Consider the following 72,089-nt stretch of genomic DNA (forward strand, 5'->3'; position numbering starts at 1 on the left):
GTCGTCAACGAACTCCGCAAGGCTGGTCAAAGGGAAAAACTAGTCGACTCATCATCACTTGGCGCTGTTTCTTTCAAGTGTTTTTTTATTGTCTTCACAAAAGGATTATTTTTTAAATTGATTAATATTTGATGACAGTTTTGAAATTCTTTTCTTCAAGGAGCCCTTTTGTGGGTCAAATTTCTCTTTTTTTGCGTTGATTTCCTTTCCGGAGGACCTTTCCACTAGTTTTCTCCATCAAAAATTGAGTTGAATGTGGGCGAGAATAAAAACATTAAAACGACTTTCTTTATGAAAGGACTGCCACAAAAGAATTGATATTTAATATAAGCTTAGTAAGTCTCAATAGATCTTTGAGACTAGAACTGCTGCATCAGTCAATTCGACTGGCACATTTCACTTTAAACACATTAATTTCTGAACAAATCTGATTGATAAATAGATGCATAACTTTTACACATCTGTTTTCAAATCTTTGTGGTTTTAGAAATTGTTTATTAAGATCCTATCAACAAAAAGCTCTTTAATTGGTTGGAAGTTCCAGAGTACCAACGCGCCGAGAAGTAGAAATATTTAATTCAGTGCATGGTGGTATGGTTCTCTCAAAATTGTCCTTGAGTCTTATGGAAGTATCTTCATCTTATTGATGTAATTTCCAAGTTCACCTGCCATGGAACGATTCAGACGAGATTTCTAAATTGTCGCGTGACGCATCAGTGGCCTGCTATTAAATAATTCGTACATTTGTACAAGACATTTAGTTGCATTTAACTGAACATGATATCTTATCGACTTATCACTTAGGGACGAATAAAGCTGTCCAGCTCAAAGTCTACATAAGAATAATAAACAACATCATCGTCTTATCATAATGCAAGATTAAACTTTGAATCATGTTTGTGTTATTGTTAACAAATCGCTATTGATTTAACTACACAAAGAAAACAACCTTACTGTAGATGAGTTCCTTACGTCAATGTGCCCCTTGTTATTGATTCCATAGTACATGATTTTCTGACACTTTTCCACGCTTTTCCATTTAAAAGAAATCCATCTTCATTCATCATGCATCCGGTGCGTGACGGTCGTACGGGGTCAACCCTCCGACAAAGCAAACAGGCCGAATCAAGCGCCCCGCATGAGGCGGCTTCTACAGTTCTCACTTCAAACGCATCTTCGGCAAACATGTCGCTCTCTAATTAAAGCTAACAGCATCCACCCCAACAGCCCGTACCGTTCTTTTTGACGCACCGGCCTAGGACAAATGGTCGATCTGCCCTGTGCGCTGTAAAGGATCGGACAACAAATTACCTACATGACCACGGCCGAAAAGGTCAGAACGTAGTAGGGTGGTTTCGTTCCATGTGCTTCCAGGTCACGCGGGACCAAAGTGCCCGGGACAGGATACTAAAACCTACAATCATTTATTTCGTGCTTTTTCCGCCGTGTTTTCATCTATTCTAACACCCTCGCCCGAACATTGATCGATTCGCAATCAGCACCGGCAGCAACTGGGAAGATCATTAGACCGAGCAGGTAGAGCAGGGTGCACTGTTTTGTCCCAAAGTCACAAGAAGCGCAAAATAAGATAAATGAAAAACAAAAACTGTGCACCGGAGCCCCCAGGAAGTCTACGCTCCCTGCGAGCCGTGAACAGGTTCCCGAGAGAAGCCCGAGGATGAAAGCTCGCCGGTGCGCCCGACCGCACCGTGTGAAGACCGAGGCCGCCATACCTTCGGACCCTCGGAGCGCCTTTTGATCTAGGCGCGGAGAGCGGCTTCGGGAAATTCAATCCCCTATCATTAGGAGTGCTGGAAGTTGTTGCATTGTGTGAATACTGACACATTTGAGTGGCTGCGGTCAGGGACCTTCCTGCTGCCGATGGGAGATTAATATCGCCGAATCTTCGGTGCAACAAACAGTTCTACAGGACCGATCGGTTGAGTTCGGCTCGAGGGCAGGTATGTAGCCAGAGCTGTCCGATCCTTAGCGGTCATCGATCATCGATCGAGGCGTGAAACCCAGCACCCAGTAAACGACGCAGCGGACCCTGCGGAGGAATATACGCTCTATCTGCCAGCAGCCTTACGCCCTAATGCGCACTATCAGTGTCACTCGCACCACTGTAAGTCACAGACACAAGACGCCAACGTAAACATGGCATATTACGTGGGAGGAGTGTCGGTGTGTCACAAACGCGCGCTTAATTCCATTAGGTGTCCCCTCTTTGGAGTGACTAATAATTGTCCCCTGGGCGGTGTCATATGTCCCGTTCTAGTGACCCATTAGTATACCGCGCCACCGCACCACCGTCATGACCGTGGATAATTACGCCCGGTAATTAAACTTCCAACGAAATGGAGTCCACTCACAGCGCACTTCGCTGTCGCACGCGTGGGGAGGGTTACTGTCGGGTTTCCAATATTGTGACGGATATCACATCCGTCAGCTTGTGCAACTGAGACGCTGCACCGTACGCCATCACAACCGCGGCCGGTCAGCACACTGTCATGGCGTTGGTCAAAACGTGTGGTAAACGTTGAAACACAGTGCACGTGAAAGTGAGAAGCGAGCAAATACAAAACTGCAATGGCGTGTGTGGGCGTTCGGGTTGCATCGGCGAAAATTGAATTGTGTCCCATGTGCCCGTGATTAAACGTTTCTAACAATGGCCGATAATTATTTCGTGCCGTACGGATAAGAGAACGTTTAGGTTTTATCTGTTCCGCGGAAATCGTGGCTTTTAATCTAATGCGCTTTTGGAAAATTTAAAACAACATTTAAATTACATCTTTACATTGTAGGGATTTTTTATCCCCACATGATACCTGGTGTTGAGAAGGTTTGGTTTTGAAGTAATAAGTTTTATTAAACTCCAAACATTTTTGCAAGCTGACATTCCAAGAAAGTATACCAATTCTTAAACTGATGCTTTAAAAGCTCTTTGGAGTTCAGGTTGTTTTGAATACATAGTTAAATCTATTGGTTCTCTCAATTTGACAACTTCAAATGCTTTATTATGTCAAATTTCAAACCAATTGAAAGTAAATCACTTCATGTAGAATTTACACCACAAAACTTAAATATATTAACCGAGTATCATAAAAAAATATCCTTAATTTCATGAAGTATCTGCTGCTACGGCTCATAATATAGAATTCCGACAAGGTCCCACCAAATGTAAAGCATCACCTTCTGAATTCTGAAGCTTACTTTATTGACCTTTTCCGTTCTAATTTTCAGTTAAAAATGTTATGAAATTTATACAATTGCGTAATTCCAGCATCAAGACGATAGGATATTGGTTAACTTGTTAATACCCAACACATTGGCAGACTGTAGCAAGTGTTTAGGACTTATAAATCCTTCAGTTACAGCACAATGATTGCAGGACCTTTTGGAGTTGCTGTGTCCCTTCTGACGAAGAAGACGACCCTTCTGTTTGCATGTCACCTTAAAGTTCAGGTGAAGATCTAGATACTCACTGCTCTCAAAATCTAAGATTTCAATATATCAGAAGTTCAATCTTATATCTAATGCCTAAATGTCATAAATATCACCTAGAACCGTTAGAATACTTACAGAACTAAATACAAACTTAATCTACCAGGATCGACATTTGGTCCACCCATTTCATTGCTATACTTTTTCGACTCTGGACCAATGTTGGGCAGAGGCTGTATGGTGAAAGTTGTCGTCATGCAGTCTACACGGTGCTGTTGCCGTCTTCTCTTGTTACCATCCACAATCGGCGCACGGTGCACTTGAATTCACTTTACAACCAACTTAAATCTGCTTCCCCATCACTGGAACCAGCCTCCACTGTACCGGCAACCACGTGGAAGACGAGCTCTCGTGGAAAAGAAACAGCAAAATAGCCCCGGACCAACGCTCGACAGAACTAACAACGAGTCCGCCCATTCGCCAAATGTCCACGGATGAAAGCGGAGCGTGACGGTGCGTTTCAGCGGGATGCGATGATGGTGGCAGTGTTAACGATTATTTCTCCTCTTTCTCTCTCTCACTCACTCTGGCTTTCTTTGGATGCTGAAAGTCAAAATCGGAGTAGGCCTGGAAAAAAAATCGCAACACTCGCCCCAAAATGTAAACGCTCCCCGTCCGTTCACTAATCGCCACACAAACGGATCGTCTTCGCCCGAGCTTGCAAGTGCTCGGCAACAGTCGATCCGCCCCTCGTGCACTAAAACAACTGCCAGCTTGCGCTGAGCGTGATCTCGGGTTTGGCAAGATAAATGAAGCCTCCGAAAAGAACACGCGCGCCTGCCAACCAACCGACCAGCCTGCCCCGCGGTTGCGGCAACCTAAATGATCTTTCGGCACTTCTTTTGAATACGCGCTGGTCGCCACGTTTTTCGGGCCCCGAAAACGCAACGCTAAATTAATTGTCCATCTTTTGTGTGTGTTTTCACGCTACCGCTACGGGTTTTTGATGGTTTTGCGATAAGTTAGCATGGGTTTTTGGATGGTACGAAGAGCTGTTCATATTTGGGTAGAATTACGTTGAAGAATAGCTTGCAAGGTGTGTGTGTGTGTTGAGGATGTTATGGAGTTATTGCATTACTTGTTTAGTTCTTGTTCAACATCTTCAGAAATGTTGTAAAAACAGCAGTTCCTTAATTCTATGTATTTCTAGGTTATACCTTGATTGATCTTCTCTTGATAGATAAACGAGGCTCATAAATTAACTATAAATAGTGCACCCGTAATACATTTAAAATAAGTTTTTGATTAGATTGTTAAAGTAATCAATACATACGCTATTAAGTGACATTAGATGATTGACTAGTACGGGGCCTCTACGCCACGTTCATCGTCCATTCGCTGTCATTTAAAATCCACCATGGCGATCACTGGCATAACAACAAACAAATGAGCAATAGTAGATCTCCAATTGCGCTTGCCCTTAATCGCGTCAACATCCGGATCTATGGCCCGCAGCTAAGGGCTGAGACTTGCAAGACCAACCCAAGCTACGGTTCCGATAAGTAGGATCTACTTGACATGATTACCATCAGCCCCAGTGGCAGCACAAACCGCCGCCCCGAAGGGAGCGATCCGTCACTAGCTTGCGACTAGTGCTGCAAGATGGCCGCCGATATCTTGCCATTGCCCTACCCACTCCGCAGAAGCCGGTAATGAGTTGGTAAGCCGTGCACAAACTGATAATACCCATTAGCATAACGAACCGTCGCCACGAGATGCTAACCATGGCAATGGGTTTCCCTACTTCCCAAGCCAATTCACAGATAGGACCGATAGGAACTACTGTCCTCCGTCCATTTTCGCGCCTTGCTTCGTCCAGTTAACCAGTGTTTCTATCCCGCTTTTGCTATGTCCGTCGCCTTTCTTGGTGAAAATTGTAGCACAGTGAGAAAAGCTATCTGTCCATCGGATCGGCCAATGTTCGACACGCCGTAGCTTCTGCACGTTCTGCGTCTTTAACTTCGCGATCAGGCGCGCAACAGGCGGGTATGCCGAGAGCGACTTACAACACCCAAGTCCACGGCTACTAAAGACACGGCCCGAGACAGAGTGAGGGAGAACGAGATACAGCTCATTATCGGTAATTTAGATCTTCCTGCACGTCCAGAGTTTGATCTGTTGGGTAGTTCGTGTAGGGTTTCGCTACGAACGGTTCAACCTTCCAGGCAGTTCCCGAGCCGTGTGTAGTTGACTTCTAACTTAATAAACCCTAAACACATATAATTTTCTTTCCCGCGCGTTGTCGCATTTAAAGGATCGCGGGTCCTATCCGGGTCGTCGTTGAGCGTATTTAGTTGTGGAAGGAATATGTATACGGAGTGTTGTAAGGGGACACCTCTATTATGAAAAGGTATGTAGACAGGTATCAAAATGTATTCTAGTTAAGACTAGAGCTTTTTGACTCAAGTAATATTGAATATTCAATGTACAATAAGTTTTTATTACACTTGCTGAAGTTTTTAAAACATTTTTTAAATGATTGTACAACAATAACATATGAAATTGTTAAATGTCGTACACATTTTATTTTGATGTTTTTCATTAAATATCATAAACTTAATGAACTAAAACTAAAATTGTGCGCAGTTTAACACTACACATGGTTCGCATGAAGCTGTACGAACAAACTATCAATGTAACTCGGAGATCCGCATTGTTGTGATAGTGCAAACTATTCTTGCAACGATTCTTTTGAATTTAATAATCATTCAACTGATTTGTGAGCCATCTAGCGTGAAAAACATGAAGCTCTTGAAAATTTTCCGTGATAGCAAATTGATTGCGACCGTGGGTTGCGGTTGATGTCTCAGCTAGGTACGATGCGGTTTATGTCTGAGCTAACGAAGCGACATCTGGCAACGTGAACGATTCTGCTGTTATATTGATATTCCAGATAAAATAGGAAATTGTTTCAAGAAAGTAATTTGCAAGAAAATGAAACATGCTGATTTAAATTTAAAGTCTTCAATTTCACTGGACCTTAAAACACCCTTTAATTGAAATTTGTTGTTGCCTCTAATCGTCAATTTTAATAAATGGCTATTTGATAAACTGTGGCACTAAACGTGTATAACAACAAAACTGAGTCCAAAACCATTTCTTGCAAATGAACTGGTTATGCTCCGAAGCGCGATATTTATTTGCTGCATAATAATCAACTGTGCTTTGACTAGATTTTTGTACAACAATTTCTCTAATACGATACAAAAACCAACCCACAGATTTCGGAAACATTGAGCACACATCAATCCGAAACAAATAATAACACAAACGATAATTTTCTTTTCGCAATTTTGTTGGGTTTTTTGTATATTTTAAATTATAATTATCATCACTTAAAATGTTAGGTAATCATCATCACTCCGCAAACATTTTTCTCTTATCGCAACACTAATGCCTCCCCTTGTCTGGGATTCACCCTCCGCCCAGCTTACCATACCATACTGATCCTACCATTTTGTATACTGCTGGTCACATTATTCGCACCGCAACACTTTCACTAAAACACTAAAAATACAATGTTCGCCTATTTCGCTGAATCGGGCACCGGTATTTTTTCTTCGTTTTTGCTCCTGCCAGAATGGTCGGATCTTGCATGATTAGTGTATGTTTCTGTCGAAGTAATTTCCGTTTCCGTTCTGCATCTTCTTCCTTTATCGTCCTCCCTTTTTACTGTTTATCGTGTGCACTCAATGTGAGTGAGCTTGCTTCTCTCTCTCACCTGCTTCTACTTTTACAAATAGCACTGTCCCTAAGATTTAAAAACAAAATAGCAAAATGAAACCGGGCCAGATTCCCTAAAAATGCGCACAATCACGCACACGCACGCTGATTGCATCAGAGCAAGGATCTTTTAGTAAGCTGTCATTACATTTCGAGCGACTCCGAAGGAATCTGCACTACTAATGCAACCGTCAAACGCGTCCTACAGTAAATCATCTGACCGATCCCCTTGTCTGTGTCCGTGTGCGTATATGCATCTCCGTGGCGTCCAATATTCGCGAATCCTTCTCCTTCACATTCTTCCTAATCGAATCGTCAGCCAACGGCACTAAGTAAACACCCGCCCAATAGAGCTTTCTGCTACTACTACTGGTGGTGGTGGTGGCCCTCGCCAACACGTATCATATTAAAACGCATAGCACAGTTGAAGGTTAGGCATTGGTCGTCCATTATAGTCTACATGCATTCATCTAAATCCGGAATATGTTGTACATACTAATACTATTTCTTCATTTTTTTATGTGAGTTTTGCTAGCCTGTTCTCCCTTTCTCTTCTCTTCTTCTATAGCGAGAGAAGTTAGGCACCATTCGCATTTCTGGGACATGTATGTGTTTGTGGATGTACATTTAATTGTGCTTGTTGTTTTTTCCGTGTCAGTCTTCTCTTCTAATGTTTACAAATCGTAATATTAAAAACATCTGTTACGAAATTTCGAACAAAGGACAAGGATCCTGAAGAAGTGGGATGCAAAGCATACTAAAAACGCAAAACTGAAGAGCCGTACCTCCAGGTGGGTGGCAAAAAAAGAAACAAAAAGTGTGTCGATTCTAGCTAGGGCTGGAATGTTCAAACCGTCGATGCGTGCTGCAGTTGCCGCGCGTACTAAAAACAAAAACTTCATAAATACTAATACGCGTTAACATTTACGTTTGCTCTTTTCAAAAACTGTATGCAACTACTTCTTTCTACTTCTGTTACACCTGTTTTTTTTGCACAAACTTTATCAATCACAGGTGGGTTTTGAAGGGGTGGGGTGGTAGTTTTGGAATGGAAACTTAAACAATTACACAACTCGGTTTAGCACCAAAATAAAAAATAGTTAAATTTTTACGCCTGCCAACTGCAACTGCGCACCTCAACGCGAAATTCGCACGCACCTATTGAATGACTTTTGTTTTTCATCTTGCCCTTTCCCCCATCGTTTAATCGTGGCATACTAGATCCCTTTTGCCTCGCTGGACGTTTGTTCTAATTCCTATGCCAGGAATGGCTCTGTCTTGTGTACTAAAACGTTGGTTTTACATCCAAGCATTAAAAGGGTGATGTTTAGTGAGCAATTTCACTTCTGTCCTGTTTCGTTTCAGCGGAAGCGGGAAGCGCTGGGGAGTGGGATAGTGTGTTGGAGGGCATTTGCGTACAAGAAAACAGATAATAAATTAAATTAGTTTAAGCGCCTAGGCGCTGATATCTCTCACTACTTTCAATGCTCTCGACAGGTGTTGGTGAGGAGCTTTACTGACTCGTGCTGGAGAGTAAGTTTAAAAAAAACCAAAAACACAATAGGACAAATCGCGTTGGCGTTTTTGTATGCACACGCATTTTCGATCATCCTCACCCAGTAGGAATGGTGGAAATCTAGAGCCTAGGGGCTAGGCTTGCAGAGAACGATCAATGGATCGCATTGTTCGCCAGCATAATATCTCTAGCGCCGGTTCTGCTTAGCTTATAATTGTGCACCGTGTGCACCTAGACGACACTTAGCTTCTAACCGTTTGGAAATCATTATGATTAATACACGTAGATCGTCTTGAGCTGGGGTTTCAGCTCGGGCGGTATGACTGGGGCAGGTTCGTGCGTTTTCCGCGATACCAGACGCTTGAAGCGACCGGACAGCTGACGTTTCAGTCCCTTGAAGCCGGTCTTCTCGTTATGTACTAACGCGTCCTGTTTTGGAAGAGAGCAAACAGTAAAGACATTTATTAGTACGGTGCAGATAATGGTGGTTTCATTGATGAGCCGCCCTAATGTTTTAAAAGCTCGACGAGCGAAAAGCATTCCTTCCACGCAGCAATCAATTGGCCATTGTTTCTGGGCTTGGTACGATGCTTCATTGACCGCCGAAAATGAGTTCAGCCGGAAGCATCCCACCAAAAACCTTGAAACAGGGGAAACCCATCAAAGCTTTCGACCGTTGATGATGGACCGTTTTGCGTTTTTCGTACACCCGTTCCATCAATTCTCAGGTTTCACAGGGTTCGTTTGCTCTTTTTTTTTTGCACGGTTTCATTCTTGCTTTCCCATTCGTTCCACGTTCGTACACCACCCATAAGGACAATGCTCTTTTCGGTTGCTTCGGCACCCTTCATGCCAAGCGCAGGATGTAAGAAGCAGCACAACCATCGGGGGTTGTTGTCTGGTGATTCCAGCTGCTGCCTCTGCTCTCAATTGCGTCCGCGGTCACTGTTCGGACTCTCGGGACGGGGGCGCTGAACTGAATGTTGAGTTCCGCCGCAAAAAAAAAAGAAACAAAATGCTCCTCGGCTTGTTTCGACGCCGGAGGAGGAGTTCAAGGCCTTAAAGATTGTGGGATAGAATGAATGCTCTGCTCACGGCGCAAACGGAATCGAGATTGAATATTCGCTACGAAATCGAAGCTTACCTGACTACTGGCGTTGTAGATGTTCGGTTGCGGTGGTAACGGTGGAAAGACCCACACAGTAGACGGACTCTGCCGGAAGGCTATCGGCGTTGGCACGGAGTAGCCTGTTTCCGGACTGCTGCCGCCATTCGGCTGGTGGTGGTGATTACTGCTACTATGGTTCTGCTGGTTCTGCTGAGGATGGCTGGTTCCGTTGTGATGAAGCTGGTGGTGACTGAACGGGTGATGATGGTGTTGGTGGTGGTGCGGTGCCGCCTCCACATTGTTCGCCGTCACCGGGCTCACCGTCGACGACTCTTCCCGCTTTCTCAGCTTACTGCGGACGAGACGCATCGTCATTAGGGTACCGTTGCTTCCAACCATTTTCCTGAACTCGTTAATCTTGGCGCGTCGGTTGTTTTCTGTGCCCCCGTCTGCCTTCTACTGAGACTGTTGGGCTCTCTTTGTTGGGGTTGTACGGCTCTCAAGAGGTCCCAAAACCCAAAACAAAGCTGATCACTCGGTTGATCAAAAAAGGAAACACAATTCTTCACTTCTTATCACAGACAATTCCGTTTCCTTCGTTAGTTTGCAATTCTCCCCTTCGAGAGGCTTCACACGATTTGGCAAAACAGTCACTGCACAGCCAAATGTTAGGTTCTTCCAACCCAAAGACTAGAGGTTTCTGCTATTTATTTGTTAAAGCTGCGATCATCAACTGGAGGACATTTTCTGGTTGCACTTTCTTGCACCGCGGAGCTCTCAAGTTTGTGCCGTCCGAAGTACACTTCTTCCTTCCGCAAAACAACTGGTTTGCGCTGCTGTAGCTTGCGTTCGGTCACACAACCCAAAAAAACTGGCGTGTCGAACTACTGGCCACACTCATACACACGGATTCTTCGGAGGGAAGGCTCACACTCACACAACAACCCAAAACGTTCGCGCTGGATAATGATCCTTTTTCCCTGTTGCGTGTTCTAACCGTGGCTACGCTCCCAGAGCACTCACACGTTACACACTGTCGGGCTGGCCGCACAATCGAGCGCCTTTTGTACAGCAGCGGTAACCTTCCCGGGACCCGTACCGCGGCGCGTTCGGGAGCCTTCGCAAATGGCCGCACAAACACACGCGCAACGTGTATCCTTAAACCGAAGTCACACGCTTGTAACCGTTTATAAAACGGTTTGTCCTTGCTAATGTCACACTGGGATTTGCGAAGGTTTTGATGCTGCTTTTGATGGCACACGCGAAGCCAAAGTGACAAATATCACACCCGAAAATACCCGCACCAACAAAACACTGGTTCTTAATTCGCTTTTTTTTACGTCGTCGTGGTACACCACTTTCTTTTAAGCTGTGGCCTCTTTAGTTTGTTTGTTTTTTAAATTATCTGGCGGCCCTTACTAGATGTCGCTTGAAATACCACTTTCGAGGGCGCGTAATGCTTCCTTCTAGCTGTTTTAGCACTCGCGGTTCGCTTCGCGTTTGTGTCCGCTAGATGCGACGGTTCGTACTCGACTTGCTTCGGTTCGTCGTCGGTGGTTCGATTTTTATATAGCTGCGCGAACGACGATCGCGAATACGGTTGCGTACAATCATCACCACCACGAGCGCGCGCCCGTATGTTGGGGGCAGCAAAAAACAACAGCGCCTATACACACAAACCACACGGACAACCGGGCAGCTCCATGCTCCCATACGTATGGCGTGGAGCGCGTACACACTGTTGCGTCGCAAGCGCTTCCCCACTGACGTCACACGCACACAACACCGTACGCGGTTTGTCGGCGGGTTTCGTTCCAAACCGAATGCATTAAAAAAAAGGAATACATTCATCGTAATATGACGATCCACCAAAAACGTCACTGGATTGCTTTCCCAGCCGCGCCAGTGCGTGTTGGTCGGACGCAACAAAAACAAAAATAAAACGCCGGGTCGGAACTTTCCGTCCGTGTTTCACGCATCCATCCCGTGCGTGTGTTTGTGGGTGCGCACAAAACAATAGTAACACAACCAGCACACACAGTCACATGGCGCGGGCATTTTGTGAGTCATAAAAGATGCAGTACGGAGCAACCGTACCTTTCTAGTGGTTTGACTCCAGTCCGAACTGGAATCGGTTGGTATCGACCCGCAGGGTATGACTAGACAGTTCCACCCAGAAACACTATCTCCCGCTTGTACAACACACAACAAGCAGCCGGAGGCACCATCCAGTATATCCATCTCGCCGTCGTAGCACCCCCGTTCAGGTAAGACACACACAGGTCTTACGGACAAAGTTCAAGTGCACCGGAACAGACAAAGAGGGAGCCAACCAACCCGTTCGAAACGCGATCGATACGAAAACCTATTCAAGGTCGATCGGAACCGGTTATCCAAGCCCACGGGGACTGCTGGTGCACCGTCGAGCTGCATTATGCATGCGTCAAATCGCTTGACGTGCCACCCCAACGAGACTCCATGTTGTCATTTCTTCTTGAGAAGACCAAAACCAAAAACCTAATTAAGGTTCAACCCACAACCCAAGAACCCCACCATCATCGGATCGTAATTATCTTGGAAAGGTATAGGAACGACCTTACCGGCCATCTACGGCTCCGTTACCTCTCCAATTTCACATCGGAACCTGGAGCTCACCAGGAAATGGTGTCTTCCGGACAGATGTCGCTTATCGGTCGGAGCGCTGGACGTGCTGGACAACGCCATTTTCACCGTTTAAGCCGCAAATCGACCCTTCGAACCCGTCATCCGTGCACTTTGGAGTCCATTCTTTTTCTGTCCAACAGCACAATGGCGATGGTGCTTTGCCTTGGAGCGAACTCCACCGCTTAGTAATATCGGCACGTTTTGTGGACGATAGCCACAATCATTGCGCTCACCCGAGCATGATGCATTAGCTGCCCCTCAATGGTACAAGATACACGCGTACATGTGTGACATCCGGCAAGCAGACCCAAGATATAAATCATCCACTGGCGAGACGTGCTACCGATCGAAGAAATCTCCCGTTCGGAGCTGACTCACCAACGCGCTGGGCCTTGGTATGGCGATGTGGTAACAAACGTATCAGCACGATGTTAACATTGGGCAATGGGGAGATACCACCCGATATAATCAACCTGGCTGTGTCCGAAAGCTGGGAGCTATTATATTGCTCATGCCGATTGCGAATGCACTATTTGCCGATCGTTCACCAGTTGGGGGTTGGGTTCGGGTTCGTCAACACGCGCTAATTGTCGTCTTCTTTTGCGATCTAGGAAGTATGGAAGGGAGCATTCGAAACCGCAATAGTGCTGCTTGCTACAGACGATGCAAATGAGGTTACAGCGGGTCTGATCGCGCACCCCACTCACCAAGTCCCCGAGAGTCAATGGGCATGCGGAAGAACGGTTCCAAAGCGGTTCGTCGCTTCATGTCATTCGGAAGCGATATTAGTACTAATTTGCATTGTAAACTTCAATGACAGTGCAATGTACTCCGTATCCCTGAGCTGCAAGCTGTCCAAAGCATTGCAATCTCGCTTCCCCATCCTAACACCTCTAATCAACTTTTTCTTTGCATGTTGCTCGAACCGATGCCTGAAAAAGTTCCACCGAGGTACGCCGAGACGGTATCTGATCGAAACTTACCTCGAAGTGTAAGCCATTGTACGTTACGCTATAAATTTGATAACTCGACACCGATTTCCTTCAACTCGCGCTCTCGCCGTCCCTACTCGCAGCGGTCAAAAGCGAGGCAGTGAGGCAATGAGGCAGTAACGCCACAACAATTCATTCATGAAAAAACCTTGGTTCCACGGCAACAAACCAAGATAACGGAGCACCAAGACGCATCGGACAATGACGCCATCGGTAAATGGACGAGCGACGAACGGGAGATACAATACTCCTCGAACTCTACGTTCCGTGTGTTGTTTACGCCCTACTGACGTCGTAACCAAGAACCATATTCTTCTTCTACCCCATATGCGCTGTCTGTGTTGCGAAATCAGAACACTCAGAGCCTTCACAATCCTCGGATGAAGAAAACAAACATTAGCGCGCCGTCGAGGTGAAAAACATGTTTTGCTCAGGGACTTTTTGCTGATGTCACGGGTGGCGTGAAATAGTTTCCAATGCGACGTTAAACCCCTGTTTATCTTGTCTCCAGACAAATACGACAGTTTGTCCTTATCTTGCGGATATTCATTTTTTCCACGAAAAACTACTATTGTGAGGTTAGGTTTACAAAAGTGCACCTTCAACGTGGTTAGAGATACCAAGAAATTGGCAAGGAATTCAAGATAGGGCTTGCGTATATAGGCACAGAAAAGGTTAGAATCCCAATAGGATAATAATGCTTAATAACCACGTCTTGTTGTCCATCAATTAGAACGATGTACAGACTAACAAATTAGCTCTTTGCTCGTATCTGAATTAAGAGGCTTACATCCTATCGCTCCTTTTTGCTGCTCTCTCATTCTGTCCTCCATTTGATTCCGTCGATTAATCAACCCTTTTTGTCAAAATTAAGGTTTCCATTCACGACGTTTCCGTTTCAAATGAGCTTCTAAAGATTTTTTTCCCCAAACATGACCTCGAACCTTTTTTTTAACAGTCGTGAGAAACACAATGCGAAAAGTTCCTTGCACTAATGTTCTCACATTGGAACACAGTTCTTCCTGGTGCGGTGGAAACATTCGTCGCAGCATCTATCTATCCAATGAATCACAATGAAAAACACATTATGAATTTGGGAAGATAACGAGCTGTCCGCAATTATCATCTCGTTTATGCGAACATTTTAATTTGTTCAATTCCAAAGGGTACAAAACAGTACATTTAGCACACGCATCAACCATCCGAAGGTCAGACCACTAAATTGACCGGAATTCGGAACATTTCTGATGGTTCGAGCGGTCATGCGTAACTATCTCGCACATAAGCACTTTGCGGACGTAAATCGCAGGACGATAAACAATAAGGCTAACATATAACGCTGTACACTCGCGTGAGGAACTCATTTGTGATGTTTTGTTTGAGAAGTTTGAGGCAGAAGGATTCGAACATCTGTTCGACGCTTGTTGCTATTTGACATTCAACAATCAGAGTGGCTACACTGGTTGGACATTGGAAATGGCATGACAAACAAAAACAAATTTATCAGCAGCCTTAACCAACAACAAGCAAACAAACAACAGCTAACCACGAACCCGTGCTCCAGTAACTGATGAAAAACAATTTTTCCCTCTTTGGGGGCCCGTCACTCGGGGCTGGCATCTCGGTGGATTCCACGGCATCCACGTGAGCAGTCCCATTCGATCCACTTAGCGGGGACAGTCCAGTGACTCCCCGGTGTTAATCATTGATCAAAGTTCTTTCCATTAGACCATCGGTATGTCATACACAATGTACATAAAATGAAAGAATACCTAATCCGAAACAAAACATTTCATACCGGTCGAAGGAAACGCATTGTCCAGCTGGGCGATTGTGTTCAATCGAATCGGAACCGTGTTATCATGCTTATCGTATCACGGTCTGCGAACAAGACACCGCAGGAAGAACACCACACTTTATCTTTATCCCAATCAGGCACACCTGTTCCGATAGCTTGAATCCGATTGTTACATTATTTGATTAATGCACTGCGCAAACAGTCCAGCCCCGTCTCGCCGGTCGCCAATGTCTAATTTCTTGAGAATATTAGATCATCACGACTGTTCATTGCTTTTAGAACTGAAACTCCGTTGGGCGGAAGACTCACCACATCGAACCTCACCAACCCCCCCGCTTTCTGATTAATGCGCTAAAATGTGATATCGTTTATCTCGCACGATGCATTCATTATAAACCTCCAGATGGATCTTAATTGAGGGGAGTTGCGATCAAAATTTTCCCACCCTCAGACCTGTTTACAAACTGACAGCAAATACGATCGTAATGGTTTGATAAGTTCATACGTCAAAACATGAAGTTTAAATAATGTTAACCTCCTCCTGTCATAGGGATCTCCACCGCCTACTAGATGGTGTACTCACTTTCACCTGGTTCAACCATCAGTTTTGAAGATTATGCAACATATTTGCAACAAGCCGTACGATCCAGTGAGGATAGAAAAAGAACCATCAAAACTTCAATCGTGGCTATAAATGATTGACGAAATAAACATCCCTCACTCTCACACTTTTCTTGCGGCGTCGTTGAATCATTGTGCAATGTGAAACTTTTACCCCAACAACAAGCGGGATAAGTCCAATGGTACGCATCAAGGCCTTTCCAGCCAGATGTGCATGATGTTTTGTGGTACTTCCCTTCCCGTTTGTAATGTAACGCACAATGGTCACATACAACGATCGATCCCATGACGTCATTCGTCGAATGTTTATGTAGCTATAGCATACACATCCATACGGTGTACAACTTTGAACACAAAATACCATATATACTGCGAAGAAAGTGAATCAAGCAGTAGCCGAGCCGTTTGGTTTTTGGAGGGAGGACACTATTATGCTGTTGGAGTGACTCATTGCTCAGCGAGGAGAGAAACCCAACAGTAGAGACACTGGTTTGGAAGGGGTTAGGGAAGTTAACCAGAAACATCATTTGCCTGATTAACGAGCCCGATTACAACAAACAAAAACCATGTTGTTGAAGAATGATTACTGTTGTCTTCCCCCAACCCGGTCGACCTCGATGGATAGAACAGATGTACAATTACATGCGCGATCTGTTCTAGCAATTCCATGTGATCATCAATCCACCACCATTTGCGGTCGTTTCCACTCACATGGCTAGGTCAATTAGCTTTTTATCAATTATGAAACAAAAAAAACGGAACGGAACGGAACGGAACTGAGCAGAGATATTAACGTTCTATGACTCAACCACTCGTCTTGGAAATCAGTCCTACTGTTCTCCTAGTCCTCCTCCATCGAAACGTCGGTGCATTGGATGAAACACACCAACCGGTCGGCTTAGGCAGGCAATTAACACCTTTGCAAGATATTGCAGACCACGCACACCTCAAGTGCGCTACACGGAGATAGCCGAGGGGTAACCTCCTTTCCGATAAACCTCTTCAAAACTGTTCAACCAGAAGCACCATTGCAAATTGCCAATTTTAGAACGATTCGTCAGCGATATCACACTTCAAACCTCTGAGGTATTTGAGTGTGGTGTCTGATGCATCTTCCAAATGCCGGGGGAGACCTCTCGAAAGCAAGACTTTTTATTCCTCAAAACGACGAACCTGCATGAATCAGTACGTGCAAGTGTCGTGCATTGTCTGTGGCCCCCAACCCGTGAGCGGCCTCGATTAACTAATTGCATAATTACCGCCGTAAACACACCGCTCCTACTCCACCGAGGACACGTGCCAACCAGTGGAGATGACCACTGCAGCAGTGGAGTGAGTGCAGTGTGCAGTGAGGCGGTAAAGCGGTACGCGACCATGAAGTGTTGTCGATCATCATTACCTTTCCATGTAGAGATACAGATATACCTCCTCCATCGTGAAGTGCGAGATTGTACCGCTCCAGCCGTCAGTGCCACGTTCGGCTGTCAGTTACACGCGCTGGCTGGCCGCTCGGGGTAGCGTGCGTTCGTGCTCGGCGACGTTCAACGGTGCTGACGATGGTGCTGCTACTGCAGACTAGCGTGCTTGGCGTGGCACAGTCCTTGGGCCGCCGCCGCGGGGTTTTGTTTTCGGTGCTAACAACAAAAAGCTCCCAGCTAAAAACACACCGGGAACTTTCAGGTTCACCTCCAAAAGTTCAGCACGCGCGCGTGTGTGTTGGGTCAAAGGTGCGATTTCACCACCACCACTACTGTTCCGTTTGTTCCGTTTGGGCCAAAATGGCTAAATGGCGGCCATCGAGCAGCAGGAACGGACAACACACCACACGGACTGCTTTGCCGATCACACACCAGCAGGGGGAGCTATGGAGCGACCACGAATCAGCTGTTCTTCCAGTGCTGATGGTGCTGGTGGAGCGGTCTCGGGGGGACCTTCTCGGCAGCGCGCTTCTTCATCGCCAACTGCAGCCGCGTGCCCGTGGCAGAACTTTGTAACGGGGCAAACAAACCCCCTTCCGGTTGTACTGAGCGGCACTGCTATCGATAAGATCGGGCCGCTTTGGACGTGTACCAAAGCGAGCTGCGCAGCTGTTCTAACCCTCTGCGCTCGGCGTAGTTGAAGAACAGCGGAGGCTATTTTTTGCACCTCAGACAAACACACAAACACCGCCCGTTAGCGAGCAAGATGATCGGCGGAACCACTACCACACGATCGTTAGATGTTCCGCACAGGTAACGCCACTGCACTTAGTATGCGTTACTAAGCACTAGGCGCCACGCATGTTACCACTCGCGCTGGCGCTTGCAAATGAGCCCCACTTACAGCAAAACGGTTCGAACTCACCGTCTACCGAAAAGACAATGGCGAATCGTGGTCAGCTAGTTTGCGATCAGCCTGCAGTTTCACCAATCTTCCTTCCGGTCCACCGTTTGTGCGATCGCGCACGATCACCACCACCGTCACTGTTCGACCTCCTTTGTCGGGTGAGCGCGCGCCGTACGTTAGGATAGGAACCTCGAAACTTCACCACTGCTTTTTGCAACAAAGAAATTCGCCTGCGGCCAACTTCTGCACAACCATTTGCTGCTAGCCCTTGCAGCAACAGAAAAAAACCCTCTGCAAATCGCTGCAGCACACACCCGAGCGACGCTCCCTTTTACGCTTTTTTCCTCACGTTCTCACTCGTTTACACCCTTCAGCGCGATAAGATAGTCCCGCTTAGAGCTGCGTCCGCCTCGGTTGCCTCGTCGGCAGTAGCGTCAACAGCTGATGACATTTGCCTAAACACACGGCACGCACGCACTCACGGATACGCACTCATTCGGCAGACACAAATGCACGCACACACATATGCGCACGGATCCACAAAAGGCGCACGCAGCAGCGTTGGTGGCGGTACGCAATGTGTTTTTGTTCGCTACACGCTCCGCTCAGAGGCACATTTGGACGGGGACTGGTTTCCGAGCATCGACGGACCGCTAGTTTTAACCGAAGAAACTAACCGACCGTAACAGCAGTCGTCGTCGTCGTCGTCGCCGTGTGCCGTGTGTGTGTGCTGGCTGGCTGGCAGCAGTAGCAGAACAACAGCAGCAACAGACAGCAACAGACAGCAGCAGCCCCGTTGTGGTGGAAGGGGTTCAAAGCAACCAGTTGGAGTTCCCCGTCGACCGACCGGCCGGAAAGCCTTCAACAAAAATGCCCCTGGAATCTGAGCAAACCGACCGGGGCGGGTTGTGTTGAGTGAGTGGCTGTGTGGGAAAAGATCGCTACAGTACTCACCGAACCCGACGAGTAATCCCTGCATCTGTCTCGCTCTCGAAACTCGAACTCGAAACTCTGACTCATGCAACTCCATGGCAGTTCCACTGCTGTGCTGCAACCGTCAACTGACTGCTCAGATAGATGGAAACGCAACCCCTACCGCACGAGTTTTCGTCCAAAGCGTCCCGACCCCTGAGATATCCGTACACTCTCGTGAGTATCCGCTCGGAAAGATGGAAACCCGATGATGCTGGCTTTCCAATGTGCCGCGCATCGGGCAGCAACATAATTGAGCCACGGGCACCCATAAACGAGGGTAATGATCTTAAGATGGATGATCATCGAACCTTGAGGCAGAGCGCATCGATCGAAAGAAGATGCTTCACTTCAAACCCCCTGTTAGGTGCTGCAGAAGGCGGGATGTCACTGCTAAATGCACCTGGAAGAACTCACCCTAAAACAAATTTATCCAATAAGAAAAATCACACAGGGTTCACAACGACTTATCGACGAAATTCCAGCTGTTCGGTCAACAACTTCCGTCTCAAACGATAAACGAAACGGCCATAAACGAAAGATGTCAGTTGCCAATACCACCCTGCATGCCCGTGTGTCCGTTATAATAAACATAAATCCCGCTAAAGCTAATAATACCCTGCTTTAAAACGATATTTCAACACATCTTATCAGCAGCAATGCCACTTTCGGCGCACTTTATTCCATTTGCCACAACCGCAAACAAAAAAAATACTTCCCTTCAAACTTACATCAGCTCACATTTGGCTGGGCGGTCAATGTACATACTTCACGTCGCAACCATTGTTAAGACACTTTAAATTGTTGTTAACCTTTGTTTTTTTTCGTAACCTTCGACACGTTAGAGGCCTCACACTGTTCCTAATCAACAGTGTGCCAAACGCGTCTCAGATTACGTCTCCATGGCCCACCAAGGGTTCTGGGGGTGCCGACGTTCTGGGCGAAAAGCGCACATTGGCACTCCGCAAAGCAAACACACAAATGAACAATCAACACCCACCGCACCTTTTGACCCGTGCGCCGCAAATCGACAAATTGTTTTGACAATAACTTAATAGATTCGTCGATTGATAGTCAATTGTGTGATTGGCAAACATTTCCGCGGCCCCGCTAAACTGACCGGCTTGCATGCATCGTGGCGCCGCAGCGTTCGCGCAACGAAGCGATGTTGCTCCATTTTTTACTATAGACCTGATAATGATACCCCGACAAAGTGATCCCAACTCATGCGCGTTCGTTGTTAATTACGCCAAAAGTTATTTGCGGGGCGCGCTCGAATGTGTCAACAAATGATCGCTTTTCGTTTTGATTCGCACCAAACTGTACGTACCGGAACATGCCGTTCTAGCGAAACAAGCGACCGCCCAGCGGAAAAAGGCACGTCTAAGATCTTTGCGTCATTTAAGGTGTTTATGCTAATCGTGCGAGAGTGTTTAATAATATTAGCGCATGGTTTTGCTTCAGGAAACATTGGGCGCAGCAGTATTCGGACGCTAATCATGAGCTTGACGCTCGACGACGGCTCAGTCCAATGACGGAGACTACTGTACATTACCAGCAATGAATTGTTTTAATGCTTGTGTGTTTGTTTGCGTTCCACGCATTGATTGTTGCGGGAATTTCAAGCAGTTAAACCGCGCTAGGGATTTTTTCGAAGTAATGTACACACATTGGGGTTTTCTAGCGATTTGCTGATTTGCGATTGGGGAAAAACAAAATGAAACCTGTTTGGGGATTTTGTCGAAGCAATCGTGTAACGTTTGGCTTGTGTTTTATAAATTGGCAGTTCAAGGTGGTAAAAATAGCTTCGAAACAATCGTAACGGATTTTACGGGATTTTCGGTATTCGTTAGCAATGAACAAGTTTTCCCACTGATGATCTGTATGTATTCTAGGGTTTATTTCTAATGTCCCGATATGGCATTCTAACATGGACAACTTCGTCTATAAATTTCCAACTCGTTTTGCACCAGTTCGATGCAGTTTGCCTGCAACTGGACAAGTACAAGTCGTATACATTATATCCACCTTCAGCAGTACACGCGTGTCTGACGGATGTTTCATAATTTGCTTTGCAAAATACATATATATGTATATCGGCATGTCTAATCGAGCACATTCGCAACGGAACACAGTGTCGCCAGTATCTAGAGCAGGGTCAGGGGCTTGATCGCGTGTACCCCCCCATTACACTGCGAACGCTGGCGTTTGTCGTGCATTTGTTCTGGCTATTGCTACAGCTCAGTTGCACCACATACTTGATAAATTCTCCGTCACTCGACTGGTAGCGCCAACTGGTGGCAATTCGTCACAACTACGCACGCGAGCACGCTCACCGCGAGCTCTGCCACTGGCCCCTAGTGCTACCTCTCCGCCAGCCTTCAACATGCAACCTGATGGAATGGCATTGTTCACCGCTCGTTTCCTTAACTGTCGCGGTTGACCTTCGAAGAACGTTCAACGACTACAACTCATGCCAGGTAGTTCTAAACTAGAAACAGAACCACAAAAGGGACGTGGCGCAGATTCTGCACTCGACAAGGGCTCAAGAACTGTGGTGACAGTAGCTCGAGTGAACTCAACATCCCGTAAACTATCTATAAAAGTCCGTTACGGAAGTCGTCTGGTAGCGTCGGATGTTACACGCGACTGCTACCGGACACCATCAGTCTGTATAGGGAGCGTTAAGCACCACACGCTCAGGCATAGGGAACTACAGGTTCCGAACGGTCCGGGAGTGACATCGCTCGGCTACAGCTGAGTTCGCACTGCCACTCCAGTCGTGTGCACAATTGGACACTTTGGACAGCCGGAGGCGTTATATTACACAAACGTTGTCGTCTGGCCCCGGTAACCTTGTAGCCGTTCGGTGATGTCTATTGAAACGGGGCGGGAGCACTTGAACTGAGTATATTCCTTTGTGCGTTTATTTCGGCACCCAAAATCCCAATCGCTACTCCAATTACTTCACCCCCGAAATGTGTCTGGTAGGCCTAACAGTATTGAACTCGGCTGGCTAGGCGATGATTCTACTGCTGCGCTAGTGTCTGCGACATTATGTAACGAGAGATTTTCCGTTCTGCTGTGGGAAAACGGACTTTAACTTAGACGCCAGCTAAGCGGAGTCATTGGAGCCGCGCGTGCAGTCTCATGTGTCCGTTACAGTAAGGCCCATCGTGGGTTTATTCCTGCATACATCAAACATAGGATCTTTACGTCAACAGACAGCAAGACAGGCAATGATCTTGCAGACATCTGTTTTAAACAGAAGTCAACCAGTTGCAACCCACAACAATAACGGGGTTTCTTTAAAATACAGAGCGTCCAAAAAACAACACCCCCTAAGCAACCGGGCACGGAACACGGAAGTCAAACGCGCAGCACACAACCCCCAACTGCTGGCTGTGCCGATGCGTGTGCGGAGTATAAACACTTCACGATCAAAACAAACCAACCGGAAAGAGTTGATCGAACTCTCGCGCCCTGGCACGGCAAAACAAAGAGGAGAGGAGTCAGTCCTCTTCGACGATGCGCGATCTTCGCCGCGCTAGCATCCCCATCTTCTAGGCATCCCCATTCGCTGATCGTCGTCGGATACCGCTTGCCATGCGGAAAACCGGTACTAACCGCAATCGCGAGCTATTGCCCCCGTGCGGAACAAAACCATAACACAACGGGGTCCTCCTCGGTCGTCGCAGTTACTCCTCAATAATATACAAACAACTGACGTGCAACGCGCGGATCTTGCAGGTCCAAACAGATCGGCCTGATGATTTGACCCCACCCCCGGCACACGCAAAAACCGTTGCGTAGCAAACTAATGATGAATATTAATGGTCACTCTTCGGTGGATGACGGTCGTCGCGTTGGGTTGTGCACATACTATTTCGGAGCGATTATACTTCCTAGTGACCTTGGACCTTGGTAGAGTTTAAGCTAATCCCAAAGCTGTTGGTGGGGGGACGGCAATTAAACTAAGATCCCGCGACATGCTCCAACACTTTGAGAAGTGTCGATCTTCAAACATGGCTAGATCCTTTCAATGCTATTCTTAATTTAAGAATTTATCTACGCCACACGCTGTTCAAGAGCAACCCATTCAAGCACTGCACGAGATTATCATGCACTTCTCCTGCAACAGCTCCCAAGATTAACCCACACAGTGCGCAATACCTCACAAACGGCCTATCCTTGCGTGCATGCAGAGGTTGGAGTTGTTCACACGCTTCGCTTCTTGTGTTAAGCCACTTCCCGTTTGCCTCCAAGATACTTCATCACAAACAACAGTTAGTAGCTGGAAAAAATAACCCCATAAAATAGGTAGCCCTCTCGACTGGACTGGGTAGCAGCACCGGGCGATTGCAAAACACTCAGCGAGCTGGTAAACATGAGCTTAAAAATAGCGTCCGTGGTCGTGTTTTTTAAACTATTAGTCGCAAAAAAAGGGAAATCCGTTGGTAAAAAAATTCAGACAAATCTAGTTGGCATTTGCGCGGTTTTTGTGAATTCGTCATGAACGTTTGGTTTTGTGTTGCGATAATGTGTGTCGTAGAGGTATACACACATATATATGTTGTTCCATTTTGAGCCCTCTATCACGTGGAACCTGCTTCAGAAGCCGTAGGTCATTCTCAGCTTATCCGACCTTCCTTACGCGAAACGCAATATTCCTTTATTCCCTTCATGATCAGTGTGGAACATACGGAGGGTGTGTGGTCTCATAAATATAGCCCACTTTTATGTAACGCCATTACAAACCCAGTCCCCAAAACCGACGAGCCAAGAACGTGTTCTGAGAATTTCGGACGATCACAATCATTCGATCGCCTAGAATTTCGGGATAGGAAAACAATCAACACACAACACTCACCTGATTGTAACTGCAACTAAAACTATGATGAGGCCCACGAGGACCATGGCGATGACGACTCCACATATCATATACAGCACATCGTTGGGAGCATCTGCAAAGACAAGCACAAAACACACAGGTGGTTAGTGAGTTACGAGAGGGGTGGGTTGGGGGTATGTTGCACGGGGTAGTAACAACCTAAACAGCCACCACCCCCCCATTCGCTCTGGGGTGTGGCATTCTCGGGCGGTGGGTTGAGATGAGCATACTATTTTCGCTGCACCTCGCAGCAGAAGCCCGAGCGGTTCTGTTCTGGGAGTAAAATTAGTTTTTCGATTCTGTACAGCGATGGACAAAACATTGCTGCCGGGTTTGGTGACGGGAATCTCCACCCCCGCTCGGAACGTGCCACGGTGTGTGGGGGCTATCAGTCTGGCAGCGAAAGCTTGGCTGACTTTTGGTGTCTCTTTTATGTAAGTGCACACTCGCACCCGCCGCGCGCACCATTTTACGACCGAATGGCAATGTCGGTCATGGGACCGAACGAGATCTATACCCGGCAACGGGCAAAACCGATCGGTGTCGACCGATAGTTGACGTATTGCCACGTTTGTCACACACAGCAACACGCGTGGGGCGATTGTTCCCACCGTAGCAGTGCTGACCGTACGGCAAAACTGAATCATCCAAGTGGTCGTCGGGGTCTCGGGAAGCGAAACGTAAGCGAAATCGTTTGTTGTGGGTGCTGTAACTGCAACTGCACTTGGAGGTTACTTTGCGAGACTTTATGGTGCACACTCTCAGAGACCCAGGCCCGTGGCCCCAGGTGTAAATTGTTGGTAGGTGGGCATACCTGCATACATAGGAAGTCGCTCAAGGAACTGGTGGGTGAGCTCTTGACTGGCGAGTTGGTATACTTGGCTCCGAACCCAATTTCAGACATGTAAGCCCAGTTTATAGCATCCATTTGCATGACGAACTGCCAGCAGAAGTGGGTTTTTACATCTGTAAATCAATCGTGTTCGTTCCCCCTTTGGTGGCACACGTTTATTCTGGTTTTTTGCTCCGGCGCATAATAACTTGCATAATAACACCCGCCGCCGCACGGCTCACGCGAACTGGCTCAGCATCGTTTTTGGTCGATCACCACAAAATATGCCAATTGCACCAGATTTACGTAATGCCTTGCTGAAATAAACTCTCCCAAAGAAGCGGGTGACTCCGTAAGATGTGCCCTCCAGTGACGGTTTTCTAAACCCTTCCGCCACAAATTACGCGTGGGATGACCGGGAACGGTTCGAAATCCCTGGAGCATGAAGTGGGAAACACGTTGACTGCTCACTGAAGGAAGGTGCCATTGAAGGAGGTACTTCAACAGACAGCGAGCTGATGTCCATAATGCACACTTCTGTTAGACTTCAAAGAGTTTGTTTTGAGTTCTGCAATAATGACTGCTTTATCCAGAGCAATACATAAGGCCACATTCATTTAGAAATGTTTATTTTGGCTTATAAAAAGGAATTGTTCTCTGCTCAGAAGCATCCACGTCTTTTGCGTAGTTCAATTAACAATACTACGGTTGTTTTAACGAAACGCTAGAAAATAATTAATTGCATTGTACATTCAATGTTTAAAAAAGAACCGTATAAACAACTCGATCAGCATTAACGGACAGCATCAAGCAACACATGCATCATCATCAATACCGGACCCAGGGATTTTTTGCAAACTGAGAACGCTCGTTGAGAGTGAAAGTAAAACCAAAAACTTCTACCCCGATTCGGGCCGGCGTTGTTGCTCTTGAGGTGCGACGATTGAATATGGCAATGACGAATGACGAGCAGAAGAAAAAAAAATGTTCACATTCGCGTAACCGCGGCCGCTGCCGCCACCGCATTCATTCATAAACGCGTCACAAACACGAATGTCCGAGTGTTGCCTTGGCTGGCGGGCATTTGCACCTTTTTCCGCACACCCGAAGCGTGTGCCGGCGTACGTACGGCGATGCACAAAGATTTGAACTCTGCTCGCGGCACAGAATCAGGAAAAAGCATTTTGCCGTTGTGCATTATTTTATTCACTCTCCACCGAAAGGGACGATGCCGTGGCGCGCACCGGGAGTGGTCCGTGACTTCCCGGTTCGTCGGCTGATTACAGTGTCACTTGGTGAGTTTCAGAAATGAAAATGAACCGTTCGCCGGTTGCAAACATCGGCGAAGAATCAATGCTACCAATGTAGCCTCGAGACGGCCAAATAAGATGCCTTTGCCAAATATTGCAGTTTCGTTTTGTTGAAACCCTCCGAAGGGGAAAGCGGGCATCCGGGCATGCAGCCAGGCACGCTGTTATGCTGGCGCAACACCTGAAAGCACCGGTTGCTGGCTTGTAGCACCCTACAAATGGGCCCTCGGTGTTTGGATCACCGTACCGCAAACAATTCGAAGGAGAAAGCGAAGGTCTTTCGTGTGATGCGCCGCCGCGATGGAAGTGAGTTGCGTTTCGCGTGACGCACGCACTACCCTTCTAGCCGGGGGAAGCACGCTACACGATCGACCAGAAGTGTCGCTCTAAAGTTGATCAGAACAAGAATTAAATAGACGAACATCTCGTCGCTGCCACTGTGGGCAGATACGAAGAACCACTAGTGAACTACATTCTGGGACGTTGGGTGGTTTTTGGCAAACTAAAATTAGTTCGTAGTGTGATATAAAAATATCACAGCCCCACTAGTGCTCGTTTGAAGAGACTCTCGTGATGTGATTTATGGCGAGATATACTAATGAGAATTTGGAAAGATAAAATTAATTTCTCACCAAAATCTTAACTTCTTCTTGAAGATGTCCAGCAAAATTTGGAAGTTATTCAATGTAATGTCCAATGCGAAATGAATTCCCTGGCGTCAACTCTTGGCGCAGAGTATAACTATTCCTGTCCCCTTTGGGGCCATTCCCTTAGCGTGTTAATTACTCTCAAACGGCTGAACCTACGGTACACTTGGACGAGTGACAAATTTTCGTCTATGGTTCTTTTTTTCTCCCCCTAAAGACACCAACCACAGCTGACGCCACGGTTCTTTCCACCCCGTCATCGAATCCGTTACGCGAACGCACTTCGCATAACTACAACCCCGTTCGCCATTGTCATATGACTACACGGTGACTGCCACGCAATCAAACCCGACCACGATACAGTGCAATCCGAACTGCTGCGAAGTGAAATACTCGCGGCTAAGAATAGTCCACCCACCCCGTCCAAACTGGGGGGGGGGGTTGTTCCGTAACCGTCCTCTAGTAATGTCGCAGAACGGACCATCAAAGCCAACGGTGACGAAATCGCGTATCTGCTCTGAGCATCTTCTGAGGAGAGATGGTCAAGGGAAGGAATAGACAGAAGAGATCTGTTAATATGTCTGCCTGATTCTAACTAAGCGGGAAATCCTTGACCAAGCAGCTGAAAGATAAATCATACCGCGCAAGAGTGTACGCCCGATGGTGGCCGATACTGGATTTGGGTGTTGGTTTTGAGCGCCAGTTGGAACGTTACACTAAGTGGAGGGAACCCTTATGCAGCTTCCCTCCATTGCAGCACAAAATCCCACAGAACTATTTTCAGAATTCTCACGGCGTGCTGCGGTAGCGGGTTTTTCGCGTTATTTTTGAGGCGCGTGTAAATAATGAGTAGCACACGCGCTAGTGCCATTGGGGCGGTACGAAGAAAGATACTACGCCGATAGCAGAAGTACGTTTCTTCAGCCGGGAAAGTTTTGTGAGTGTTTGGTCTGTCTAACACGTGGTACGGCGCGGTGTCCTTCCGAATGGTCAACGTTTATCGATTTTCGATGGCCATCGCTTCCCGTCGTCCCGGCCGTCGAGGGATTTGATGCTTCATTGTTGGCAACAAAAAGGGGCACACGCGGGACATCATTTAGTGGATTGGATACTAAATTTAACCAACCAGACTTGCAGGTCGCTTGGCCGGGTCGCGGACATCCAAAACCTACCCAACAAAAAGGACATTGATGTGGTGGCTTTTACCGCATTGATGGATCCACGGGAACCTTATCTTCCCGATCAACCTTGGCATTCACCGATGACAAACTTGATCCATTATGCATCCAGCTATTGGAAGCCCAACAAGCCAACGCAATCAACGTTTATCAACATGGTCCATCTAAACAACGCCCCATGGCAATAGACCATTAGGATGCATTTTTTATTAACCTTAGTAATGGTAAGTTGATTGGAAAACTTTTATCGAAAGTACGAGGATAATTTTAAAATAATTACCAACAATGATACTTACAATGCTTCTTTATTGGCGCAAAAATCTCAAGGAGTCTCAGAGGCCTGTCATTGACTTTATTTACCCGTAGCTGGATAGTCAGTCCTAGTGTACTAGCTGTTCATTAAATATTTACAAAAAGCTCGAGTTTATTCTAGTTTATTGAGTTAGAATTTATTCTAGAACATTCAGCACTATCTCTCCAATGTCTATTATTCTCCAATTCTTGACGAATTTGACATTCCTAATCCTTTCGCATCAGTAGCATGCCCAATTAAGCGGTAAAATGGAGGAAACTAATCACTCCGAAAGGGGCACACAAACGAACACGCACTATTTGCAAACAAATTGACTTGTCATCAGGAAAAGACATCGGCCACTCCTATGATGTCTTGAAAAGGAAAGAAGTCTCCAATCGATACTACTCCCAGCTCGTCGCCGAACGCAATCAGTAGCAATTAAACATGGTGGGATGTCATTCTGCGTAACATCGCTCTGCACCAATCGTGCCCATCAATTAAAACCAATCATGTACAACCTTACGGCCCCCAATGCCTATATCCCTTCGCAATCGCGGTCAATGGATTGTTAACGGTGGTGGAAAAATGGATGGTTACAAAATGAAGCAGCAGCAGCAACCCTTATCGGTACCATAAACCATGTGATAATTCCGCACAAAAATGTGTTAAACAACGGTTCTTTATTAATGAAAGTTTGTATTCACATCTTCGTTCACATCTGCTGATAAGTGCTGATCGGTGCCCACTGATCCAAATATAGCGTCTAAAAAGCCACGGTAAAAATAGTCCAGCAGACGGCAAACAAACAGCGCCGCCGCCGTGCCTTTGCTTATGCATCCCCCAAAACAACCCCCAGACAAACCCCTCTTGCTTAGTGCATCGATTTTGCATGATAACCTTTTTAGTGCCCTCCGTGTCGTACGACGGTGGCCGATCGTTATCGCTTGAGGGGTGGACTCGATTTTCATTGCGCTAAACTCATACACGCGCGCTTCCACACGCGTCGGTCCAAAGTTTCGGTCACGCTGGTCGCGCCGTTGTTGCTAGGGCAACGGGCCGTTGCCGACTGCGACGGGTGATCGCGTACCGGGTCAGTGTCTTCTCCAGCCAGTGACAGAAGGCCCTCGCGAAATTGGACACTGCCAGCATACATTTCGCTTGCTGACGAGGAACAGGAACCGCCATTACCGTTCTATTGCGCCCTCACTCCGCGCACACACACACCGATCGTACCTTTTGCAGAAGTTGCTGTGTAACGCGATCGATGCATTTGCAAAGTGTGCTGTTCTCCGTCTCCGGTTAATGGAGGCGCGTACCAAAGTCCAAACCCTTTTACAACAAGCGCAAAACACTGCTGCACTGGGGCAGGAAGAGAAAGTGTTTCAGCACAATTTCTGACTATCACTGCCGTTTCTTCCTCCCTCTCCTTCACTGTCCATATGCTGCCAGGGAAGGCGTTTTTTGTCATTTGTTATTGAAAACATGTTTTTTTTTTGTGTTGTTCAATATGATTTTCCCACCCATCGATCGAGGTCGATCGGCGCTAAACGTGCGGGGGGTGTTTTTCAACCCCACCGGTTTTTTGCCACCCAAACCCCCTGCTACCACCGGTGGTTTACATTGTTTTCTGCTAACGCCCCGGGATGGCGCCAAAATGTTTACAGCTCGACGTAGCGCGCCGCAAGGGTACGGAGACACCCTTGAAAAGTAGTACAGAACTCTGCCACAACCAGTGGCCGCCCCACGGAGGAAGGGGGCAGCACGCTAATGTGTGGACTAGAAATGGGGAAGGTCTTGAGGTAGGTTCAGATAATAAATGCCACCGGTGCGTGTTGTTTCGTGATGCAACACCACACCAGCATGTCGACGCGCGAGCCATGTTTCCGATCGGACTTCGGAGAAGACAAACATCATTATCCGTACGAACCTTCGTACGAGCTTGTTTGTCCCTTTGGGAATTGGCCGCCGTACGTGCAATTATATCAATTTGTCGTTAGCAAAGGCCTCAGCCCATGCAGTCAGCCCTAAACATAACTCTAACGCAAGCGAGCTCGCTACAAGTGCAGTGCGGTTCCACCAACACTAGTCCACACCGATCCATCCCCAAAGGTTTGGGGTTGAGGTTTGTATTAATAGCGACTCAGTTAATGCGAGTGTCGCAGCATCACGACATGCACAACTTTAATAGCTGCCACACCAAGCCCAGCCCAGCATAATCTTTCCCTAATGGGGAAGCGGGAGGAATGGGGATGCAGTAGTTATTTAAAACTAGGTTGCCCTCGTCATGGCGGCGACACAACGGTGGAGGCCAAACGCGCGCGGAGTGTTAGAGACGTAGTCCGCACACTGTCGAACACGATCAGCACCACTACAACCCCATTCGAACATGAGCATGATCGAGTGAAAACGAAGCGGAGGAAGAAAAAGAATGCATTGCATCGAATTACTCCACAAGCGGGGAGACAAGGCAGCGTAAAACTAGAACACTTGCGACCCTTATGTCGCATGAGAGGCAATTGCAAAGAGCTCTCCTCGTCCGGGGCTGGGACGCTGTTGCAGCACAAAGTTTGGTTTATTTTTGAGCAAAACCGCCAGCTCCTCCGGCACGCTGTGTTGCCGCCAGTGGATCAAATCGGAACGATTTCGGAGGATTACTGTCGCGCCAACTCTGAGAGACAACGCTGAGTCGGACATACCAGTTTACTTTCTCCGTACACTAAAAACCTCCACCAACTATTGAGGGTGCCCACACTAGTGAGGTGCATTGGCAGTGGCGGAGATCTTTCCCCCGATTGCAGCTAGTTGCTTGAACAGCAGTTTCCCGATTGTTGGTTTATAAACAAACAATTACAAGACACACCGCTGCTATTGTTTTGCAGGGTTTGCCTTGTTGTGAGTACGATCAATTTGCTTTCGCGCTGACGTTTAGACGTACAATGCGCTCGATTAAAGATTGACAGCTGCCAACGCGCGCCCCACAGCCGCCTTTCACGTCCACGGCACACGAGATATTGCGCGTGCGATTGGCAAAACGTAATGGATTGTTTTATAGCACCTTACTATCCACAACGCACAGCCAACCCGGATCCCGAATTGCGGAGCTGGTGTGAATTGGAAGCGCCGCGAAATAGAATGGAGGATGGAAAAGCCCCCAAGATCCCACAGTTTTGACCTTCGCCAACCTCGATTCGGTGTCGCTATCGGGAAGGCCCTCCCCCCCTCTGTGTGGGTCGGTTTGTAGCGGTTGTGTGCATCATCTCGCGGGTTAAAGTGTAAATTGTGTAGCGTTATCAGCAACCGAAAGCGTTCCAGTTGCTTGATAGTAAAACGCAATCTATTTTCAGCGAGGTTCAGCGAGGATCTCCACCTGGCAAGTGTGGGGGAACCTGGGCGGGAGGAGTGAATCTGTAATAAATGTATTAAAAAATTTTCCTACGCGATAAGCCGCTGCCCGACTTCTCGATATCGCAGCGAGTTTCCAACTCGAAACAACGCCCGATGATTCCGTTATATCTGATCAGCTGTTTAACGCGAGCGAGGTGGAATGGGGTTTGTTTGGGTCGGGTTTTGCTGTGAAAGTGTACGTGGAGGTATAATTGGGAATTGGCCATCGAGACGAAAGCAGAAAATTTTCCCCCCTCGGGGGGCCGTACACAAAAAACCAGCGAACCGTGTATTTTTTATTATGGACTTTTGTCCCATTTTGATTCCCATTCCCTCGGGTTGCCTCGCAGTTGTTTTGGGAAGTGGATGGCCCGGGCCTGACAACCATGCTGCTCCCGGGTGTTTGCAAAGATGGATGGGGATGCGAGCTCTTTCTTGTTTCCGTGGACTTGTTACGCATGGTTCGTTTGGTCCATTACTGCTTTGCAGATATTTCGCCGTTGACGACCGCGGCACTGTTGCTAAGCGCAATCGAGCCACTCGCTCGATCGACACAGGCATATACGCGGCTTTGCCGAGTGTCGACTTCAACGACCAAACATGATCATTCCCCTACAGCAAGCGAGACTCGCTCGCGCTCCACCATAACAAAAAGAGCGAGAGCGATAGCGAGTGAAAGAGAGAGCTACACGGTTACAGTGCGTGCAGTAATTGTTCAACACCCGGCGATGAAACTTGCAATATGTTGTTTTTTATCTTTTCGCCAAGCCCAAAGTCTGTTCTATAGGGCGCTCGTATCGCCGTGTTATCGCTGTGCGGGGTTGGTGAGTGTTGGCTTGGAAGATGTTAATCGAATACACCCGGCGAAAGCGGCCTTGTCACCAGGCGAGCCGTAACCCGCACCGAACCCACCGGCCGGACGATATTTGCAATGGCAGTTTGCAACCGGCTGAGGTATTTTTCCACCAGCCTGGGCGCTTCCAGTGTTGACACGGCGCATTAGTGCCGTTGTTAACGCGCATCTTTCATATCGCCCCGATATGACACCTTTTCGTCTCGCAACGAAGGGTCTGTACTATGGGTTTTCCGTCATTTATTCTAGTGCATCCTCCCGCTCTGAACGTCATTGCGTGCGTGTCGGAAAGGTTCGATCGTGTATTCTACACATTCACAGCGCCGTAAAAACGTAAATAAAGCCCACCAGTTGGAACATTGATTCGTCACGTTCGCTTTGAAGTTCCGCGATGGAATTTCATAGCAAAACATTTATGCTTGAACCCCATCCTTCGGTGTCTGTCTTTCACAGGGTGAAGAATTCATAACAATATTTGTCTTTGCGGGTAGAATGATTTTACCGCACCGTCGGACGTTCCCGAATCCCGACAGCGAGAATTTGGAGGCACGGCACCCATTCGTGCATTCGTGCAGGAGAAATTCCTGTTCGGTCAAACATGCCGTACGGCTTTCATTAATTTTACTAACCGACTTGCAGCATCCGAAAAAGGGGAAGCGTAAACATAATTATCGCGCTTTGTTTTGCTTCGCACCGCCGCTGCAATACGCCCGTGTGTACTATGCATCTCGTCGAATCGCCAAAAATGATGGAGAAACGGGGCTTTACAGGGGTGGCCATTAAATTGAGTCCGAAATTGTTCGAACAGATGGGATTAGCCGGTGTTTATTTGCGTGAAGCGGTGTTGCTGCTGTTTACGTTAGCAGGCCGCGGGCAAAGAGAGGGCATCCAGCACGCGCACGATGTAGAGAATCTTTCATATTTCACATTTCACTAAACCCACTCTTTATGAGCGTAATTAAATGCTGCTACCAGACAACCGACTCCTGGCGAATGAATGGATATTTTTTAATGCTGTAATTTACGTTTCATTATTGTCCGTTCGGTGTCGACGAAAATAAAGCGAGAGTGCATGGCGAGTCGACGAGTGGTATTTTTAGCCGACCACATTAATTTATCCACAAACGCATACGTGCGCACACCTTGAAGGTGAGCAACTCGCCTGACCAATATGAATATCTCTATCGCGCATTTGATAGACCAACTTCGCCACCCGGCGTTAATGGCACCCGGCACCAAGCAGAACTACCTCCGGAATAATCAATCGTCCCAGCTCATCGTTCGCTCATATCCCACTCCAATAATGTCACGATACTTTGCTGCTAGTCTCGTACAGTGGCCAACACGGTGTCGAGCCGCCAACATGTCTAGCAGACAGAGCATTACGGGGGAGAGATTCTATTTTCATACATATTATTACTACCCCGCGAGAGACATCGTCCAGTCAGTCTGCCGGAATACGGTGTCCACCTACAGATGGGAAATCGATTCCTTGTACATCGGGGTGTGTGCCGATCCTGTTCGTAAATATGGATGTTCCAGATTTATCGCACAGAAATAACACACATGAAAAACCACCAATTTTGTAATACATTCGGTGCAAGGGGATTTCAACATCTCAATTCTACGAACAAACCGTGACGTCAATGACGTGAAGCTGCACCACCTTGGAAACTACATCCGAACGGCGTTACGGTACGGTCCAATTTTTCTGGGTTGTGGAAACCTGATGAGAGCATAATGTGTGCGGCACACATAGCCGGAGCGATCCGGTGTATTGCGCCATATGCACTCTCCGGCACTGCGTTCTGACGTCAAGCAGCAACCCGCTTGATCGAGGCGAATCGATCCGAGTTTGCGATTACTATCGCTGCTTTCCGTGTGCTGTGCACACTAATTAGGTTGGAACGAGCCTCCCGGATGGAGAATTTTCCAATCAAGCAGCACATGTATAACCTCCCGGAACGGCAACGAATGTACTGCGCTGATAAGTGACAAATCGCTGGCGTTAAGATTATGAACCACTTTCGCCTTTCCTACCAGGTCACACTACTAGAGAGGTCGTCGCGCTGGTTCGGGTCGTTTCCTGGCATAATCGATAACGTTCCGTGTGGACGACTCCCCTTGGAGATAAGCCAACAATTTCAATCGGCCACTGGAATTCTAGACAGTTCGTCCAGTTCAGAGGGGAAAAATCGAGAGTGTAGTGAGGGGAAATGTATTACAGCAACGATCCTCACGAGACAGGTTTTTCCAATATCGCTTCCAGTGATGCTAAAAATAGCAAAACACACTGGCGATGGCTTGAAGCCCGCAACATTGTGTACAATTGGTATGATTGGTGTCAAATAATAGAAAAGGGCCTACACACGTGGCCAAACAAAAAGGGGAAAGAGATATCACGAAAGAAATTGGAGCTGTAGCGTAATACGTCTGTAGGCGAAGCCGTGCTCTAAATATTCAATTATCGACTCCAACAATATATGTGGAGCGTGAATCACAATGCTGTGCATACAACATCGGGTACTTGAGCCTCTTTGATCGGGTTACGATTTGTAGCACAATTTAACAAAATGAATACTCCCATCCGTTCTCCATTCTCACGTCGTATAGCGCTTAATTTCTCCCTGAGTAGATCAATGACACTGGCAAGATGTATCCTTGAAGGATACCATTTTTCAAAACCGAAGTGGCGCCTGATTACCAGACAAGCGATAAGATTGCTTTCGTGCATGCAGGATAGATAGTGGCTTGATAATGCCACACTATCTATCACTGTGTTCATCGAGCTCTGTTCATAGTCATGTCGAAGGCCACGAAGGAAATTCAAATTGAAGTCACTCCATTCAATTAATCTATAATTCATCTCAGCACTCAAAACACTGGATAAATCAATATTTCAGCTATGTTCTGCCAATCAATCACAATCACAACGTACAATCGTGTGCTTCGTGCCGCGAAATGTGTCACGGACATGTGCTTAACGCTACACTTTCCATTGCGATGCAATCACGTTCTGTGACCGTGCAACCCCACCCGGAAGCCGACCAAATCGAAATGTAATGAATTAGAGCGTAGGGGTTTGGCTTGCAATCGCTCCTCTACTCGGCGCTCAATTATTTTGTCACAAACACAAGACATTGCTTGCCAGCACTAATTTGTTTGCTGCTCTACCTACCCTGTGTTTTGCTGTATTTATTCTTAAAATGATTCGCTTTACGCAACGCATTGTCAATATTTTGTCCTTCGCTAGTTAGTTTCTCTATCGCTTTTACTACCCCACACCATATGGCACGCCGCCATTGATGTGTAGCGTCATGCGGTGGCTGATGATATAAATAAATCAAGATACACTTTTCCATTGACTTGATAAAACAAAAACACCAGCAGCAATCAGCACTGTAGCGAAATACGGTGGATTTATTCCGCTTGGCAAAAGTATGATAACAAGAATACATTTTATTGCACCCATCATGGCATGCTGGATCGGCTAAATAATGCTTGATCTTCTTTTATCAATGTCGCGCTTTCTTTAGCCTTCGTTTTCCGACAGTGTGCCTTCGGATTTAGGGTAGATTTCCGCTTTCGAACTCATTGATAACGTTCCGTTATGAACCTTTTTTACCAGTTGAAACTTTGTTTTGCATTAAAAGATTGATTTTCATATCAGCGCGAAGGACATTTTATTTTTAGACGCTGGTGATATAATAAAAAAACAAATACCTTCGAGTCATTAACTTTCAACACAGCATTTCCGTTCCACGTTATCTTTGAGTAACCTACTAGAATAATGCAATATTCCCACAATAAACGCTAATACCCAACCTGAATTCCAAGCCGTGCCATTTTCCAGCTGCCTTTCAACTTTGTCAACTCAAACATATTAACTCAAGTGGATACCACCGTGGATTAGGACTAGACACACTCTAGCCTCAAGCACTAATAAAAGTGTTTGGGATTAGGTGAAACAGCACTTAACACGGTAAATAAAAGATTTTGAGATTTTGTAATCAAAAAACCTACGCATAAGTGATACATATTTACGCAGGCGGCCAATCATTTTTCGTTTTAAAAACTTTTAAATCAGAATACACAAGCTGAAAATTTAGCAGTATATGGGACAAGAATAGTAAAAAAACTAACAAAAATTATTTGCAACATAATTACACTTAATTAAGTTTATTTGGCAACATTGGCAAAACTTCACAGATGAAAAACATAAAAATGCATTAAAATAATGAGTAACTCAAGTGACGTTACTTACCAAGATGGGACAGAGAAGAAAGCTCGGAATCTGTAAAGAACGATGAGGAAAAGAAACAATGATACAATGGTTGTGAAAAACATGTAAACAAGCAAATAGAATGAACTTTACCACACAAGAAAAAAAAAAACATTCGCGAAGAAAGCAAGAAAGCGCCATCTTTTCATACGATAGTTTATGTAGTTGTTTTGATTACGAATTGATATATTCAACCTAGCCAAACTAATAACGCGAGTCACGACAAATTGCACGTGAAGGTTTCGAGGACTGTGCCACGATACCATTCCAACCAGTTATTGAACACAATTAGCTCGTGGATGCATGCACATGATGTATGCGTTCGTTGGTACGCTAAGTGAAAACCGATGCGTTTGACCGGCTTAGCTCAATTAATCCGGCCACCGCGAAGGATAGAAGAAATATTTCCATTGTCCTCTCATTTATCAATGGCCGGTCCAAGGGATGAGTGGTATTGTATACTTTAACCTATACTAGCTAAAGAATTCACTTTATACGACAGAGGAACCAAGATCTACCGATTATTTATGAGTAGTTTTGATAATAAAGTATTTCCTATCTTTTTTCCATTTTGAGTGGAGCTAAACAAAAGATAAAGCAATCATAAGCTTCGCGCGGCATGCAAGCTAGCGCGGACGGCCATTTCTTGCACACAAGAAAGCGTCAATTGATCAGACAGTCTACTGACAGCATTCATACGCAATTTTTTCAACTCACAGAAGCAAAAGCACACAGAATTTCCACTCACCTGTATCGTTGAGTAAATCCTGTATATTGCCATTGTCTACGTCACTCCCTTCTCCAGCGGCTGAAAGTAGAGAAGATACAAATACTTTTCAAAGTCTTGGAAAGTTTACATTTGTTTAAATAATATTTTAATGTTAATTTAGAATCTGAAAACGAAAAGTATCCATTCATTGATGGATTGAAATAGAAATGCAAACATGATTCTTAAAAGCTAAAATTATATTTAAACACAATCATCTTCTCAAACAGCTTCGATTATTTATCATTGTTAGTTTTAAATAATATAAGTGCAAATGCGAAAACTCTATTCACAAATCACCAGTAGGACTAAAAGTTGGACATCACTGTACTTTGTTGTCAATTCTTGTACACAAGCTGTTGCTGCTGCAAGCCGCACTGGTATGCAATTTGCGGCGATTGATTTAGCTTGGACACACACCTCACCAGCTATGAAACTCACCACGCTAAATAATGAGGTGGTGAATATGGCTGTATATTTTAAATATTACGTTGAATACCATTATTTCGCCAATAAAAATGCGTCAATGTATGCGCTATACATATTTTTGTTACATAAAAATGATTTTGAAAACATAGCTCTTCAGGTTAAAGATATACATATTTTGAGATTATTTTAAGAAACATATACATAATCGTAAAACAAAAATTAAAAACACATTCAAACCTACTTGATTTACAATTATTTACCGGATCTGTCGGATTTGCCATAGTTGAATGCTTCTGTGTTCTTTTATCAGTAATAAAAACAGCAAATAAACACCAAATATTCAACAAAACGTCAAACGAGTGATGTTTGCTGTTCATTAGCACATCTCCAAGACAGACTGGTGTACCAAGGGCTCTTCACATTTTCCTTTTGAACGGACAATCAAGAAATGAATGTGTAGAGACATCTAACCAAACAGTACTCATTACAACTCATTACACAATTTAAAGGCTAGTGAGAACGGAAAGGTACAATATATATCTTTGAATCATAATGTTGTACTCAGTAAAGCATACCATGCAGGTGAAGTACTACACTGTTTGAACTCTTGAGCAAATCAGAATACTGCGATAATCGATTTACATCATCACGTTCGTTCGTTTGTTGCAAGGCTGACTCACATCACCATCGCCGGTGTGATCTCGTGCCCGGCCGTGCACGAGAGTCACTTATTTATGCATTGTCGTGTCAGGTTTAACCGTTTGTACACTACTGCCACACGCTATGAGTAACCGTGCGGTCCAAATATTGCGAATCCAGATATATTCTCTTATGCAATCCCGCAACGCTGCTGCGACTACAGAGGGTTGGTTTCCTGATCATGACGGAGCGAAGGTTGCTTTCCTTCCCATCGGATATATGACTAACGCCAACAGGGGTCTCGTTCAACCCACTCACGAGCTCACCTGTACGCTCCTGCACGTTTGGTTCCACTTTCTCAATTATCCGATCCAGCAAAACAATGCGGAGCTTTCATAAATGCATCCCCTGTTCAGGGACGGGGGAGGCGGAGGGTATCGTTTTTTTATAGCACCCAAATCAAAGCTCCCTACCGTGCGTGGGTTAAAGCTTTCGAAATTCAAAATCGGTTTTACTCGTGTTTCTAACACTGTTACACCATCGCTCCATCGAGCTCCATCGGGCAGCAGCGGAAAAAGTGATGTATTCCATGCATTCCCGAGTGACGAGTGACGTTTGTTTGACCACCACACGGTACCGTGTGAAAGTGTGATACACGCGACCACGCGACGCAACCACAACGCCCGTAACCGAATCCTTTCTTCTGTAACGAAACCACCCACCTGTTCCCTCACGTATAGCATATGTCACGAAGCGTGGTGCATGTACCGTTCCCTCCTTCTACGCCTCATAATTCGGAAGTTTTCGGCGGAAGCAGCCTTGCTGACCAACTGACCACACCGATCCGGTCTCGACGCATTAACCGAGTGATCGAGTGCAGTGGCAAGGGTGGGAGAGGGGGTCTTATGCAACGACGCCATGCTTCCATGACGGAAGTGATGGTTTCAATCAACCGTTGTTAATGTCCCACGATGGTTTTGCATTTCGGAATCAGCGATCATGAAATGGATTAGGATAGCCGAGCGGAGATGGCTTTCAATGGTCGAACACCAACAATGGAAACTTACATAAGAAGTGTCCGAAAATCTTCCTGCCAATGCAGAAACGAAGCCACAAAACTCACAAAAAAGACACTTTCCTTTATCTATCTAATCGAAAACGTGACGCAATACACACACAGAAATAAAACATATTGAGCAGAAGCACAATATCACGCTGTGCAGGTTGCGGAACAAAACGTTACTCTGGCGACGTCATTTCCACTTCCGGATAGCCTTCAAGAGTATTCATGATTTTTTTTTTGTGTTTGTTTCGGACGTGTACGGAATGCATTATCTGTTCCTGAAACCCGATGGGACAAAACCGTTTTCGGGACAGACCTTCGGCCCGGGAACGTTACCTGTTAACAGTTCGGCATGTGTTCCGTTGTATACGGCCGATGACCGGAGCTGGTGGTGTAGCGATACTAACTGCTGCTGTTGCTGTTGCTGCTGGGGATGATGCACCACGACGCCGGCAGACGGTTCGCCAAGGATTGTCATCGTGAGCGGCGAGATTGGCCTTCGAAATACCGTCTGTTTCTACTTCCGCACAGCAGACGGCTTGATGATCAACCCGCAGACTACTAACGACGATGGCGCGTACACTGATGACACTGATTGTCTTTCAACATGGTAAATCAATCATGTCTTGCTTACACTTAATGGTAAAACGCAAACTCGCCCTCGAGCTATTATATCGGAATGAATTATTGCACTGCACACTGAACCTGAACCATCGTACGAAAATAAAACATTTGAGGGTTATATAAAAGTTTAGCAACTGTATGACATAGTATAAAAAAAAACCCCAACAGTAAACAGACACAGAGGCAACGTGTTGTATGTGTGTACTAAAGCACTAAAACAACAAATTGCACGTAATCGGTTTCCGATAACGAAGAATTCGATACGAAATGGTGCTTTATCTTTGAAGCATATGGAGTTTGGTGGAGTACGTAATTTCACACACGTTTCTGATGTCAGCTTCTGTTGTCTGATGTCAGTGTTCAGTGTCGGAAGTCTCTGCATTATTGATAGATTAAAGACATGCATAGCTGTAATAGCTCAAGTTTTTGAGACATTCGACAACAATGTCCCAAGATGTTGAGAAAACCTCAATAAATTTGAATTTCCCAAGGCATCTCTAGCAACTTCGCGCTACATTAGCATCAAAATGCATTTAACAGCGATACATTTCGGCACGGGTTTCTTCTCAGTTCACATCACCACCTTATAGAAAACAAAGTAAACACTCATATCCACTACTTGGGTTTATCACTAATGGCGTTTTCCTTATTTTTTGCCTTCCGCTCGTCGGGAGAACCCACGTGAGGCATTCATCTTGTCACGATTGACGTCGTATCTGTACCGGTGTGCATGTGCCCATCGTTGTCTAGCCAATTGATTGCTTATCGCCATTGTCGATGGCGCTCTTCGCGGTGCACAGCGTATCATTTCTGCGGAACCAATTTATCGCAATACATCGAGAGTTTGATTGGCATGACCATCATCATGCTGAAACGTCCCCGGAAAGGGAGAGGTGAAATATTATTTGCGCACTAAACGATTACCGTTCACAATATCACTGACCCTTAATATGTCCAGCAGGTCGTAAGACGTTGCCATAATTTTTCTGTTTTCTTATCGTACACTTTGTGAGCACCTACCGTCACCTGTCACATGGGGAGCAATGTCAAGAATTCCACTGTCCAATCCAATCAACACTATGCGCAACTCTAAATCGTGTTCACTTTAAAAAAAATTGATTAACCCTAAACTGCCTCAACCAACGACAGGAACATAAAGACTAAAATAGCTTCGTAAATAACTCCACTATTGCTTGTCTCATTGCTTCCATCCTAAAAGGTCTCGGTAAATCGGTAGAACAACGCACGTCCCAACGCCACTTCCAATTCATTATTTTTATGGTTTCCGATTGCTTCCTGGCCGAACCGATTACCACCGAACCTAGCCGTGGCGGTTACTTCGTCGCGGTTCTGCATTTTCAGTTCAGTTCCTCGCAATAACCACACCGCTCTATGGCTATTTGGTTGGATCATTGAATTTGGCGATCTACCACCGATATTAGCCACCCCGCGGTGCGCAACACCATTAAGCGTCTTGGCCGTGTTTGTGCGCGATCGTTTCCGTTCTGTGCACGACGACAGTTCGCGTCACAGTACGCGGTGTCCGATTCTGTGCCAATTTGAACCCACTCCGGAACGGCCTTGACCGTGGTTCATAAGGAAGCATCGGAACGGAACGATGTCACCTTCTCCATGGTGGGACACCTTCCAGAGCCCAACACCGGCACCACCACCAAACCCATTGTGTGTGAAGGTTACCACCGGAACAAACCAGGAACGAATCGTAGTCAACACCGCGGCGGTCCAAGCACCGACAGATTACGCCACAATCCGGGCGGCAGAGAACTTCCTCAACAACAACACACACACACAAACACGCGCGAGGCGTAAATTCTATCGTGTGACCGTGAGCTTTTCTGTCACATCGTGCATTTTTGTGCGGTTTTGTGTCGAGGTTACACATTCTACACACAGAAAACGGGCCTACAGCTTATGCTGCGCTGCCCAGTGTCAAGGATGTCGGCCACGGTCAAGCGGAAGCAACATGGAACCGATCGGAGTCGATCGTACGAGCGTCGATCACCGTTACATGCAGGCGGGCCCGTGAATGGGTGAATCGGCAGCGTGAAAGGAAAAGTGACACGATGGGTTTGTGCGATTGATTGCATTCCAGTAGCCGGAGAAGAAGCCGCAACGTGTGAGGTTGTTGACTCTCAAGTGGGAAGATGTTGTGCCCCCGGGCACAAGTTGAGCTTCGTGATAGCACTGTTGACATACACGGCGTGAACTGTTGTTCAAGTGGCTTGTCACATGGCTTGTTTTTTCGCCATACTGGACATCTGCGGAACTACTGGCTACTGTTTGAAGGATGTCCAGCAGATATTGACAAACACGTTGACCTATTTTCTTGAGAGATATTTGCCACTATTTTGATCACCCATGGAAGAACGAGCTATTCAAACATGTGCAACGCATTCAATTCGGTCTAATGGCGAATAATTCTTCCATTTGGACATTGACTGCAACGGAAAGTTCCACCGTTTCACATAGGAGGGAGGTCCAATGTGTTGCATATGGAGGTTAGCTTCGCGCATTCACTAGCGTTCAGGTATTCAACTTCGAAGCGAATCGAGACAAGCGTCATCTACCACCATTGGACGGAAAACCATTCCTGTCGTGCCATCACGGTTGTCTTGCCGCTGGACCATACTGAAACCGCCGCATCACGTTCACGTTCTGTCAGTTCCAATGTGTAACGCACGGCAAACTATGGCGTAACAGGCCAACCACACTCGTTTGCCGGTTACACTGACTGCACACTGTCACCGTTTTCCAGCGCGATTCTCACACGACTTCCAGCGCACTTCCTTATAGGCCAATTATTAAGCCCGACAGCATTCCTTTCTAAATCGATTCCACTGCGAGAATTTGGACAGCGTCGTTTCGATGAAATTCGCACTGTTTTTTTTGTTGGGACACAAACAACTCTGCTTCGAATCAACAACTCTGAGCGAATTCTATTGCACCAAACAAACAACACTCACTGTAGCGAACCTCACATCAACCTCCTAACGACACGATGCGCACGATTCGTGATCGCGCACGCACATCTTCCTTGGACAACAACAAAAACAACGGAAGGAGAACGTTTGCAAACGGCAAAACCGTACCGCGCCGGAGCGAATCAACAACTGGCCGTTTCGTAAGGACCCCTGCTCCAGAACTGATTCGAATCGTACCGCCAACGGTCGTTCTTTGCCATTTGTTCCCCTCGTCTTCCCCCCCCTCCCCCTGCCCTTCCTCCCTCTCCCCATCCGTTAACCGCCCGCTGCCCACTGATGACGCGTTCGCCCGACTCCATTCCGGTCCGTCGGTCGTTACTAGCGAGATTACAGCCGTACGTCACACCAACACCAGCAACACAGCAACCGGCTGTTTAGCAAAAGGCAGCAACCCTCGCAACAACCACACACACGAACGAACAACGTCTGATGGTTCGGTTCGCGCACCTGTAATCAACGGTGACGCGACATCGTCATCATCATCATCATCACCGTTCACGATCGTGTGTTCATTTTCTGCGCACAACTTCTACCGCGTGTGCAACGCATGACCCAGGGTGAATAGTAACGCGCCCGTTGTTTCGTTTCCGCACGAATCTCACGTGGAAGCGCGTCTGCAACCGATTCCGTTTGATGCGTGTACCCAATGGGGAGGGATGAACGAATATGCATTGTGCACATTGTGGTGGTGCGTGTGTTTGTATGCATGCGAGTTGGTTTGGCACCGTGGGGAAGGGGTGGCAGACGTCTTTATCATGCTGAAGAGATACCAATCAACAAAACAACAATAAAAAAGGGTAAACGGCGCTTCGTTTGCAATATGTCGTCACGCGGCCAAGCTTTTGAACGTTGCTTTCGCGTCTTGAAACGAACACTTCAAATGGCAACGGCAATTTACTTCTTTTACTGTACAAATAAAGGGTGTAGCTGGTTCAACCTTTTGTGATAAGGATAGAATTGTTTCCAGCCAATTTTAGATAGCTTTAGAAGTATAGTCAGTCTTAGTACTGAATGTCAAAGAATCGATCTTCTTCGTGTGGAATATTAACTACACTATCACTCAAACTCGAGAATGTTAAGACATTTTAGAGTTTTCCTAACGGAATAATTCTAAGTTTTCAGTAAAAAAGAAAATTTCCGATGAGTTCCAAATTTATGGACAAACTTCGCCAAGATAACCATGGAATTCCTTGTTAGGGACCTCCAAACAACGCCAAGGAGAGGATCTCCAAAATATTCAAACATATTTTTGGAAATGTTGCCCATATAGCTGCATTTATTCCTGTTTTAAAGTTGCTTGTATAATTGAAGAAATTTGAAGAAGATTATTCTTGTCGAATAAATGATGGATATTAGATTTATTATGCTCAAAAAAAATTCGAATATAACCGAAGGTATTCGCAATCTGACGAAAAACTATGTAACAATGTGTGTTGTAGAAAACCATATGCATCAAAACAAAGAATTTTCAAGTTCAAGGTTTTTTTTTGGATTGAAAGCCGCATTATATTACACACTATTTGAAAAACCTTCACCATGTACGGTATAATGACGGTATTCATTTTTACCTTAAACATCTCTAAACAACCTGAGTAAAACGGCAAAAACCGAAAATTCCAACAGCACAATGTATGAAGAACGTCGGCGAGGGTTTTTGTTTGTTGCCGGCAATGAAAAAAGCGTTCGAGGAGCGGCCGCTCGCCCTGACGCATCAAACCCATCTGTCGACCATTGTTCACCCAAATTTGTCCGATTGTCGCAGCGACAGTCTGTCACAAACAAAGCGGCCATGCTTTTGTCCGGAAGCCCGTCTGGTTCTGGTTCGAAGTTTTGCTTTCATTCATTACTCATTGCTTCAGCTGTAACGAACCAATGTAGTAAATGGCAAACTCGAGAATCGATCATCACGCTGGCTGCGAAAAGACCCGCTAAATATGTGTTCCTGCTAGCAAACATAACAAAAATATATAAATAATCACACTGCTGTATCCCAATTGGACAATTTTATTGTTGTTGATGGCCCGCGATCGGTTGCGATGCAGCAGCAACACCGGGCAACGACGGAAAAGCAAAACACCCAACGAAGCGACTGATTAACAACAGGCAGAGCCGTTTCGACAATTCGATTCTAATTTGTGTTTATATCGTGAGTCACGTTTACGGTGGTCTGGCCTGGGTTAACCTAGAACGCGGGCAAGTGAATCACCAAAGCCGGAAATGAATCTCAAGGTTATACATCTTTAGCTCGATAACGGAACGGAACGAACGTCCCCTGCACGTCCAGATGGAAGCTTTGGGGCACAGTACATCTTAATATGTTGTACCTTTATTATTCCGGGTTCCAATTTTATTATGAACATCTATTTCAGAACGCCAACACTGATACACTGAAATGGAGGCAAAAAGACATTGATTGGGGGAAAAGCCCAATTAGAAACAATTCCATTGCTTCATTCTTGTTGCGCTCACTATCGTCCACTGATGAAATGGTTCGCAGCCAGATGCAATCCGTATCGACAAGGCTCCGAGAATAGAGGCGCTCAGCTTGCCCAAGCGCACGTGGTGAGCACTTATCGATTTGCTCGTTGGCTCACAGCTCCAAAAAGAAAAGAAAACAGTCATTCGATTGGCCTCCATGCCTCACTGGAACAGGTCGATACTGGTGTTGGATCGAGAAATAATCGTCCACCGGCCGAGCAGTGAAGATCGATAGCAATCGTCGAACGGCGGTGCAGAGGTACCACACGGACGGACGGGGGGTCCAATTATCGCCTTACACCACCTCATTTCGTAATTAGTCAAGACGCTTAAGCAAAGACCGCGTGGCAAAGATGAAGGTGTCCAGTTCACATCACCCGAACGAAGCCAAACTGGTGAGAAAAAAAAACCGAGGCTCAGACGTGGCTGTGAGCCGTTGGTTGTAAAATTACATATTTTCTCCACGATCCCAGTCCAAGCCACCATTACCACATAGCAGGCGGTTGTGAATGAAAGCATCATGTCCCCCTGGTCAATGCAGTGGTATGCTAAGTGGTGTAAGCAGTGGCGACCCCTTTGCGAAAACAGGAATTCTTTTAAAATTTTCGAATGCCCAACTACCATTGTTAGGCGATTTTATTTAGTTTCGTTTGCAAAAGTTTCACAAATAATAATTACTAAAAACAACACACTCTTGTTTGGTGTGATAATTCATCAATTTCAAAACAAGTTATAAAATGCGGTAAACAACCATTAACGCCATCAATGTTTTGCTAAAAGACCCAGTAAACATTCGGCGGCGTGGGGTTTTCCCGGCGAAATACAAAACAAATAACCTCAACAGGCCATGCTTTGCACCAGGTGCGGGTAAACACTAACAAAAGTATTGCAATCAACCGAAACTGTGCGAAGTCGAAGCGTAGCGAAATACCACCAAACCGGGTCCCGAAATATTAAACCCAAACGTCTGCAAACGTCCGACCAGCCTATCCCTTTTCCAACATTCCAGCAAGCCACTGCCAACAAACATAACCGAAAACACAACACCGGCAAAGTAAATATTAACAGCACCATGACACAGGCTGCTGTAAAAAAAAAACGGGTTTTTACGCAAATTTTTCGGCGAACGCTGTCGAACGTTCGAATCTCTGTTGTTCGGCAGGATAAGATGCAGGAAATCCAAATTTGTCGCAATCAATTTTTTTTTGTGATAATCATTTTTGTTTCTAGCTTAGCGTTGATTGAACTCCATTAGTAATGGAGACTTCAACCGTTACTAGGAAGCGAAAGTAGTTGAGCAGAAATATAGACAAATGCAAAAATAATTCTCTCTCTTTCTCTCTCTGTCTTTCCACTCCAGTTTCAAACATGAATTTCAAGCATCTCAGCTGGTACATGTCTCGACAAACCATTCCATCTGACACATAATGCTGTTATTAATGATTTGCTTTGATTGGGCACACAACGATTGTCCGCGAATCTGCGCAATCACACAGAGGCACGTACGGGCAGGAACGGGTTGCATAGATCAATTGAATTTGTTTCAATTAAAATGGCGCAACCTCCGGCGCGCTCCTTTTCCATTCCGGCGTCACCATGAACAGTGCCGCCGTCACGCTATTGAATTGACTCGCGATGTCTCGTGGAGCGTGAGAAGTACGTACGAAGTTTCTGGACGACCGGCACAACGGAGGCTGCCGAGAAGAAGCAGCACCGGTGCAGTCTCTGTATAGTGTGGATGACATTATGACACTACGACATTTTCCCACTGATAAAGGACGTGGAGCAGAAGTTCTGGCGCGTTCCACATACGCGCAGTGCACGATCGGTTGCAGAATGTTGTGAAATTTGTTCTACGCCTTACAACTTGACCTTGAATTATTAACACCAACAAACCGGCACTGATTAAAAAGTCGAACGCAGAACCCTGTTTTGCTTACCTCCACCAAGTTCAAGAAGACACCATTTTTGGACGTAGAGTGTGCGCATACAACCGATATTCATCTTCAACAATGTTTCAAATCATCGTATCCATAACAATGAATTATTCACCAACCGTTCATTCACCTTACACTGGGCCAGCTAGCAGCATTTTAATTCTACCGCAAAGCAACTCATCGATCAAAACCTGATCCCTCTGTTCAACTCGATCTTCACTTTCCTCCTGTCCAGTGTGTTAGATTTCGCCTACATTCTACGGCTTTGTTGTTATGCTTCGTCTCATCGTACAAGCTCAAGAGATGATATCCAGAATTTTGTTTTTTTGGTAATGAAATATTCATATAACCACAACAGGGGGAAGTCAAACGCTTCGTTTTTTGCTGATATTGCTATACCCAAATTCCAGTTCAAACCGGCCGTCGGCGGTGGGATAAAGCCATGAAGCCATACTCCTTGTGTTCCATTGGAACTTCAACTTCAAACCATTGAACGAAACGTCGACGATTAACGATAATTCATGCAATGTCAGGTAGGCATTTGTATACGATACCAGAAATTGCGTATTCACCAACGCATCCTCAATGTCGAGCCTCACCCGAGGCGGTGCAAAGCTTCATCCAAACAGTAGAACTGAGCTGCAGCGAGCCACCAACATGCGCCATGTACGGCCAATATGCAGCCGGTTGCGGAATATCAATTGCCCAGCTGTCCTAGTTTTCACGGTGTCACACATATTTGGGGCCAACCGACGGTCATTGCCAAACGTTGGCTGCTCTGCTGTGCGCATCCGATGATTGTGTGTTAGGGTTGCCATAAAAAGAAACTTACCTGTGGAGTAAAGGAAGAGAAGAGAGAAAAAAAATATTTAGTCTCATGCGCATCTTCTGCATCAATCCACGGTAAACGGACTTCTCATCATTATTGTTTGGAGGCTGTTGCTCAAGGAGAAAGAGCAGCTAAAAACGATACTTTCCAGCAGATCAATGATGGACCGCGAGTTTCACTCTTAATTGACGTTGGGGCGCTAGAACGTCCGCCACAGAGCCATTGAACCGAGCCATTAAATCATCGGATCCATCGCGATTCAACTCAACCGCTTGTGGAACTCAAAACTACTGAAAAAATGATCTCCATTTGGCAGCCGCTGTTGAAGCGCTAGTCCAAGGTTGGATACTCCCACATGCCGATCTCCGAGATGCGTTGTTGTTATAGCATTCGGTTCGCTTCATTCACCAGTTCCTGTGCTGGAATGAAGGCTATAGTTTCTTCTGCTTAATGTCAATGTCGGCCAATATGCTGCGAAATGTTTTCGCAGGCGCAGTGTCTTGACCTCACCAAACGATCCACCAAAAACAAGCACAGCCTACGGACGGCGCGAATTCGATCTTGAGATGAAATCTTCCTGGTGTTAAAAATAACAAACAAAACTACGTCACTCGCATTCGCGCAGACTTCCTACTTAGGTGTGTATGTGTGATCAGATCTCATTTAAACACGCCAGTGGAGCAGGCGGTTGTCTAATAAAATTCTTCGGAAATTCAAAACCTGACCACTGTCGTCCCATTCCTGGCACGCGGACAACAGGTGTCTGGAGAAACTAGCCACCGAGCTGGTAGTGATCACCACGATCGATATCGATATTCATTGCCCATGAAGCAGCTGATCCCGTGCGGTCCTGAGTTGATTCTCGACCAAGATTAATCGAGGTCAGGCACGGAGCCGATCAGCGTCGGTTGCATAATGCATGACCGCTTACAGGCACCGGGTGCTGCTGGCCGTGCTGGCAACTTCTAATGCCCAGACAGAGGACCAGGGGTGACAGAGGTGCATAGGTAGTTGCGCTCCACCGAGAACGGTAGCATGACGTACGTACTACCAGCTGGATAATGACTCATTTATCCAGCGCAGTACAGGTGAGTTAATCTGGACTTGCATCTCAATGATATCGCACATGCGCTGGTAGCAGGCGACGTCTAATTAAAGCCAGTAATAGAAGATTGCATAAATTAGATACACTTCGTAGGTATCATCATGCTGTTTGACTGGAATATGACACCGTATATGAGGCAATGAGTTCACAAAATTCCAATCCATTAATGAATATATTAAACGAAGAAGTTGTCCCATTAACGCTGATAGCTTAGTTGTTTAAGCCAAGCAAGCAATTTAGTACAAAATCTGCTGGAAATAGAATTTTTATATGACTCCAGTCTTAATCTCGTTCTTGGGATTTTCCCTAGTAGCTCCGTTCTCGGTATGTCGGATGCCATCTCGAAGACTCAAGACACATGTTAACACGCTAGTGCTGCAGTCCTTAAGCTATCCAAGAAAACCTGTTCAACCAATGCTGCCCAAGAGGTACAAAGAAACAACCAACCTGCTGGTGGGTCTTTCCTGTGGCATAAAACTTGATTTCTTCCTTGCACTGGTAAATACGAATATGTGTGGCCTAGCAACTGTAGCCATCGATCCTATCGCTCAGAACAGGTCTCTGGCGCATAAGTAGCAAAGAACGATTTTCCACGCCATGTGTACAATGCTCCCTTTTATCGCAACCCCTAGCAAGTTAAACCTGCCCAAGAATCATCCTCAAAAGAGGAATCATCGTGGCTGACGAGTGTCACGAAAGTGAAAGGCATGGAAGGATACCCCGTTAGGAGGTTCGGAGTTCTGGCAAACTTGCAAGCCTACATAAACTGGACAAGCGAGCTGTCCTACTGGTTAGTACGACGAGGCATGGTGAAGGTTCGCCACATCGCCTAGACTTCTGCACCTGCTGACCTCAAGGTAATCGGCTTCTCCAGCCATGCGTTCGACCGCCTAGCTTCTCCTGCGTGAACGTACGGACAACGTCGCCCCTCGTCCGGCGTCCCTTTCGTCAGTCACCAACCACTGACGTCACACTAATTGCTGCAGCTATTGCAATTGCTGCATGTTTTATGGCAATGGCGGAAATCGTCTATCGATAGTTCATTAGCCACTTTGCACCACGCAGGAGCGCTGACAAACGGAAGTGTCTCGATGTGGTGGTGGTGATGTTTTAATTTCCAACCGTGCGTTGTTTGGTGGTTTGATTGATTATCATGCGACCCAGTGGCCAGTGATAGATAACAAAAAAAAAAGCGAAACAATCTCCATAAACCTTTTGACGTTTCAGTATCACGAGATTTCAACGTGCCGGAACGGTTCAGCGACTGTTTCGTTATCTCATTTCCATACTGCTGCTGCTGCTGGTGCTTAGTGACGGAAATGTTTTTGCAACAATTGCACCACCAAGTAGGAACCGTGTCAACAAACTGCACAATTTTAATTTGTTATTCTCACCATCCGATAGGCGGCGGGCACAGAAAAAAAGGGTCGAGTACGGGGCGTTCCCAAATTTGCATACTGTTTAGAACCGATTTGCGTACTAAACTCGTGTTACTTGCACTGGAATTGTTGCAGCACGAGTTGTTGTGCACGCTGCTGGCCCGTCAGGTTGTGGGCTCGTGTTTTACACCAAATGGGTTCAACAACTTTTCGCGCTGCTAGAAAAATGCTATTTGCATACGTGCTCAGTAATAACGTAGCTTCGTAGTTGTAGCCGTATTCCAAAATTATGAGAAGTCACTCACCACAAACGGGCTCTTTGTAGCAATTGCACTCAAACACTAGCATCCTTTTTAGAACAGCTGTCTAGTACAATCACCTTCTAGCTGGATACAACAGTGTACACTAGACCAGTGACCTCGTTCTAGGGCGTGGGGCGGAGTACCTTGAGTGCATTAATCAATTGCGTTAGCCATCCTTGACAGTGGAGCCCTAAGGCATTATGAACTGCTGTTGCGCAAGTTTACAGCTGAACTTCTTATGCTTAAGCGTTAACGAACTTCACCACATAAAGCAGCTTCGTACATTGTCATTTCTGGGGTGTACCTTCGCCTTCTCGAAAGAACGTTTATGAATGCGCAGTAAATCCAATTAGTATCACAAGTTGGGTGCGTTTATTGCATAATGTTCACAGTCAAAAATGCCTAAAACCATTACAACACAGTCGGAGACATCGGTTGCTACTGTGTAGACTCGACGTGTACGACGACATGCGATGAAACCCATCGTTGGATTCCATGCCATTTCTGGTCAGACGCTTGTCTGATACGACTATAGGTGTACAGTGTGACAAGAATTTCCCAATAATGGAAACACTGACCTAACCGATCACTGACCCCTCCATCGTCTCTGTCAGATTATGATAACACACACCGAGTGTCGTATTAGCTCGCGAGCGAAGCGCTTGGATCATGGCAATCGTGTTCAGTCAACGACTTCTGTAACCCGCACTTGGCCAGCAGCAAGCCAAGCACGCGTACTTAAACGGAAACTGCTCACTCACAGTCGTACTTCTACGGCCGTAATCTTGTACGGCGTGAGTGCTGCACCGAATACTAGCGTGGGGCCACCTTTTAATTAGAAGCCCAACACCACTGCGAGACAATTTGCTAGACGATCGCGAGACAAGAAGGTTATGACACTAGGATTTTTTTGCCTATAAGTTTAACGGCCCATACGCAACTCGTGCAAGGGAGTTCAGACTACGCTCTGCAGGTACACAATTGACCGGGCCAAACTGGTGTGATCATTAAGTTCGTGTAGCAGTTACTAGACGCCTCAAACAAGGTGCTGTTTCATGGCAGCTTCACTGCGTCACATAACTAGCCAAGATGGTGCTGCACCAGAGCGGTTCCAAACAATGTGATTTCTTCCAAATGCCTATCGGTCTGAAGATCTTCCTCTGAATCGGTTAGCTAATTGATTGAAATCATCGTTCAAAATCATCAACCCCCCAGACCTTGACATCTTTTCGTGCAACGTAAGCTGCGCTGAATAACGACGCGAGGAGCATCATCATTCTTCGATAAAATTTCCAAATTGGAAAAGACTAAAGGTCAGCGGAAATGTGCAGTTCACTCGCAATAAAAAAGGGGTAGGCATGATTTGTCTGTTTTTGTTTTTTTTTTTGCATTTTTATGCATAGTTTCTTTCCGAAAACAAGTATCTATGAACAAACGAACTTAATATTTGCGTGGAATAAATGTTTGATTTGCGATCCAAGTAGTCAGCGTAATGAAATTTCTCTTTGTTTGAATGTTTACATTATATTCGCTCGCCTCAACTCAAGTTCATTTTTGGACAACGATTTGGAATACATTATTTCAAAATGGGAGGGTAATACAATTTCAGTAAGCAGTCAAATAAGAGCAAGGTATATAAGGTGGAGATAATAGACTCAACAGTTATTGTCACCCATTAAAAGGGTGACATGATATCAACAATTCTTACACGTCTCGGAAGTCATAATGCAGCAATTGTTCAAACATATTCTACGAGCCATTTTAATAGACATAATAAAACCAACCAACCTTTATGAATATTTTCTACACCTCATTTACACAACACACAAAAAGATAATGTCAGCGGGCATATTAAATTCCTCGCAGCTTGAGCAAGAGAACCTCAACGTTCTTCGAATCATCCTATAGGATGAGTTCCGAAAGAAAACAAACCTGTGTACTCCCGTCGCTGGTGGATGAAGTTTGCATTGCAAATTCCCTCCCAGCAATAGCGGTCGTCCAAGATCGGCCTAGCGGATCTAGCCCAGCCCGGCACGTGAGATGACAAATGATCATCACCGTCGGCGTCTTATTGATTGCGCAGAACACCGCCGCATACCGGTACCGCCCGAAATGGTTATCTGGCGATGATAGATAGCCGACGCAGGCAAACGTGATTGCGATCTCTCAGCCTCGATATCGTTCGAATTTGACATTTCGAATCCGCGAGCCTGACGATGGCGACGCACGATCCGGACAGTTGATTTTTAATTGCGTTCTCGTGAAACATTTATACGCATTCTGAACAGGCGCTCTCGGATATATATTTTTTTTTTCATCATAAGAAATACATTCTAAGAGAAAGTACACCCGTGAAGTACACAGGGTGCAGACCTGCCTTGGGAACTAAAAGGAAAGTAAAAGTGTTCACATTCTTTGCACTGTTCCGTTTATTTCTTTCTCTCCGCACAAACTTCTCGCAAATGTCACATGCCCAGAATGCGCAACGTTGCAAAACTCAACGGTTGCATCGGTAATCGAGTCACGTTGAGTGAAGTTGTCTCAGTTTCTTCTTAAGCAGCTGTATCCATCCTCAATCACCCAACCCCAGAGCTCGCCTTAGCTCCTCCGCAGCCCACTGCGCAAACATCACGTGATGTGTTTGTCGCTGGCTCAGAATAATTATGCATCGCACAGTTTTGGATTTCAGTGTGTGTCTGTGTTTTTCTTTTTCGTCTTGTCAGAACAAAAGAAGAAACATACACCGTTCCAAACTTCGGCTTCTCCGATGGCCGTTCGTCGCCTGTTTCGCGTTTGAGTTCATCGAACGCATTATTCGGTGCGGAGGTCTGTCATTAACGGGTTCGTGCCGCCGCTTCTTGTACCGTCCGATGAGCGACCGCGCGTTTTGGGGGCCCCTAACATGCAGACCCCGTAGGACATGCAAACGGCACGGCTGCGGAAGACGAAATCGCATCAAAAACCGGCTCTGCCGCGATCGTCTGAGCGCAAGGAACTTCAGGCATCGAACGTACTCGAAGGAAGAAGCACCGTTCTTCCTGCATCTGTGTACAGTTGACCGGGAAGGTAAGTCCTGCCTGTGCACTCGTCAAACAATTCCCATTCTCAAACAGTGTACCAGACCCCATTATGGCAGTGGGCTAACTATGTCGCCCCCGGCGGGTGCACGGGTACGGGTAGCGACGACAAACTGCAGGACTCTGGGGAGGAGGGTTATTTTTTCGCATGTTCGTTCTCCACTGTTCTCCACTGCGATCGGTTCATGGTCAAAGCGTCCCGTTTCAAGGATACGCACGAGAGCGCGTACCCAATCGCGTGTGCTTCTGCTCCGATCATGGTGAGCAGCACTCGCCATAAGCTCTGCCGGGCGAATGTAGATCTGATGAAGTGATCTCGCAGACCCACGCACGTTCTATGATTCCCATAAATCAGGTCGGTTTGGTTTGGTGTTGCAGTTGCAGAATAATTGCGTGGTTTCAGGACAGTGTAGCGTTTTGATTAACTGCAATCTTTTCACAAACTTGAGCACGCTCTCGATCTCAGCTGATAAACCAACATAAAAAAACCTCCTCAAAATAGAACCTCGCACTCGGAAGTGTTGCTGATACTCAAAACTGTGTGCATGCACACGAACGATATTGCTGAACCTGCTATTAATATCGCTCTAATTGTCTCACATCTGGCTTTGTGCAACTGGGAACTGGCCTTATGTTAGCCGCGGCGGCTGGTTCGATAGTCCTGTATCAAGGTCAACCACCCGTCAGGGAGTTCCCTGTGGGCGAACGATAGCGATCGGTACAATTAAAAACAGCCGAACGGTGGGCCACCCAACGTGTCAACCCTGCGGGCAACATCTTCTGTAAACGCCGCTCGCAAAAGGAAGCGCGACAGGAAAGGATCGCCGTAATGACGATGAAACTCCCCCAATGCACACGTCTGTCATTTGCAGCGGTACGAAAATAGCTGTCTCGTGTCATCTATGCACACATGATAAGGCAATAGGCCCAGCAACAACAGGCACAGTGGTGAGGGGCAATGAATTTGGAGGTCATCTAGTTGGTTTAATATTCGGGTCACGATTTTTGTTGGTTCGAACGTTCTCAAAGTGATTGTTTGGTGTCTGGTTTGGATGCATTCGATAGGGCTTCCAGTAGTTCGGGCGATATTGACACCCCATGTTACAGTGTGAAACCATACACATTTCATGGTTAAGCTGCTCCAAGACCGATTCGTGCATTGAACATAAATAAATAACATAAATACAATCATAAACATACAATATGTAAAAAAAATACATTAAAATTATGGAGAGAAAAAAGTCGATAAGATTGAAAACATTTGACATTGGTCATCTTCTTCAACACATAATGAATTAATGAAATATAATGTTTTATCTAATTATTTTCCTTAATTCAATAAACTATCGACCGAGATAAATCTTTAAACCTCCCAAAATATCATCGCTATATTAATTCGAATAATTCATAAATAAACAACAAAAAAGGTTTCCTGTCGTGCGGTATCGTTGAAGTCTTTCGTTTAAAATTCACCACTGCAAAATAAACGAATGCTACCGGTCGACTGCAATCGTGCACAGCGCACTGTGAAATTAAATATACCAAAACGAACTCCTCACTCTTTGTCCTCTCCAACGCGCACCGATTCGTTTCTCACCGCTGAATGCCACCAAATCTGAGAGTGAAAACTCATTAACGGAGAGCAATTAAATGTACACCCGATGGGCTCGAACGTGTTGTGTACCTGTAGGGAAAATCGCTAGCGTTATATCAACAGCAGCAAAACAAATGGTTCACGCTTGTGCCCAGCATTAATGGCGTTCCACGTGCGCGCGGAAAATATCCGTTTCCGTGACTGTCGTCGCGTTTTTCGCCGCAAACATTCTCCCCGTTGGCGCATCCGATCCAACGTTTCGTAAATGCACCGAACAGACCGAAGTCCGAACGTTCTACAACACGTGAATATTGTATCACTCTGCCATTTATCTTATCCCCCGAAGCGGTCGCCAATCTTCTATTCCCGATCAGGCCCCGTCCACGTCCACGTCCACTCCCAGCTTGGTGAAGTTTTTGTTTTGTTATCTTGCACTCTCGCAGCAGGTAGCTCACCATGCGGATCGAGTGAAAATTGCTTCCATTATTTAGTTCGCAGGAAACTCGTGGTTTTTCCTCCATGCCTGAACGCCCGACCACGACCACGAGCCCCGCGCCCGGCGCGGACACACTGATGATGGCGATGAGTAGCGATTATCCATTTTTAGTGGAACGATTGTCCCATCGCAAATAAATTACCATACCTCCATACCGCAACCGCGCAAGCAATGAAAAGCAAAATAAAATGACATTGTAATTTACATCCCAATCGGGAGACAACTAAATTGTGCCAAACGCGCTGGAAGCACTTTTTTCGCTGTCCCAATAAATTGGATACACACACGAATGTCGCTGTCGAAAATTGTGCTGATGTCCGGAACAGAGTGACATATGCAAAAGGGGTGAATCACTCACCTTTGATCGGCTCCAAGCCCGCTCCAAGTAGGAATGCGTGATCCTTTCTTTATTTGTATGGCACACGCTCATTATTTGCCAGACCCATTCCAGTGGCTTAATGTCTCACGCGTCTCCAAATTTGGTGTACGAAGCGAAATTCCTTCGCCATCATTCTCATCATCATGATGTAACACACCGGAAGGCGATGGTTCATATTTGTATGCAAATTTAGTCTCTTTGCAGCGTGCTCCCGTCAGTGTGATGGCGTATTCTTATTTTAGTACACACCAATCAATGTGCTCTGTATATTGAAGGGTCCCCCTCAGTATGTAAAACAATTCTTTTCATATAAAGAAAGTTTCAGAAGTTGTATGAATTATGGGATTGGAGTACATATCGGTTGGTACATCTCGATAATACAAAACACCAACAGACGTCACAGACTCCAAAAACCACCCTTAATAATCTTCGTACCGTTGATTCACGCGTGATAAACAACCCCGAAAGAGAAAACATTTTATTACACCAGCATCAGCACAGCGAGAACAAACGGACCTTCTGTCGTAGTTGAAACGGTTCGTGCGGTAGACACGGATATTTAAACAACGCCACACAATGTTATCAGCAATCAGCCTAGAGCACCGGTGGTGTACCTCCGCGAATAAAACACCGCGTGATTAATGTGTGAGTTTACGGGCGTCAAAGAGTGCGAGCGATGTAGTGCAACTGCTGGGCACAACGTTCTGCTTCCACGCCAGCTCGTGCTTACTACATGAGCAAGAGGTGAAGGTCATGATATTGGCAATGATCTGAACAGAAACTGACCCGATCTTTACCGATCGCGGTGCGTTGAAAGCATGGAAGGGTCGATAGTAGCGTGTCGATCATCAGTTGATCCTACGGACATCGTCGTAGCACACAGAGGAGAGAGGGCAAAACGGACGATCGGACATCGGCAGCACAAAAAACGCAGTTGTTCTAAACGAACTGTTCTGATGAGGGTGCGTAAGATCGTGGCTGAGTATTAAAAGCTGACTTCCTCGTTTTCGCGTGCCGCGGATCGCGCCTTCTATTAAAACGTGCTTACCTTCCTGCTGGTGTGTTAGCTAAGAGTTCTTGTTTCGTACTCTCTCACATGACTCCTTCCATTCCATCAGACATTCTGCGCCACCTCTGCGTCGTGTGTGTTTGCAGGGTGAGCTTATTAATTGCGCAAAACACCAGCAAAGTGGCACATTACCAGGCTGGCTGGTTGCATCTGACCCTGACCGGAGACGCACTGGTTTTTTCCACCTTTTTCTAACACGCCGTTCTTAGCCACCAAACACCGGCAGCCGGAGGTGGCAAGAGCCGCGCATGTGAGGAGGGTTTTTTTTGCGAAAGCGCTACCCCCCGGACCAGTAAGTTGAAGCGACTTCTTGCTAATTGGTGCTCGATTAAATGTATCGCACCACGGTTGTGTTCGATCGCTTACCTGTGCTTGATGCCACCGCGGGCTGATGGCTGGTGGTGGGCAGATCATTGATGACACTGTATCCAAAGTAATCCAGCTTGAACGCGTAACGGCTGCCGATTGCGCTACCGACGACTATGCATTCACGTACACGAAGGGTTTACTATTTATTCGTTTCGTTTGCACTACTACTTTTCAATGTCCGTTTGCTTCCCGATGCCGAAGGAGGGCACTGTTTGCACTACGACACCCGCCGTTGTTAGTGTATCTTTCCTTTGGTCCGTACAGTAAGGCCGCAGCAATGGTCACACTCACCACCATTGAAGACGCACCCCCTATGGCTGTCAATAAAAATTTTAAACTTCAACAAACCGACCGGTGTGAGGCTTTCGGATTGGCCATCTTCGCGCTGCATACACCCATGCATTGTGCGGTTTATGAACCAAGCAGCAGCAGCATCAAGCGAGCTTGAATCTTTGTCACTTTCACACACTTCCCGAGCGCGGAGGACGAAACGTTGGGAAGCAAAATAAAAAAAAAGAGGCAAGGAAGGAACTAGATTTAAAGCCGCGTACAGGAGGCGCATGCCCCCCCTCGTACGCTGCCATCTTCACCGCATGCTCTATTAAATTTGGACACATTTTAATTGCTGCTTAAGCTTTCGTAAGGCTTTATACATTTTCATGGCCCCCCGGGGTGCACGCGGTGCGGTTCGTGCGCGTGTTTCGTCGGAAAACCCTAACCCCCCACCTCCCTACTGCCCCCCATCATATGCCGGGCGCACTCCGCCCAACCTGGCAGTGAGAGTGAAGAAACGAGTTTTTCGTGTTTTCACAGCTGGCTAGCGCGGTAAGTTGGAATAACGTTAAAAACGTTAAAAAGTGAAACGTATTATTAGATATGCTTTGCTTGAGAAAACATACAACTACGTTGTACTCCTTTTATTAACAAAAGAGAGACTATCACTTCAATAGCTTGTCTGAGCACCCAAGAATGACAAATACTATCATAATGTTTTGGAAATATTTTATTTCCTTTTTTTTTGTCAACAAAACAACTTAACCGGGGAAAAACCCTCACTAATTAAAGCTGCTGTCAATGAAATGAAGTTAGTGTCACTAACAAGCAAGTCAAACAAATTCTGACAATTGTGAAATTCTTAAGTATTGTGCTAAGAAATTAACATCCAATACATTTTCTCCCTCTTTTTTTGTTCTTGTTCCGTCAACGGAAGCTCAAACATCAACAAATGTTTGATGATTTTTACCACCATCAAATGTAGCCATTCATTCATTACTATTAACACTTCACGGTCACGAGATGGTTCTTGTTGCAGGTTGACGAAGTATAACCCGAACGCAACTCATCTCCATGACACCATTTTTTGGTTAAAATTCTAAGTAACAATTGGGTAAACAATGAGAAGCTTTTAGCACCTTCTCACCGGTGGCGTACAGTTTTGCTAACCGCTGCGCACCGTTTTGTGTACATTTAAGCGTTATTCTAAAGGCAACTACACTGGTAGCACAATATGATGCTCTCACACCGGTCTGGTCTAGTGTAAAACATCAACTGACATCGGTCAATCGAAACGCGAAGTGTTTTCTATCAACATTTCCAATTAAAACCCGCTAAGTATGCGGTTCGGTTCCACTGAGCCCCAATGACGTTGCGGGATCCGCTCCAGAATTGCAGCACGGCGTAAGCTAAACGCCACATCAAAACATTGTCCTCGATTGGATGGTGGATGGTGCCGTGATTAAAGTAAACAAAATTTCCCAAACTACAGTGACGTTCGCTACACCGGCTAGACGTAAGTCATGCCGCTTAATTCCGATGAAACAACAACTTTTTGCCTGGTTGATTGACTGTCTGGCAGTGATCGGGGTACCGTTCGTCAAGTGCGTCTGCACTTAGGTGCTTCCCACTAAGGAAATCATCGCACTAATCGAGGCTCTGGATAAAGCCTGAACTTCTCACTGTTGTTGGTTTGCTCATTCTACTTTCGAACTTCATCACTAAAAGATTGACTCCATCCCCGACCAGAACACCTTAACACTGGGAGTTTGTCCCAGATCCACCTCACAAGCACCATCAGACCGGGAGTGAAATTTTCGCAAAATCCGCAATGTATATCACGTGACGCGATGTATCGTTTCATCACCCTCGCCGTGATGCTGTGGATAAACAGAGCAAGGTAAACACAGGACGCGCGTTATCACAATGCGACACCTTGTGCACGGTTTCCGTGGAATATATTGCACTGTAAAACACTGTTGGCCAATTTCATTCCTCGTCTATGGACGTTTCTTCAAGATTCCTACAGTTCTTCGAAAATAGTACCCAAACCCCTTCTTGTTCTGGACCAACTAACCTCACCGCAAACTGCACTGTAAAAACCACACGAGATATTCGGGATATCGGACAGGACTTGCACTGTACCACGTGCTCCTAGAAACGGTCACGGGTCTAGTGACCGTGCTGAGCGCGATCGAGTACTTGCAACTAGCGCGCACCTTCCGACGATCTACCAGTGCCGGGCGAAGCAGAGCGACGACTCTGCTGTAGCACAAGCGGATGGGATTGCCTTAGCATTAAGTTCACCGCGCACCGTTCGCGTTACCGTATCTGTGCGGTCTGCGTCAACTGATAATCCCGAGCCCGTCCGAAACCGTGCGACGAGTGGCTGCGGGAGCTCTGTGTGTGCGTGCGCTGCGTGCCTCGGCGGCTCACTGCGTCGGCGGTTTGACGGGCGGCAGGTTCAACTATACAGCAGAGTGCCTCCGAACGTGGCGCCGATCTCTACCGGTCGTCGGATCTTCGTACCCGGGCCCACAGTTCCTCCGTTGTATTACTACGTACCGCCACTCGCTGTTAGACAGTAAACCGATTGCCTTCGCTCTTTCTATATCTTTTCCTTCTTCCGCTCTGGTGCGTCCGTGCGCAAACGTCGCCCTCCGGCGGAAGCTTTCCGTTTGTGGCACTATCGACGGCGACGGAATTATTGTAGCTGCTAAAGCAATCGACGATCGACGGTATGAAAACAGATACGATCACCATCGCCAGATTAGGTGGGGTTGGGGTGGGGTTGGTGAAGGAGGGTGAGGGTTGTATGCTGCGAAAAAAAAGCTTCTCGGCGGTGAACGAGGAGACGAGAACGATCTTGCTTTTGCAGCACAACGAACGCCCCGTCGTTAGAACAGAGAAGCGAATCCACCACCGCGTGCTGCATATGCTGACGAGTGAAAACGATCATCCCCTCCACACCCTCACTCTTGCTAGCACAAACATATACACACACAAACACACAGCAACACAACGTGTCCACGTAAATGTTATTACAACCGAATGGAGATGATATCCCCCCCCCCATCTCGCCACCCCAAAACGACAGGTAGATAAATAATAAACAATAACACTTCGTCTAAATGATACACGATACAGTCACACAATCCACCCTCGCCATGCCGCATTGCCCGCATAATTAGCAGATAATGAATTCCCTACCCACCGGCAGGCAGGGGTTTTGGAAAGCAGCTTTGGCGCGGGTGATCTTCCAATATGGACGTGACCGGGGAGAGTGCGCTCTCGTTCGTGATTGCCCGGCAAGTCACGCTAGCGATCGGTCACGCTTGCGCTAGCGAACGGTTGGGGGCGCCACCGTACATAAAAGGCCGTCACGATCGCGTAACGCGTTCGCGTACGCGAAATTAGTGGCGGGATTTTTAAAGTGGTACAAACCGCACTGTTAGAAGTTCTGCTTCTGTTTTACAACAGCTAAACAGGTTCCTTTGTGATGGAGATATTGAGAATAGTCGAAATTATGCAAAGGCAAACATGCACCATCGTCGCAAAAACCTCCAAACATTTGCTTCATTTCACAGGGGAATGTCTAGTTTTACAAGAATCTACCGAACCCTGAGGTGAATCGAAATTATGTCAGCGGGGTTGTTGTAAATGTAAAATTTGCGACAAAAATCGAAATCATCGAGATTGTCGCACAGAGCTAAAAACTCGTTTTGCTGCAAAATTCGCCGAAGGTAACCGGAACGATTACGATTAATCAATTTGTACGGCGCAAACCACCGCCGAACAATCTGATACGCGATGGCTTTTGCGTTTCCTTTGCAGTTTTGTGGACAAAATGGTCCAGAATGCCTTGTGTGCAATGCGTACCCGGAGACCCTGTGCCGCCAAGGTATGTGACGGGTACATACGCTTTTCCTCCGTAGAATAGGTAGCGAAACGGATGAAGGTTCTCACCGTTTTGTTCGAGATTTATCCACCGTCCAGAGGGTGGTGGTGGACATTTAGGGCATAATCTTCGTAATTAACAAATAGCGCTCCATAAAGAATGCAATGGACGATAATGGGTATCCGCAGGGAGGGTAGTCACCTTCACCTTATTCACATTTTCACATCGCACGCGGTGAGCGTTCCTGATCTGGATACGAGCATAGGCACGTGAAGGTTATCACTGTGCTCCGCGAAACAGTTTGATGAAGCTATAAAACGCATTCCCGTGCGCGTAATGCAACATCCTTTCGATGGCCTCCAGAGAGACAGCGGGAGGAACAGGCACAGCGCACACCGCCCGTTCGTATCCTGCCGGGCAGATGGGAACCTGGGCAGACACTCACTTACGACCGAAGGCCACCGACAACATTTTAACGATCGACACACAGGGCTAACCTTCGGCATCAGCTTCCAACACGCCGGCTGCACCGAAAGACACCACCCCGGACAGTACAGGAAGCTTCAAGGTGGCTTCCTCTTTTGCTTTGCATACAGCGGCACTGTACGCCGCTGATCATCACGTTGATCAACTGTTGGTGCTGTGTTTCGCACTGTTATTCCCCATTCATGGGCGCGATTTGATTAATCGTGCACCATTCGCTGCAACAGCCACACACCGTACAAGCCGGAAGAAAGCACAAAGTGCATTCATATACCGTTTGTGCGAAGGGTTTTTTTTATCGATTCGATCCGCTTAAAACGCGACTGAGTGCCGCTGTTAATGGGTTGTTAATCGACCGAAGCTCCCACGCGTTACAAGCCCTGTGTGCGGATGCCCGCCCACTGCAGCACTGGGCGGGCTCTGGCAGTCTCTTTTCTCCGCTCCGGTAATGATCGTTCCGCTGTCAAGGTTACGAAAGCTTCCGTTTGATTGATAAGCGCTGGCAAACATTCACCCCTCTGGTGTGTGTGTGGCTCAAGTGCGGCGGGCGCCTGCACTACCGAGTTTACTTCCGTTCGCAACAAACACACGCAAATTCACACAAAGTTCACGCAATTCACAGGTGCATTGTGCGGTGCACGATCTGTAGCAGAGGAGTGCACCACGTTCTACGGACGCAAAGCTGCAGAACGCGCCGCGTCTTCCGTTCACTCCGGTTGCAAGTATACTGAGTGGTATCGGCAACTTTTGACCGTACCGCGGCATCCTGACTCAGTGGTGTGGTTTGCTACTCTCACCCGCGGGCATGATGCATTTGATCGCACATATTGACCTTTTCCGCTTCTAGAACACTGCCGCATCTGTCCGCGGGCAGTGTAAAACTTCCTTCCGCACACGATCGCACCCATCCGTACCCCGAACCTTCACGCTTCTGCCGCTTCTGTCCCAGAGGATACTCGGCGTGCAACCGAACCACAACCGACAACACTGTTTGTCGACACTCACGGGAGCGTCGAGGTGGGCAGGGATTTTCGGGCTGGCAGTGGAAGCGGCCCGACGTCGCTAACCCAGAAGACCGTTTACCGCTGACAAACTGACGTTTGACCTACACGTCGGGAGCAACACCAGCACACACCACCGTGCACGACACACCTGCGCGCGCGTAAGCGAATGGTGCGAAACGCTTACGACCCTCTCAAGGGGGTAGGCTGTTTGGTGTAGTGAACGGCACGGTCTCAGGTCTCGTGACATCGCTCGTTAATCGTTTAGTTTTGTGAGCACACGGGCAGGACTACGCACGAGTTGCGCCAGCGGTTAGGCGACCGAACGAATTTGATCTTGAACGGGCGGTGAAACGAGCCGCCATTTTTGTTCTCCTCCTCCTCTGACGGGGTGAGGGTTCTCGCTGTGCTGTGAGCAATGGAACGTGCATTCGAGGACATCCAGTTCCGTCCGCGTTGCGTCCCGGGCGTCGATTAACATGTGCGTGCGCCCATTCTGTGACAGCGGTCACAGGGTAAACGCAGATATAGTTCGTTACCTAAGCAAACGCAGATAAATACGGTGATGAATTTAAACCTTTATGGTGTACATCTGAAATACACCTTTGTACAGGGGACGGGCCCGTTTACTGTTATAAATCTTTACCTCAATCCGTTTAACACTATCAGAAGAGGTGGGACGATAATGAATATTATTTAAAAACTTCGACAGCACTACTAAAACATTTTTTTGCCTAAAATTGAGGATGAATTTGAATAAATTGTAATATTTCTTGAATGTTCATGTACTTGGAATTGACGAGGCGCGAAGTACAGGCGAAGTCTCCGAGATACGCGGTTCCTCTTATACGCGGATTCGGAGATGCGCAGTTTTTGGAAATTTGACAGCTGAGTTAGTTTATTGTACAAAACTTCAGCAAAAAGTTGAAAAATTGGTCAAAAATACCTTTTTTTTTAACATATTTTATGTATTCTTTCTAAAAATTGCCTGATTCGCTGAATAAATTAGATGCAGAGAAGTAAGTCGACTCTGTGAATTTGAAGTATAAACGAAATTGTTCGACTTATGCAAAAATTTGACATACGAGGATTTTTCCCGGGTTATAGTTGTCTGCTATAATAGCGTACCTCGGGGACTTTTAACAACAATGCTATAAATTGTAGCTTATGAAATGAAAAAAAAAAAATAAATTATTCAAAAGAACTACAAGGAGATATTAGGTAATATATCGACTAACAAGTTTACCGCCTCCATTTTCACGATCTGTGAATATCCTACAGCTACTGCCAGTTGCATAATGTGGAAACCTTGCGGATTAATTACAACTGGTAAATAAGTCAAATGTCAAATCGATCAGAAGCAAAAGACAACCGAAAACAACAATGGCACTGTGTCACGGAGGTCACCTAGATGGAGTTCCATGGAGTGGAAATAGTAGACACAAGTGCATTGTAAGGAAACGGTGAAAAAAAACTACAACTCTTTAACTTCAATCTTAACTCTTAACCTCAATCCATTTAGGGCATGCCGTGAAACTCTTCCACAAACTCTGCAGGACCTGATCCTTCCTTTGTGATCTGAAGGAACAAGGTTTTACTGGCTATATTTGACTAGCTGCAACACAACAAAATAAAGAGGCAATTTTTTCTGTCGGTAAACTACAAAAGAGAGTTGCCGTGTGGGGTTAAAACTGGTTGTACGGTAGTATCACCTTTTGGCAGACCCGCACAAACCGGTGACCTGACCTGGTAATTTCGACTTTTTCGCCTAGTTAATGCGGTCGTTACGCAATCTCAGCAATGTTGCCATTTCAACTGCAACCGAACCAATTTCACCGTATTTCTTTAAGCAGGTCTCCCTCCCAACAAAAAAAAAGAACTTGTCTTTCCTGTTTTTTTTTATTAGCAAAGACTTTCCGATTACCGGAGCGTCACATCACTTAATAATTATATAGACCTTGACTATGAAAATTGTATCCCTTCTACGGAGTGGACGCCATGTTGGAATAAATCAAGAAGCCAAAATTTTGGAATTCCTCTAATGATTCATGTTTGCTTTTGCCCTGTCCATCGTCACCTTCACCGTCAATCAGCGCGTTTGTATACGTACATTAAGCAGTACTAATATTGATACAAACGTGTGTAATGCTTTAGGTGTCGAGCAACCAGTTCTCGTCCGACCAATATCGGTCGTCGTCACGCCCAACACCGTCCTATAATTGGACGTTACGCTTCATTTAATTACTTTTCCAGTCCGCTCATATGTCGCTTTCGGAAGTGCACCGATGATCGGCTTCGTACGGTCCCTGTTATACAAATCTAGCTCGGGTCTTGGGTATCGGGCAACCATCTAATGAACTTCCATTTCCTTGAACCTGCGGCGGAATGATGGCCAAAGTCACACACACACACGCGTACAGACGGTCGACGATGGTTTTTATCTGACGGGACACTATCACGATCGGTCCGGCTGGTCAGTTTTGTACCAAACGCTATCTACAACAGCATGTGAGACCCATCATGACATGTTTGCGTAGTCAGTGGAGATGAGATAAAGATGAAACCACCGTGCCCAAAGACCCGTGTGCGTGCGTGCACCGGTCGTACGAGTCGTGCTCACAGGTGTGTTGGGTATTAAAGCCTACACGGGGAGGCTTTCCATTGCCACGTTTTGTTTTCCTAATGATGAACTCGCCAAGGGCATACGGTGGGATATCAAGTTCACCGTGCATGCAACTTGTTTGTACTGCGCAGGCCCGTTTGATTTCCCGATGATCTCCAGATAGTGTCTGTGGTGTTGTTTGCTACACAAAACTGAGCAACGAAAACTATCCATTCCAAAATCTAAGAGCTTGTTTGCGTGACGATAAAAGCTTTGCCCCCAAGAAATTTATCCAACATCTTGATGCGTTTGGACATTGCATACCATCAGATTTTCCAACGACACTGCCATCAGGCCATGTCACCGACCGTATCGCTGGATGGAGTTTGAAGAGCTCGTTTTTCTGTGGTCGACAAAACTGCAACCAATCTCCCAAAGCGATCGGCAACGGTTTGCGCTGGCACACAACCAACACAAGGAAGTAAACCACAACCCGAAGCTCCGAAAAAAAACACCCTCCACATTGACGAGTGTCAACCGAATGGTATCACTTCCGCTTCACCAAAACATGGTGGCGACCGAATGCACCGTGCACACCGTGCCGTGCTTCAAAAAACCGGATCGACCAATTTTCGCAACCGATCGCACCGATCGACGGAACTGATCTCCTCCTAATCGAGTTCCGAAAGTGCTGCGAACCAGTAGGGTGCCGCGTTGGGAAACACAAAACCCCGAAGGCCGCGTGCTATTTGCGAGTCTTGCGCTGTAACTGGGGCAGGGCACAGGTGTGTTTGGTAAGCCGCATCGCATCAAACGATGTGCAGTGCCGTTTGCAGGTGACGCAAATTCGCTGGCCAAATCGATCCAAGAGCGTTCGTAAGACTACCGGCAATTCCGAGCTTCATTCTAAGGCGGTGAATGCAATTTCATTTCGTACCAGCGTCGCAGCTTCTAGGTGGCAACAAATTGCTAAATCCGCATACGTTTACTGCGCGCGCTTCTGCTTCACTCTAGCAGGGCGACCCCCGATTCGTTGAATCGGACCGATTCAGTGCCCTACGGCGTATGCACAAATTCGAAACGACAGTTCATCTGGGTCACCAAATGACCGGGCTAGTCATTAACCTTATTTCGTTCCGCTTCGCCGGACCGCTTCAACTGCAGTTCGCTGTTTTTTCTGACTTTTTGCCCATCATCCATCGGACACAATGCGCTTAGCTGTGGTCCACACCCGATCAACCTCTGCAAACCCCTCCCCGGCATGAGTGGACCTCCAACCGGGCAATGGTTGGACAGTTTTGGGCAAAGTTGGTGCAGAAATTTTGACACCGGCACACAACCAGGACGTCGCGAACTGTCGAAGGCTGCTGGGCCTGGGAGTTTTGCACTGCCGGACTCCTTCAAGAACCGGTCCGGTTTCGTAAGATAAGGCGAATATCGGCGAAACCTTCGAAGTAAAACGAAGCAACCCTACAGAGATTGTTCATTCCACTTGAAACGATCCTTTTCGAGATCACCTCACGAGCACGTTTGGGTTGAGAAATGAAATTGAAAGTAGACATTGGAATTGACAAATGCTATATTGCGGCAAATAACAGGTGCCGGGTCCAAGTCACACACACACAACAAAGGGAAAGCTAATGCAAGTGCAAATGGCTTAGAGTTGCGTATTGTTGCTAGTTAATTCTTGTGCGGTCTACTCCACCCGCTAGCACTCATCCACACTTTACCGACTCCAGCGCACTCCATCGATCAGAATTGACCCGAATTCGACTCGATCCATTCGATTGTGTGATTGTGAAATGGTGCTATCTTGATCGAGAACGTACACATCGGAGCAACCTGTAATTAGTGTCTTCAGGCTATGTACCACCAACAATCCAAAGTCAACTCCGATCAACGCGTCTTAGCAGAACGATTGGTTAACCCATGCTGCACAAAACCCTTCGGGCATTGTTAGGAAATATTGCATTCTATTTGAACAGTTGAGCAAAAAGAAATAGTGTTTCCCACAATCCCGGCTCATCGGGAAATTGTCGGATGCTTATTGGAAGTATCGAACAACAGTTTCCGTTCTACTAGCAGTTTACGGACCTAGTGAACGTTTGTCGCACACAAAGGTAAAGCAGCACTTTAGAAAGTGTAATGTCCATTAGCGCTACTTAAAATTAGATTAAAACATCATTAAACAAATTGAGCTCATTTTCAACACCTTGAGCACCTTAGCAGTGCGTACTTTTCAAGAGGCTAAATGTGCTATAATTATAGCAAATATTATATTGCTAAATAGGCGTTTAACTTCTTACTGAAAGCAAGTGACAAAAGAAGGAATGTAACACTGCATAAATATTGATGCGCTACACTTGTTCGTTCCACAACGTTTTATCCACGGTATATTGGCAGGCATTTTGGGAAACCATGGTACCGAGCCATGGTAACTAGAGTCGTATACAGCTTAACTTGTCTTACATAAGTCACACACCGGGCACCGAGTGGCATGACCTGCATGTGCTTCAAAACACTTACAAGCATAAAATCCGACCCTCGGGTACACTGAATGACATTGTGAGAGCAGCGCTAAAACTGGGACAAGTGCATCATAAAATATTGCGGTCTCCAACACCACCAACACTCTGCGGCCGATGATGGAATGATGGTGATGATGTGGGTCGATAGTAAATTTAAATATTGTCTTTTATAGAAATTCTGCTCCGAGACGCAAGTAAAACAGTGCGTGGTATATTTATAATACATCTTTTTTTTTGCCCTGCATTGCTCTGACCTCACTCAGCGCTCTCTTTCAGCGTTGATGTTAAAGAAATGCATAATAAAGTGCAAAGTGTATTGACTGGAAAACCAAAATAGCCATTATGCAAATTTGTCTCTTAATCTCATCGTAAACAACAACCAAAAAAACACGGCCCGTTCCTAAGGCGGAAAGTTCTCGAAAGAACTTTTCAACCATTTTTACTGCTCCCGACGGTCATGGACTGGTTTGCAGTAGAACGCCATCTCAACCTCCGCCGGCCAGAGGCGGCTCTGGTTTCAATGTTCAAAACGTGACCGTCTCGCCCCAGCGATCAATACTGTCTGTTAGGAGCACCGAATGAAACCTACCTGCTTCATGGTGATGGTCGTGACTCTCGTGCCCGTGATGCCCATGGTGATGATCGTGGTCATCCTGCAGATGGTGCTTCAGGTGATGCAGATGAGCGTAGAAATGGTGATGATGCAGGACGCAGGCGAGATCGGTACAGTTTAACATAATTCCGTATTATGTGCCGAGTGTGTCGCTCGGTCAATCTGTCCCTGGTGGGAAGGAAGATATCGCACGTCGTCGTACCGTGTTTCGCTTATTTTCACCCACTTTTCACAACGTTCGCCAAGCGCATTCCGCCCGTATACGTATACCACCTTCCAAAAAGTCACTGAGATGTGTGATGGTGTGTTTGGACACTACCGCAAGGTTTTCGTAGATCACCGTCCCGCAGCAAACCCTGTAAAGAAGTAACATTTAATTAGTGTTGGATTCAACAGGAAAAGTTGCATTTATTGGTAACTACGTGCGAAAACACTAGACCAGATGCTAAGACAATTAGACAGCGTGTCCTACCTCCAGTAGTATGGACAACACAACTCCTTTCTTCCGTGATGTTTCTCAAGGATTTCGAGAACTATCGAAAACCCACTATTCGCCGATGAGAATGAACGACGCGCTGTTGTGCGTCAGTATCGGACGAACACTTCCTGCAACACCTGCGCCATCTGTGTTCTCGTGCCATTCAAGCAAGCATGAGCGTACTGGCCGTAGCTTCTAGCGCTGCTAACATAGAACCGTACGGATCTTACCGTCGCGCCAAGATCGAGTGCCGCTATATTGTGACGCTGCGCTCATGTGTCCTTGGCTGGCTGAAAATGTCGAAGAGCCATTGCGAAAGATTACACCAAGCAACGGAACCGGCAGGTGTTGAGGTTGATTACTTGTGTGCGTCTCCCCGCTTTGCATAGACGATCTGATCATAGACAAGCGTAGAAAAGCTTGAGCGTATCGTAACGTCGCTTCTTCAACACACATACACACACACAAACACAGAGAACAAATGAGAAGCACTGCATCAACTAGCCAAGCAGTCGGTAGATCAAGATAGGATGGATTGATGAACCGTTGCGAACACTAGCGGTGCTAAAAGCTTGCTCGTGTCTCGATGTGCTTTGACGATAAAGCTTAACGATAGCACAATTAATTAAAACTGCGACAAGGCTGAACGGTACCGCTCGGTAACTGCTTATTATAATACATACAGCGCTTCGTTTCCGACACAGATTTGTCTCGCATTGGGAAATTCCCCTTCCGGGAATCAAGAGTTCGTGCAACAAAAAAACCCATCCATAGAGAACTAGTAAATTATAGGTAAAGTTTCATAAGGTGCGATGACACTTGAAAACTCAATTCTTTTAACTCAAATAATATAGATGCATCTGTCTGTAGAAATAACTCTTGGACAGCCGTGACATCCGGGTTATGTGATTAATTCTACCTTACTTAGAGCTCCTGATCTAAGTCTCCAACACTCCAAGACTCACTAAAAGTCTCCTTTATGCCAGTCCAAACATACAAGCTTTTGCTGTTTTTTTTACCTCAAGCACATTGATTGAATTGGTTTATTGAAGAATAGACCATACCATATTAGTCTAAATTATTAATATTGTCATGGTGGGACCAAACCGGACGTTGTGTATTGTGTACCTCAAATCTTAAGATACGTTGATGACATCGTTGCAGCAGAAACATGACAATGGAACGAAAAGGTGACTGATTCAATATCTGGCCCCTAAAGACGCCATTTTTGTTTTATTTCACGTTAGACCAGCAAACCAATATGCATAATTCCTACCCTGAAAAAGCTCCTCGTAACATAAACGATACTAATAAAATACATTTCTTTATCGTTGCAATCACAGTTGGATCCATCCCGAAAACATCTCTATAATTTAGTTAATGATGAAATAATTAAAAATGCAAACATCTGACACAAATGCTTGAATACAGTATAATGTGTAAGCTAGCCTCGTTCGCACACGCCGCCCGGTCGACTTGTTTAGTGGAAAGTTATTTCATACCAGTTCGAAAAGACACGTAACGTGCGTTTGTCGTTATGCAAGGCTACCAAACCAGCAGTGCAAGCATGCGCTAGGGGTACATTTGATCGAAAGGCTAAAAAAACGGTCCGAACGTTAATCAATCATAGGTAGGTCGTCTTCAACGACATGTCCTATTTGACAGGTGGGTAGAATTTTGGTGCTTCCAATCGGTTTTACTCAACAGATTGACTATCAAACTTTAATTGGCGATGCGTACGTAGGTTTACTACGCCAATAAAAGGATTGTAAAGTGTAACA

General features: G+C 46.2%; 1 protein-coding gene across 1 annotated transcript; it reads right to left on the reverse strand.

The window, feature by feature from the left end:
* Positions 1 to 7,800: 7,800 nt before the first annotated feature.
* Positions 7,801 to 40,270, reverse strand: LOC128298917 (uncharacterized). Its single transcript, XM_053034726.1, has 6 exons — positions 40,129 to 40,270; positions 37,644 to 37,703; positions 36,878 to 36,907; positions 24,094 to 24,187; positions 9,888 to 10,203; positions 7,801 to 9,172 (listed from the first exon to the last, which is right to left on the reverse strand). The coding sequence occupies exons 1-6, from the start codon at positions 40,268 to 40,270 to the stop codon at positions 9,017 to 9,019; spliced, it is 798 nt and encodes a 265-aa protein (XP_052890686.1). The 3' UTR covers positions 7,801 to 9,016.
* Between the last annotated feature and the right edge of the window lie 31,819 nt (positions 40,271 to 72,089).

The sequence above is a fragment of the Anopheles moucheti genome, chromosome 2 (assembly GCF_943734755.1).
Source record: "Anopheles moucheti chromosome 2, idAnoMoucSN_F20_07, whole genome shotgun sequence".
Classification (NCBI taxonomy): Eukaryota; Metazoa; Arthropoda; class Insecta; order Diptera; family Culicidae; genus Anopheles; species Anopheles moucheti.

What these genes read in the sequence shown, in the direction of transcription:
- LOC128298917 (XM_053034726.1), bottom strand. Translation starts at nt 40,270, where the DNA reads ATGACAATCCTTGGCGAACCGTCTGCCGGCGTCGTGGTGCATCATCCC. An exon ending in ACATGCCGAACTGTTAACAG is followed by an intron (nt 37,704 to 40,128) that starts GTAACGTTCCCG and finishes CTCTACTTTCAG; the next exon opens with CCGCTGGAGAAGGGAGTGAC. An exon ending in TTCTTCTCTGTCCCATCTTG is followed by an intron (nt 24,188 to 36,877) that starts GTAAGTAACGTC and finishes TTGTCTTTGCAG; the next exon opens with ATGCTCCCAACGATGTGCTG.